The sequence below is a fragment of the Talpa occidentalis genome, unplaced genomic scaffold (genome assembly GCF_014898055.3).
Source record: "Talpa occidentalis isolate TD23 unplaced genomic scaffold, MPIMG_talOcc4v2.1 talOcc4.6, whole genome shotgun sequence".
NCBI classification, from domain to species: domain Eukaryota; kingdom Metazoa; phylum Chordata; class Mammalia; order Eulipotyphla; family Talpidae; genus Talpa; species Talpa occidentalis.
The window spans coordinates 138,466,625-138,536,892 of NW_023604972.1; positions in this window are offsets into that span (position 1 = coordinate 138,466,625).

Genomic DNA, 70,268 nt, shown 5'->3' on the forward strand with positions numbered 1-70,268 from the left:
CGGCCTATTGAAGAGCAATTTCTTCAGCTTTATTGCGTGTCTCGGGACCCTTTGGAGGGTTTTCCGCGTGTATCTTTTCGGTTTTAATTCTCGGAGAGGCCGGCTCCTCCTCTATGGCAGCGGCGAGACTGGAACTAACATAATAAAATGAAAATGTCCTTTACTGCTTAGTGCCCCCTTTATAATTGGAGAAAAATCCAATCCCCGTAATCTGCCGTTCTGCTATTTCCTGGAAACACATCGATTTGCATTTTCCCTTCTTGACCAGAGAATCACACAGGCCGGTGGGGAGCTCCTCACTGCCTGGGGGCTCGGAGGCCCAAGCGGGGGCCCTCCTCCTGCCCGTTGTTTACCTGGTAAGTGTAACGTGGCCGGTGGCCGGGCCTGTGGGGGCAGCAGCCCTTTGGGAGAAGGCCTCCTCCGGGCATGCTCCCCTCCGTTGTGAGAGGCCTGGCTTCGGGGTCCCCACTGGGCGCTGTCCTGGTTGGCGGCCGCCCCGGGCTCCGGGCAGCAGGCAGTGCCTTCCCAGGGCCCGCCAGTGGGGGTCAGTGCAGGACAGCGTTTGCGCGGGCTGCGGCGGCGTGTGAAGCCCATCTTCCTTAACAAGAGCAGCCGATAAAAATCAGCTTTTTCTCTTAATTACTGCTAAGTGAATCCCTCTGATCTGGCAGACAGGCGATCCGGCTGATTACTGAGAGTCCCTGAGTGCCGTCCAGAATATTCCCACCCCCACGAGACCGCCCTAAGCCCCGCAGCCAGACTGCGGCGCCTGTGAGGGCCCCTCTGTGGAGGGCGAGGCTGCTGGCCTGGAGCAGCAGGGACAGCCCCCCGCCCCCCTCCCCGGCCTGCGTCCCCCGGAGGCTCATCACCACCGGGGCGGGCAGGAGCATGGACCCAGAAATGTTTTCCAGACCTGGGCGCGCAGCCCCTGCCTGTCAGGGGAGGCCGGGGCCCCGAGCCCGCCAGGCGCCCGGCAGCCCGCAGAGGGGCCGGCAGCCCGAGCAGGAGAGTTCCTGAGGCTGCAAGGCTGGCGCTGCCCCGAGTGCTGCAGCCGGGCGGGGCGTGGGGGGCCCGAGGCCACCAGGACCGAGTCTGGTCAGAGGAGGGTTGCGGGGTTCTTTGTGATCAGAAACGTTTGCAACAGTGCGGTGGTGGCTTGACTGTTAGCAGAAGCGCAGCAGCCGGCAGCGCGTGGCCCAGCGAGTGTTCTGTGCTCCGCGCATCTCTGCAGGTGCCAGGCCTCGGCCTGCCCGCGCTGGGGTCACTGCTCCAGTGTCTTCTGGAGCCTGAAATCACCGCACGCACACGTGTGAACGCACGCACACAAACACACACATGTGATTGTAACTGATTGGCACGTTACTCAGCACCCACACCCGCCACAGAAAACGTGCAGGTGCCGAGACTGGGACCCGTCCTCACACCCGGGCCGGCGTCCCCGGCGCTGTGGACGGCCCACTGGAGGCAGGACCGCGTCCAGCCACAAGCGCTGACTCAGCAGCCCCTGCAGCGCGCACGGGGACGAGCCTTGGGGAAGATGGAAGCTTACAGACGGAGCGGGAGTAAAGTCAATCTGCTGATGTGAGGGACTAAATTAGAATTATAGAAAATCTGCTTTAGAAGGTATATTTGATATAAAATTGACAGCTTAAGTGTTTCATGTTATGTTTTAACTTAAAAATTCTTACCCATGAGACCATCACTACAGGCAGGAGTATGAGGGCAGGGGTCATCTGCCAGCGTTTTGCCATAACCCCTTCCTCCACCCCTGCTTGTTTCTCTGCCTCTGTCAACCTCGGGTCTGTTTTCTACTGATGTGGATGCATTTGCATCTGTACAAATCTGTGTAATACGAGTCCTGTTATACGCACTCGGGTCACTTCCTTTGCCGACTACTCCTGTGGCAGTGTAGGGCAGTAGTTCAGTCTTGTTCATCGCCGAGTAGTATTCCACCGCGTGGGTAGACCAGATCCTGTTTGTCCAGTCACCCGTCGATAGACATTTGAGTTGTTGTCTGACACCAGCAAAATTGTCACACACATTCAAGTGTTTGGGCTCAATTTTTGGAGGCTACACGCTTTCGTTCTTTAGGGTCAAAATCTAGGGATGGGGCAACGGATCGTGTGGGAGAGCATGCTTACCTTTGAAGAAACCTTAATGTTTGCTAAAGTTATCATGATATTTTACATTCCAACCTGCAGTACATGATGGAGTTAGCGCCTTCAGTAACGCTCTCTCAATGTCTGATGCTGGCTTTTAGGTTACATTTGCATCTTTCCAGCGGCCTGGGTTGGTTCTCACATCCTGCATCTGTCTGTCACCGGCAATGTGTTTGCACGTGTTGTTTGCTCATTTTTATATTGGGGTTTCAGTTTCTTTTTACTGTTTTTTTTTCATTATTTTGATAAGAATTATTACCAGACATACGGTTTACAAGTCTTCTATTCAGCCGTAGTTATGTTTTTATTCCCTTAAAAATGCCTTCTGAAGAATAGATGTTTTTAATCATCGTGAAGCTCAGTCTGCCATTTTTAAAAATGTTATGCCTTGGCCTTTTATGGCATATCTAAAGTGTCTTTGTCTAACTGAAGGTCACAAGAGCTTAAGTTTGTTTCCATCATCACAAAAAATTGATGTAATAAGCGTCCTCGTACATGTGGCCTTGTGGGATGCTCCTCTATCTCAGCATGTGGAGACATAGATATTCAAATTTGTTGATGGGTCTTTTCCAGATGCATTGAGCTATAATTGCCCATGATGTGTAAGTTTCAGGGGCACAGCAGGTTCATCTGATGCCCTTACATACTGCAAGGTGACTCCAGCACCTCGCCCACGCCTCCGCCTGTCACAGAAACACCATTCCTTTTTTGTGAGAACATTTAAGATCTACTCTTAGCAACTTTTAAGTACAGTGTATTGTCTGCAATCCTAATGCTGCGTGCTTGATCTGCAGAACGCCTTCACCCGAGAGCCGCTGGTCCACACCCCAGGTCAGTGCCTCCCTCCGCCACCCCGAAACCTCCACACCTTCCTTTGCTTTGATGAGTCCCGCTTATTAAGGCCCCACAGACAGGTGCTCCCACCCAGGATTTGTGTTCTCTGCCTTGGGACAGGGCTTCAGAGTGGAGTTGCCCATTTGGGCGTCATCATCTTCACGTTTGATAGGTTCATCTGTTCGTCTCCCCCCAGGCAGCCCGGAGCCCCCCATCGCTGCTTCTCACCGTCCTGTCCACACTTGGCATTTTTGCCAGTGTCACTTGCGGTTTTGCCTTGCGTTACCTGCTTAAGACAGGACTGAGCACAGTTCCTGGGGGTGGACACGCCGGCTCTCCCTTTGGGGAACTGCCTCCTTAGTTGCATCAGGGGACCTCGGCCAGCCCTGGCTGGTGTGTCGGGCGTGAGGGCGAGAGCTCGTCCTTCTCCCAGAATGCGCAGACGCGGACGGACGGCCCTTGGCCTGCTCGTCGTTTTTCCCAGTTGCTTAAACTGATGACCTGGCAGAGTTGGGGCCGGGTCTACTTCCCATTTTTAAATTTATTTATCTTGCATGTTTCCTTAGTTCACCTTCCAGTTTGCTAACTCTCTCTTCCTTAACCAAATTTTGATTGCTAACTTATCTATTGAATTATACCTCGCTTATTCTAACTTTAGTTCTAAACATTACATAACTTATGATTCTAATCAAACTCTCATTTTCATGGTATTTCCCTGGTTCTTTCATTTTATTTTGAAAAACAGTCGTTTAAAAGTTCTCCCCCAGTTATTCTATTCTTTTGAATGCTCATGACTTACATTGAGAGGGGTGTGTGTGTGTGTGTGTGTGTGTGTGTGTGTGTGTGTGTTTAGATCAAGGGAGACCAAGAAGAAGTTGTTAAATTATTTGGGTTTTATAATAATATGCAATGGGTGGATATGAAAACACTTAGTTTTATGTAAGTAGTTAAATTGAAAGTATCTTAGTGTTTGTTTTATTAATCTAGTGAATTTCCGTTTCTTAAATGATTATTAAGTTCATCTAATGAGCCATGCATTGTCTTGAAATTAATGAGGGCCAGAGAATTACTGACTTCAAGGAATTATCTTACATATCCAAATCCTCGAGGACGTCACTCCTGACAGCTGCGGGAATGAAGTTGGAAGAGCTGGCAAAGCTTAAAATTCAAGTCACATATGCCAAGTTCTCATAGGTCTAGTAGAGCTGTCTACAAACAAACGTAAAAAAGTCATACTTTCAGGAAAAATGTCTGATGGCTGGTCTTAAACAGAAACTGCTAGAGAGGGACCGTGGGCACCAGGGGCTGTGTCTCCTGGCGCCCCGCATGGCGCTGAGAGGGGACCCCGCCGGCCGAGCCTCCCTGTGAGGCCGGCTTCGCAGGACCCTGCGGGATGGCTGGAGGCCCCAGGAGCAGATGCTCGAAGCCCCACGGACGGCCCAGGGAAAGACCTTCTGGCCTGCCCTGGAAGCTGCGTGTGCCGGGACCTTTGCTGAGCAGCCGATTTAACCAAGAGCAGCGCCCTTCAGACGACCTTCGGACGGTGTCACACAGACCTCAGTGGACACTTTGTAGCATTTTCTTAAATACAAATCCAGGGACCCGACGCGTGACAACAACCCACTGACAACAACCCAACAGTTCCTCGCTGTTCAGCAGGAACTTGACGCTTTCTGAAACTTACGGATTTTCTAAGGCAATTGGTGGTATTATAATAAGCACAAGTTTTTGATATTTAAAGGTGTGTCAGGATGTGGAGGATCTGCAAAACTCAGCCAACTGGCGTTTTCCAAGTGGCCGGGGGAAGATCTGAGCTACCGCAATGGGTGTGAGGCCGTCCACCCAGATGAGGCCCAGCCGTCGCCCCGGCCCCAGTGTCCCCAAGACGGCAGACGCCCACGTGGACGTGGGTGTTTCTCAGCCTGACGTGGAACAAGGCGCCCTTCCCTTTGCTTGACTCCTGCTGTCACGTGCTTCCAGAAGCGACCTCGCGCTGCCCTTCACGGAGGTTTAGAAAGTGGCGGGTGTGATGGACCAGCCACCACCAGTCACACGGTGGAAGGGACTGGAGCGCGTCCTCGGGGCCCTGTTGTGCTGGGGGGCACCGTTTGCGCCACACCCCCATCACACCTCTGTCCCCTCCACTCCTGTGGCTACTTCGGGACATTTCACAGCCGCTTCCCCTCCCGGAACAGGCTTCGTGCCAAGCCCATCTCAGCGACCCCACAATTTTGATTTGAATCTCGGCTGCAGGGCTCTGGCTCTGGACGGCCGTCCTCGGGCCCCTGGACAGAAACCTTGCCCCACGGGAGACCTCAAGGCCCTGGCCCCGTGTCCGCCTGCACCTTCACTTTCGGCCGTGATCTTGCTTCTCCCCCTGCACCCCCAGCTCCCACAACTGCACTCCCAGCTCCTGCACTTGCACCCCCAGCTCCCACACCTGCACTCCCAGCTCCTGCACCTGCACCCCCAGCTCCCACACCTGCGCGAGTGCCAGGGGTGGACGGCCCGAGCGAGGCCGCCAGCCTGGGGGTGGGAGAGACAACTATGACGCACCCATCGACCTCTTATGATTCACCCTCATTCTAGAAAAACAGGCAGGCTGCAGGAAGACAGCAGTCGCTGGGTGGCTCGATGTGGCCCTTTAAATGGCGTGAATCGCTTATCAGGTCAGGACAGGCTGTGCCTGCCCACGTCCAAAGACAAATGTCATCACGAGAGAGCTCCGAGGCTAAGGGATGCTGGTTTGCTCTCCGTCCTCGTCAGGTCCTGTTTGTCAGGAGCATCGATCGGATGCGCGGCTATTGGCGGCTGCAAATGGATGAGGGGCCCAGCAGGGTGCGCGTCTGCACCTGCACGTGGGGCTCCTGGCTGTCCAGCGTGTGCGGGTGGACGGTGGCCGCGGGCTCGGTGCCCACGCCGACTCCTCACCGCTGCTGGCCTGGCCTCTCGGCTTCCAAACACCCGGTGCGTTTCCTGGAAATTTCAGAAAAAAACTAAAACTGAAAAGGGAATAAAATACAATTCAACCTGGCTTAAGTTTTTAAAGAATCCTTCAGTTCAAAGACTGTAGGGATCAAGAATTATTATTTCCAGGCCTCCCCGGTGGCCTAGGGGTTGAGTCTCAGCGCTACCATCGCTGCTGCCTGAGTGCGATCCCCGGCCAGGGAGCTGCCCACATGGCGCGGCAGACCTCTCCTGTCCCCCCGCTGCTCCCCTCAGCAGTGTGTTTCAGTGGATTGGCCTGTTCTGCTCCCCACTCTGTCTCTGGTGAATCCTCTTACCCCCTGAATCCTGGCCTGCACCCCAGCTCTTGTAGGCATAAATAAATAAAATCAATCTGTAAAAAAATGAATTATTATTCCCCAGTTTACAGACAGCACGATGTGGGTGAGGAACCGTGGACGCCACCGCTGGCCAGTCACTCTGTGTTGAGAATGAAACCGCAGGGAATTTTCTGTTCCATTTGTTTGATTAGCCGAGGTCGTAGGCGCGGAAGAGAGAGCGTGCGTGGGGGGGCAGGCCGTCCGCTCCAGGCCGACGTGCGGGCTTTCCTCTGGGAGGGATGTGCACTGGCCGGCGCACCCCCCAGCTCCGCCTGATCCCCTGTTGGGCCCGCTGCTGCTCGGGCGGGCTCATCTCCTCATGAGGGGGCAGGCGGGGTGCAGCCGTCTCTGCGGGTGTGGCTCCTGACCCTGGCCATGACACTCGGGGGTCCCCCCAAAGAAAACTTGCTGCCCGGAAGCAAACCCCGCATCTTCTGGCCCCGCGAGCGCCGTACTCTCGAGCCAGGCCGCCAGGGCAGGCGCGCTCCGTTGGGGCATCTTTTTGAAATGGCCTCATTAAAAAAATGTATTTGTCACCATTTTCATTGATTTTATGGCGATAGCGGAGGTTACGAGTGTGTACAAGGTGAGAGTTTTGCACGCCTGAGATTCAAGGCACTTGCCCCCCATCGCCCGCCTGCTCCTGGAGGCTGGAGGCCCTTGGGGGGCACGCGGTGCCCCTGTCCACGAGCAGACTTGGTCACCTGGCGTCGCTGACTGTACCCCATTTCCTGGCCCAGGTCTCGTGCACCAAGAACCGACTCTGGGACCCCGAGATTCTGTCTGAGGGTGAAATGAGCTCAGTGTGGAAAGGGCCTTGCAGGACTCGGGGCTCCCTGTGATCCCCGCATCACAGCAAAGGGGGCGGCCCGGGGGGTCAGTGACCGGCCACACCCAGGCTGCCCCCGAGCTGCCCCTCGGCTGTGACAGGCAGCATGGACCTCGCCATGGTGCACAGAGGCCTGGGGGGCCCTTTAAACTGGGGTGTGGGAGGAGCCTGCGTGAGCCAGCGCCGTGGCCTTCTTGGCCTCGCTGGGCCCCAGGAGGGAGACGCCTGGATGTGTCCAGAGGCTCCTCAGTGGCACCGCCTGCTGCTCGGCCCCCTGAGCAGGGACCCCCCTCAGCCCCGCAGGGCATGGAGCCCTCATGCTTCCCCGTCCTTCCTCGTGGTGACCCCAGGAGAGAGCTCAGCTGGCAGGAGAAGCTGCCCACAGCCCACTCCCTTAAAGAGATGGGTGCCGTCCCCAGCGCAGGCCTACGGGCCCCACTGGAGGCCCTCGGGACGTCCTTTAGAGTCTGAGCAGCCCACACTCACCTGGGGGGGACATGGGATCTCGGGGTGCTTTCCTGGCGAGTCTCCCCCACGGCCCTCGGGGCTGCTGGCCTGGGCGATGTCCCCGCTCCGGGAAGCTGGGCTGTGGCCTGGGTCCACCTGCTCAGAGGCAGCCCCTGCCCCCCACCCCGGGGGGCCCCAGAATGGCGCCCGGCCCCCAGCACAGGACCCAGCACAGCAGTCCCGGGAGCCACGACGCGGTGCAGAAAGGAGAAGTCAGAAATTAAGTCTCCCCTGAAATACAGCTCCACATAATTGCGTTTCTGTAGATGTTGTTTGGAGACAGTCACAAAGAAATGTAAAACAGGACCCCTGAAGCCGGGACAGCTTGTAAAATCTGGTTAAGCCATGTTGGAAAATACTTGAGTGCCCCCATCAGAAAACACAGACTATTTATTCCTTCCCTTTCTTTCGCCCTACGAGGCATAAGCTCCCTTTTTTTATATTCCTCTCTCCCCCTTCCAAGTGCACTCATTGAACTCTTGGCAATTAGTGTAATTGAAATTTATTGACAATGCGGCCGGCGTGGCGCCATTGTCCCCCGCGCGTGCGGGCTCGGCGGCTTCCCGCCAGCCCCGGCAGCGGCCGCGCAGCCCCACCAGCGGCCGGCGGCTGCCAAGGGCTCCTCTGGGGGTATGAATGTTACTTAGTGATAAGAGCCTCTCGAAACAGGATCCCCGGACCCCGTCTCTTGTGGGAGATGGAAATGAAATGTGTATTTGGCTGCTGCGGAAAATTAATGTAATTGGCTCCCACATAAAGCTTTGACAAGTTGACCTGTTTGAAATCCAAGGAAGCCGCGCGCCCGTATCACATTATCTGCGACCAGCCCGCGGGCGCGGCCCCCGCCAGGCCCGGGGAGGGGGCGAGATGGAATTTGGGGCCCGCCTGACAGCCCTTTGCAGCACGCGGTTATTATTCCTGCCCGCGCGGCTCGGAGAGGAAAGGGGAGGATGATTGGATTTTCGCTCCCTGCGTCTGCGCCGGTGGCCGTCCACGCGGCCCCCTCGCGGGCCGGGCAGGGAGTGATTTTGGAAACCGGCAGGCGCCGCCTTCCCTGGCCTGGCTGGCGCGCCCGTGCCAGGGCGACTCTCAAATGCAGATGTGTGGCTTGAGGACGTTGAATTGGGCCCATGTAGAGGGCAGTGCGGGCTTGGGGTTCCCTCTCCCGAGAGACAGATACGTTTTTATTTTAGTCCTTCATGCGTGGGATCTAGGTGCGTACAACTCACGGGGAGAGATATTTAAACCTCTGCCCATGGAAATGGGCGTCTAATGCCTCCCCTCAGGGGCGTTCCTCAGGAGGAGTTTACTGCGGTGGATTAAGTTTAGTGGCTGTCCTGTCCGGCTCCTAATTTCGGATAATGTGCTCTCTGGCTGTATTTAATAGGACCCTAAAATGCAGCGCCCAGCTGCACGTGAGTCCGCGTGAGAAAACGCGTGGAGGCGGCTCTTCGTCGAGACGACGCCGCGTGTTCCCAGTCCTGAGCCAGCGGCCCTGCGTGGCCGGGCACCCTCGGGTCCTGCTCCAGGCGCCTGGGAGCTGTGCATGGGCAGGTGGATGACCTCACGCTGGCCGAAGGCCGGCGGGCCCTGCTGTTCTCTCCCTCTGCAATGCTGTCCTCGCCTGCCGGGGCTCGCCAGGGGCTCCAGGCGAGCACACGGCCCGCAGCGAGAGCGGGAAGCAGGACACAGAAGTGGGCAGACTCAGTAACGGGGACAGCGGGTGACACACAGGAACCATGATGGCCAAGCAGAGGCTGTGCCAGGCGCGGGCGAGGCAGGCGAGGACGCTCAGAGCAGGCAAGTGAAAGCTTTATTTTCCTGTTGACTTTTTATTAAAATGACAATTCGCTGATGGTCATTAGTGGGCGTGGAAGCCAGTGTGCCCGAGCGTGCCCGAGCGTGCCCTCCATCCGGCCCGGGGAGGAGCCGGCACGCGTGTGCTCACGGCGTGTGTGGGGTGCGGGACTGGCCCGGAGCGCGGAGGCTGGGAGCCCAGACGCGGCCGAGACCTGTTCCCATTCCCGGCCTGACGCGGGGGCCAGGGCGGCGGCCGAGGGGCGGAGGCGAGTTCCCCCCACGCAAGCTCCTTTTTGCATACAGGGTTGGGTCGCCCGCCCTCCCAGATTCCGCGGCCTTCTCGGCTGCCCCTTGGGCACTGCGCTGGTCTCGGTGCAGCTCCGGGCCTTCCGCTCCCTGGGGCTGCAACCTCACAGCAGAGGACTCTGGGGCAGCACAGGCTCAGGGCTGGAGATGCGGAGGGGACCCGTGTCCAGGTGGCCGGGAGCCGCGGGAGTCCAGGATCACATGCGGGAGAGCTGAGGGCGGGGTGTGAGCAGACAGGCTGACCCCACGACTCCAGGCTCCGGGGACGGAGGGGCCAAGGCTGCGAGCCGTGGGGCTGGGCAAGGCCGGGGTCTCTCCAGTCACAGAACAAATGAAGGCTGCGTGGACTGTGGGGGAGCCCTCCCCGGGCGGACTCACCTGTCCTGACCATGCGGAGATCAGGGGCTCTCTGACCCAGGCGGAGGGCGGGGGGCAGAGATTAGGGTGCCCCGATCCAGGCGGGTGGGTCAGGGCGCTTTCTGGAAGTGCCCGCAGCCCTTGCTGCCACGACCCTTCCTCAGCCTCTCCCCGCACTGGCCACCCTGGCCATCGTGCTGGGCACTCGGGCTGGCCCCCCAGACCGGGGCGGGCTGCCCCTGAGCCAGCAGATCGCCATGAAAACCAACCCCGAGTGGAATCAAAACTGCACCCGCTGGAGATAATTCCCGTCCCTCGGCGTGGGCCGTGCAGCAGGAAGGGATGAGGCCTGTGAGGAAGAAGCCGCCCTGGCCAGCACTCTGGGATCCCGCCTCGCACCCCCACCGGCCACTGCGGGTTGATTCTGTGACCTTCATCTTCGCATCGCCGGCCTGCGCCCACCCGCACCCCGGGGACACAGATGGAGAGGGGCGCGCCCGCTCTGGGGACTCAGCTGCAGGCAGCATGCTCTCCTGGGCCACCACCGAGTCACCCCACTGTGGGAGGCTCCTCCTGCTGGACGGACGTGGGCCCTTCCCGTGTGCCGGGGCCCGGGAGGCCTCCAGCCTCTGTCCTCCTGCGCCCAGCTTCGGCGTCGGCGGGCCTGGGGGCACTCCCCACTGGGGTTCTCCGGGGGGGCGGGGCTCTGCCAGCTAGCAGCGCCAGTGTCACGAAGTGCAGGTGCGAGTCTCCGGGGTCACGGTGCACACCTGCCCTTGAACGGGCGCTCTGCAAGGCCCTCACGAACCTGAGCAGAAACACACTGGAAAGCAGCGTGGCCTGGCGCAGAGCCGGGTCCCGGGAGAGCGGCCTGGACTCGCCTCCCTGTGGACTCGCTTTGTGCCCATAGAGCCTGGGGCAGAGCCCCTGACCCGGCTGCACCCCCCTTTCCTCAATGAGGGGCGCCTCCCTCCCCAGGGGTGCCGTAGGTATCGGGGGCCCCTTAGCACAACGCCCGTCGCTTCCTAAGTACTTCATAAATGTTTGTTAACGAAACAAATGGCTTTGGAGAAAGGATCTAACATTTTCTTGGCAGATGTGAGTGGCGTCCTTAATATTATTTCAGTCATTCTTATGAATCTTAACTAATTCTGGTATCCCCCGGAGTCACCACTTAGAATAAATAATTTGTCCTTCCTTTGTATCTGCACCGACTCGAGATATGTCCCCCTCGGGGAGAGGGGGGCCTCGAGCCGGCTTCACCCTTGCCGTCCTGCTGCCTATTGTGCCGGCGCGGGCGGCATCGGAGAAACAGTTGTTTCTTACATTTCGTTTTGTTTGGGGGTGACCATTTGCAAGGAAGAAAAGGAAGGAGAGACTGTCCTTTCAGCAGTTTGTTTTGGCCACATTTGCCCGCAGTTTAGAAAAGCCTCGGGCTCCATTACATCACCCGGCCAGTTAATCAACACTTGAATGAATCCCAGAGACACAGCCTTCATTTTGTCTACTTATTAACTTTCATTACGGGCTCCGGCGAACGCGTAATTGTGAGCAGGATGGATTATGCCGTAAACTTTTTTCCTATTACACTATTCCTTCACAAATCCCCTATTAAAGCGCACCCAGGGTGATATATTATGTTAAGAAGGTTTAAAACATAAGGTGACAATGACCTTCCCTTTAATTAACTATGATGGAAACAGAGGTGAGAACAATGATGATGAGGCTCGGCTGAAAACCATAAATCACCCTCGCCCTGGGAGACAGGACACAGCTACAAAAATAACCTTGCGACTCGCAGGTTAAGTGGGTGCCCCCGCTGCTCCCGCACCCCGCTACGGCCAACGCCTCCGGCCGCGGCTCGGGAGCTGACCCTGGGGCTGCCAGGCCGGGCACAGCCCCTGGCTTCCGTGGCCGCAGCCGCCTCCTGCTCGTCAGCCGGCCACGCGGTGGACCAAACGCTGTCTCGGCGTCGAGGGAGAGAGGAGGCCCCGCGGGGCACAGGCTTGGGCGCCCGGGTCCATGAGATGTGACGATCGCCTTCTGGCGATGGCCGCGGAAGTAAACAGGTTCCCCACCCAGAAAGCTCCCGGGGCTCCGCCATCCGTGCCCCTCCGGGATCGCTGCCCCGACTGTCCCAGCGTCCACTGGCTTTGCCACTCCCGGGTCACACCTGGAAGGACTCGCGGGGTGGGGACGTGACCACCTGCAGCCTCCTGCGCCCAGTGCTTTCTGATGGTTCCTGGTTCTTCCCGTGCCCACCCTGCTCCTTACCTGCCCCCACCCCCCTCCCCCCTTCTCTAGATGAGAGCAGCTGAGGGCCGAGCCGGCGGGTGGCTCCCCACATTCCGCTGGTGCCGCCACAGCCGCGCGGCTAAGTATCCTAGCAACGTGCTGGCGAGTGTGGGAAAGACCCCACCTCCATGGTGCGACTTTCTTCTGCTGTGTCCCCTCCTGTGTGTGTGTGACAAAGAGGCGAGGGAAGATGTCCCTTCTGCTGAGCTGGATGCTCGCACATCCTGTGACAGTGCCTGTCACCCGCGCCCCTGGGGACCCAGGTGAGGGCCCGAGGCCTGCCCTCTGTGCGCCCCCGCCCCGTCTCCGTGTGCCCCTCGGTCTCTGTGCGCCCCATCTCTGTGCGCCCCAGTCTCCATGCGCCCCTCAGTCTCCATGCGCCCCGTCTCTGTGCACCAGCGTCTCTGAGCACCCTCCGCGGGAAGCAGCAGCGGGGGTCTTCCTCGCCGGGCCCTCCTGAGTCTTGGCCGGCGGCCGTGGGTGTGTGTTGGGAGCTGGGCCGCCGGGGCCTGGACTCACATGAGCTCCGCAGCTCGCGCCTGCAGGAAGGACGGGCTGGGCGCCAACTCTAGGTCAGGGCTGCGATGCGCAGGGAGCTTCTGCCCTTGGTCCTGGTCCAAGCAGCCTCTCGGGCCCGCTGCCCCCGGCAGGGAAGGGGTCAGAGAAGGCCCCCGCCCGTCTGAGCTGCCTCATCAGGGCTTGGAGTCAGACCTGCAGCTCATCGGCGCGGCCTCGGGAACCTACAGGCCAGAGGCTACTGAGCCGAGGGGAGACCATGGGCTGGGGTGCCGGCTGGGGGGGCGTGGGGTCTGTTACACTCACTCTAGTTTGCTCTATTATCCCATGTTGCGCTTGTCTTTGAAGCATCTTTCAAAACTCAGCTGCACCGACTTGCTAGTGTCTTTGCTCCAGAAGATCCAGGAGACGCATCAGTCTGGGGTCAAGAGCCGTGTCCTCCCCCGACGCACACGTTGAAGCCCCCGGCCCCAGGTGGTGTTTGGAGGGGGTCTTTGGAGCCGATCAGGTGAAGACGAGGCCCCGCGGGCCGGCCCTGTGGTGAGGTTGGGCTCCAGCCAGAGTCAGGGCAGAGACAGTTCTCCGGGTCTCCCCCCAGAAAAGGCCAGGCGGGGGCCAGCAGGGGACGCCTGGCCGCAGCAGGAAGCAGCCGCGCCAGGACCTGCCCCGTCTCGGAACCGTGAGAAAGAAATGTCTGTCGCTGAAGCTGCCGCGCCTGGGACGCTGACAGGACGCATGTGTGCAGGGGCCGGGGCTCCGGTCCAGGCACGTGGGGTCCTGCCTTTCACCCCCAGTCGGGGGGATCTGGGCCGCAGAACAGTGGCTGCCAAGTAGCCGCGGCTTCCAAGTGCCACCGGCCTGCCAGCTCCCGGGCACGGCTTTCTCCTGCTCAGCCCTGGCGACGGCGTGCGGAGAATTTCTGGGGGACAGGATGGGGATGAAGTTATTCAACATTCTGCCCACTTGGCAGGGTGTGGGCACGGAGCTCCTTTGTACACAAAAAATAGATTTCAGCCTCGCAGACGATTGTCTCAGTGAACACAAGCGATGCATTGTACCCGTCCTGCCGAGCTAGCGGCATTTTATGCTGAGTGAGTAGTAAAAAATGCTGATTTAATTACAGTTTCTATCAATGTACACTCCGAGCATGGGGTGCTAATAAATTCATATTTTTACAAGGCTGTTTCTTTGTTAGTACCGCAAGATCCTAAATAATTTGCTTATGTTTTAATTTGAAAAATGACTGTATCCAGCGCGTGTGTGCGCGTGTCCGGGGAGCGGGAGGCGTGGACGTGCTGCTGGAGAGAGGGTTTCTTAGAGTAACAGTCTGCAAACGCCCTGGACCACAAGCTGACGCCCTGCGCGTGCACGTGGAGCCAGCCCACCGCGGACATGAGCTCATTCACGGCCAGGGCTGTGCCAGAGGGGACCTCACGCTGGCCGGGGTGCCCAGGGGTGCACCTCGCCGTCCTCCCCCAGTGCTCACCCTGGCCCGTGCCCCGAGGGACAGGCACTCCCAGCTTCCCAGTCTGTGGCCCCAGGCCCCCGGGGTCCCGGAATCCTGGGCCACTAGATGACGTCGTGGACGGGACGGCTGGTGGGCGGGAGACGCGGCCTCTGCGACCAGAGCCTGAGCCCACGCCAGCGCCAGGCCGTGCCCATGGCTCAGCACATGAGCACCACAGGCAAAGGGTTTCAAGTGACAAGCAGACTTTAATGAGCGGTGATCACACGGCCCGTCACCTGTCTTGGGGAAACGCCATGTGAAGAGCTAAATTAGGCAGCGGGTGAAGAATTCACCGGAGTTTTTTTGGGGGGCTGGGTACGTACTAAAATGGGCAATTTTAGATGACGTTGTTAAATAAAGGTGTTTATTTCTGGCGCACGTGTGTGCGCGTGTGTTCTGGAGCGAGCTCCTGCGTGTCGTCCGGCCGGCGAGGCCCTGGGCTGTGTGTCTCCATCCCTGGCGGGACTGAGAGCCAGTCACAGCCTCCGCGCCGGCTCCCCGGGCTACCCTGGGGTCAGAAGCTTCCTCTGATCTCAGGTGGAATCCCTAGACATGCATACGGGGAAATCAAGGCGGCCCCCCAAACATTTAGGGTTGGGGTGACACTGCCGACCTCAGGGGCCAGAGTCTGCCCCGTCCTGTCTTCTCGTTTAAGCCGGAAGGAGCGGGTGGGGGGTCATGAGAAAGTCAAATGGGCCTGGCAGAATTGGGGGGGTTGGGTTTATGGCTATTTTAATATTTTCCCATGCTTCTGCTAATAAGGCATGACAAATGGAGCCACCTTTTATACTCCTGCACTAATAAGGCCATAAAATCACTCCCTTTAATTGCTCCCTCCGGCCAGTCATCAAGTGAGCTAATGAAGAGAAACTTTGACAGCCCTCACCTGGCCGCCTTTACGGGCAGGTTTGCACCGGCTCCTGTCGGGCTCAACTCCACGGTCCTGTCAGCGCTCCTTCCAGAACAAGGAGGCCGGCGACGTCTCTGCCCGGCACCCACACACCTGCCCGAGCACCCCCGCGCCGAGAAGGGCTCCCGGGACGCCCCTGGCAGCTGCTTCCAGAAGCAGCGTTACGCGACTCCATACCCGGGGTCATTTCTGCGAAAGGTTTTTGTTTTTATTCTTTTCACGAGCATCTTTTTACACATTTCTGCCTCGAGTGGGTCACACGTGTCAGTCAGTCACTCCCGGCTCACATTTTGCGCCGGGGCTGGAGAAGCGGCGACCCCCTCACCGGGTTAAAAGGAAAACAACCCCCCGAGGCCGCGCGGCTCCCGCGGGAGGGGGCGTCCGAGTCGCTGGCGACGGCCGGCCTGGCTGCGGCCGCTCCCCCGGCAGAGGCTCAAATTCCTGAACTGCGTTTAACAACAGCAGAGAACCCAGGCTGGTCTGACCGGCCGCAATCTTCTCCGGAATCAGCATCTCATGAAAAATTGCGGGCACTTCGCCTTCTCTCTGTTGTTCCCAGGATCTAGAAAACAATGAACGAGTGGACTCCCTAATTTCAGTGACAACGCGACGCGCTGCTTAACCCTTCCTTCTTTGGCGGCCATGCAACCTGGGGCCGACGCACCAGCGGGCTGCGGAGCTCGTGAGGGGGCGCCGGGCTCTGCTCTGCTGTCTCGACGGCTCAGCCCGAGCAGGCACTGGACTGCGGCGCGAGCAGAGCCTCTGGCCGCGGGGTGGTCAGTGATTTGTGCAGAGGAAAAGCAAGAGCGTGGGGCCAACCGACCAGGCCCGCAGACGCCACCGCCCGCCCGGGTCTCTGTGCGGCCTCAGGGGCCTCACGCGGACCCCAGCTCCAGCCGAGGGGGAGGCCCCGTGCCGGGCTGAGGCAGGGTCGGGGCTCCCGCGTGCGGGGCTCAGCGGCAGACCCCCAGCTCGCCCCAGGAGGGTGTGGGGCCTCGCGTGGGGCTGACGCCTGCAGGTCACTAGGACCCCGTCGGGTGCGCGGCGGTCATTAGCATTCAGTTCCGGAAGGAACTTCAGGCTGCTCTTTACAAAAAGATGGATGGGCTTAATCACAGCGTTAGGGCGCGCGAACGTGGGCAACAATTTCTTCAGGACACAAAGAGGACATTTTAAAGCCTCGCGGCTAATTTCCAGATTCCCAGACCTCCACGGTTTTTCAACTAGTATTTGAAAATTGCGTGAGCTGCTCCGAGCCATCGGACACACTAGCTCAGAGGAGCCGCTGCCCCCTGTGCTCCCGGCCTCTGCGGTTCGCACGTTGAGGTGCTGAACGGATGTGTCCACTGGGCAGGGGCGGTGGTGGTGAAGCCGCTTATAAATTACGAAACAAGGAAAAATGCAAAAATGCAGCGTGTCCATTTTCCGGCAACATCTAGTTAATGTGCCATCGGTGGTTTTAGGGCACGAGCCGCAAGTCGCCTCTTGGGGCTAGGGCTCGGCGTGGTGCGCCCCAGCGCTGTGTCCCCCGCCGGCCTCGGGGAGGTGACACAGGGCTGCACGGCCGCTCTGGCTCCTTCAGAGCCGGGCTCGCCCTGCCCCTCCTGGAGGACGGCCGCGGCTCCCCCCTCTGCGGGGAGGGGCGTGCGGCCCTGGCGCCCTGGCGGGGAGTTGTCTTTTTAGGGTTAACTGAGCTCAGCCTGGCTGCCGGCTCGGAAACCCATCCCCATTCATCAAAGGCGGAGGCTTAACTAGCGAATGCTTAATGATAAATATTATTTCTTCATATTAACTCAATCAATTTTAGTCACATTTAAGATCAGAAATAAATACAGGACTGCCTTTAAGCCTTTGGAGACAGCGCTAATGGCCGTGTCAGTGACTGAAGGAAAATCATCAGACATAATGACACCGTAATAAACTTGCTGAATCATATTCTCGCATTAGCAGTTATTATTCCGCTTCCAGATTAAACTGAGACAATGGAGATCCTGGCGCTCCGGCGCCCTCCCGCCCGCGGCTGCGGGACCCGCTCCGGCAGCCGGGCACCCGCGAGGCCCGACGGGCGGCCGCGGCGGAGCTCTGCGGAGAGGCTTCTGTGACGAGCCAGCGACAGCCTGGCGGAGGGAGCTGCGCTGTCTCCTCCCAAGCCGGGAAGCCGCGGGAAGGGAATTCTGTGGCTGATGACTTCACTTAATGGTATATTTCATTTCTAATTGCCGAATATATTTTCCAGTGAGAATGCAAAGAACATAATTGGCCGTGCTTACATAAAATTGTCGGTTCCTTATGGCCAAGGATAAACGGCACCACAGAGAAATAAAGAAGTTAATAGGTCATTATCTTTATTAACTTTACAGAGAGTGACTTTTGTAAGATCGCATTTGGGGACTGACTGAATCACACAGCAGATTCCACCATCTCCTCTAGAGGACAGAAGCAAAAACCTTGACGGCGTGAGGAGTATGGGGAAATGGGTCTGTAATCAGGGTTGACGCTTTTTTCCTCTTTCTGTTAATGTGGAGGGAGGCGTCTGCGGGGGACAGGGCCGGGGCTGTCAGTCTTGGGCCAGTCTTGGGCCGGGGCTGGCCGCCTCCGCGTGTGCGCTGCTGACATGGATGGGGGTGTGTTTGTGCTGCGTCTTCCTGTGAACTTAGACGTGCAAGTGCGGCGTGACCCACCGGCCCCGCCGGCGGCCATGGGGAGGGCATGAAGGTGCCGGTTCTTCCTGTTCTGGGTTGTTCATTTGAAAATGAGAGCAGGATAAAAGGCCAACCAGAAGTGGGCCTCTGTGTCCACAGTGAGATGAGGACGCCCCGAAACAGGAGCCGATGGGAGGCCCCCCGCGCCCCGGCACCCCCTGGAGGCAGGGCTCCGGCGTCCCCACCGGCTGGGGGTGCGTGTCTGGCGCGGCCGCCCACCACGGGCACCTGCTCCGGCGCGGCTCCTGCCCGTCCTCCCGCAGCGGGCAGCCGTGGCGCGGCGCACACGGGCTGAAATCATCCTGAAGTGCGGGAGACATTGTAATGAGACACTAATGAGGGCCCGTGTCCAAGGGAGACTGTCACCTGGAAGTGCTGATCAGGGAGAGCACGCTAATGAGGAATCACCACGGTACCAGCCCGATGTCCTCTCAGAGCCCGCCCGCGCTGCCCCGCTCCTCGCCAGTCCCCACAGCGCAGAAACCGGGGGGGAGAAAGGAGATTCCCGGGGACCTCGCTGCTTGATCTGGTGCCCCGGCTCCAGCCAGGGCTGTGTGTCCCCCTCGCCCCCCACCGAGATAAGACGAGGCCCCCCAGCAGGAAGGGGCAGCTCAGAGCAAGCCGGGGGGAGTGCGCTGCTTCCCTCCTCGCTGCTGAGGCGCGGCATTGGGGCATCAGCATCTCCAGCCTCCCCGGATCTCGGCTTAACCCCCGTCTCACTCGCTGATGCTTGAAACTACTGCAGACTTTTTAGCATTCAAAATTGCGCTGCCTGACCAGCCGGTCCAGCGATCAGGATTCCCGGTGGGTCTGAACCAGCTACCAGCACGGGCCACGTCCCTTGCTCTGAACTGATTGCAGAAGAGCACCGGAGCCATGTTTCATTTCTCCTCTTGAAAATAAAGGCGCGAGCACCGTGCAGACAAAGGCACCTCACTCGCCATCGACATGTTTCAGCCCCCGCCCCGCCCGCCGTGCATGTGCAAGCAATCCAGCCTTCCGCTGGAGGAGGCGCTGCGTCGAGTGCTAACTTAAGAGGTGACAGCACCGAGGGCAGCAGGGAGCGCCGGCCCAGCACATGCCAGGAGCACGTCTCTCCCCCCTTCCTCGCCGCCGTCCCCGCCACGCTACGCGCCGCGGTGTCCGTGAGCATATGCTCTGGGAGCTCAAACAAGGTCGTGCTTTGTGACATTGGGCAGCCGGGGCCGGGCGCTCCGGCTCCATCGCGGCCCCTGCGCCCTGCCCTTCCCGGAGCACAAGAAAGGGCCGGCCGCTCTGCCTCGCGAGCTCGCACCGGCTCCCAGTCGGGGGCCTGAGGTCCCCTTCCATTGTTCCGCTGACAAATGGTGAATGTCCTCCATTTGCGGCGTCTGACCTTGACTAATTACGTACAATTGGTGCAGCTGTCCCTGGTTTACCAAGCGCTGTAACCCCAGAGCATGCCAGCAACTTCTCACCGCCACCTAGAACTTCAGCTTGAGAACTTCATCACTCCGACAACGCCAGCTCTTTGTGCCACTTGGGCTCGGCAACGCCCTCTGTTACCATATGTTGACAAATAATTTATATTCATAGTGGGCTCTGCTCCGCGATTTTTTAACCGGCTCTTTTAAGTCAGGGTAGGAGAGTTTCCTGGAAGCCATCTCTCCAAACAACCTTGCTCAAATGTGAAGGGAAAAAACAAAAGAGTAACAGAGAAAACACACAACTGCATCTGACACTGTGTTTGTTCCCTCCCACGTTCTGTGACTCCCTGTGAGTATTTGCAGGCTGGGTTTTTAAGTAGCATTTTTCGCAACCGGCTAGAGTAACACCACCCAGGACTGCAAACACGGACTGGAGGCACCACCTTCTTTCTCTCCTTGTATGAAAGTAAATGCAGAAGGGTTTTTAATTTAAATTGCTTAGATGGAATTGATCCTTTCAGTCTGGAAGTATATTTCTAACAAAAGGGCCACTCGGGGGCTATTCTGTCATAGTGCTTACTTTCCTATTCATCATCGCCCGAGTTTTTCTCTGCATTCAGTAAATTATCGTAGTCATTTTTTAAAAATAAGATGTTCTTAAGGAAAAAGCTTTTAAAATTGCTCTTGCAAAAATAAACTAATGGGGAGAGTTGATGTTTGAAAATAGGAAATTCCAATAATTAAATATTGCAACATTGCCGTGTAGAGGATATAAAAATTACATGACAGACCTAATATTCAAAAACTTCACGGTGCCACTTGTCACGAAACGCAGCCAGGTGTGGCAGGCGGAGGAGCCGCACAGCCTCTCTGCAGGGCTGCGCAGACCCTGGCCCCCGATGCCGCGGGACCACCCCAGGCACGTTCTGTTTGGAGGGCTAACTCAGCACCCCGATAGAAAGCGCATATGGCTGCGTCTGTGTTTGTGTATTTGCACTTGCAGGTGGAGCTGGAGTGTTTCTGGGAGAGATGTCTGCTCTCTGCAGCTCCGTGACAGGTGCCAAGAGCGAGCTTCCCTGCAGAGGCAAGCACATTCTTCTGCTCTTCCCTGGAGGGGCGGAGAGAGAGATTCTGCTCGAAAAGAAGATCAAATTTAATAATGTAAAGACAATTTTGAAACGAAAATATTTTTGGAGGAATTACAGCCTCACTTTCCAATAAGCCTGCGATGCAGACAGACTCCTGGAATTGTGGAAGAGCGTAGAAGCCAACGCTTCACTCTTCTGTTTTCATACGTGACTGGCAATCAGTCTGACGTTCTCTGGAATCAGGGACTCAGTGATCTCCTTGCAGTCTCTCTGTGCATGGCAATGAGGAGCGCATAATTGTGCCAAGGACGAGAAAAGAAGAAGAAAGTGTGTCTGGGAAAAAGAAGTCCAACTTTGTTGAACCAAGTGTTTCTAAGTCTTTTACTGTCAAATGATAGAAACATTGAATAAGCTTTTATGAGGACTAATTAGACATACTAAAAATCCTGACAAAACTTAAAAAAATTAGATATTCATGGACATAGCAACATACATTTCTTTCCAACGAGTTCCCATCACAGGCCTCGGACAGCAGGTGATTTTGTTTGCTGCTGAATCGATTAGACGCCTTGATTTAGTTCTGGTGTTTTGTTTCTTAAAACAAACAAAAAAAAAGCATTTTTCTTCCTGCTGCTCAGAATGGAAAGGCACCACTTTGCATTAAATCAGTGCAACAATCCAATAGCTTTAACGTGTCTTTTGGAAAGATTCTGTTCAATTCTGTCGATGAGCCCGGGCTTTACAGCGGGAGACACGGTGTACATCGACCGCACCTGCCGGCCTCGGGAGGGGGAGCCGTCACTGTCCGCTCCTTCGAACACGCTTGAGGAAGAGCCCCCGGCCCCCGTGTCACCCCGGAACGGCCCGTCCTGCCGAGCTCATCCCAAGCCTCCGTCTCCTTCACAATTTAAGGGTCTTGCTTGCGTGGCAAACCTCTGGCAGCGCCGCTCGGAGCTGCGCACATCACGCGTGCGGGCGGCCTCACAGCCCGGCGGCGGCAATGATCACGTCTAGATAACCCTGCGAGAGAACGAAAACAAGACCCCTCAGACGTGTTCTCCAGCATCGGGGAGCGTTTCAGCGTCGAGTTGGGAGGGAAAGCGCAGTTGTACCTGGAGGTGAGTTTTCAGGGTTTTCTTAAATCACATCCTGACGTTCCTCCGTCACGCGGAGCCCGCGGCGGCGCTGGGCCTCCCTCCCCGGCTGTGCTGCGCGAAGCTGGAATTAAACATTTATAGGATTCTCTCCTTGCTCAGCCCTTCGCCGCAGATAACCTGGAACTACCCGGAGGGAAGCAGAAACCCCGACTTGCTGTCACGACTCCTTTTTGTTGTTTGTCCACACTGGAAACCTCTGCGGAGCGGGACAGTCGTGCGTCCCGTTGTGCGCCGAGCACGAGCCTGCGTGGCCAGGGTGGCCATCTGGGCGCGGCCAGAGCTGGGGAAGTGGCGCGTTTTGCACGAGGTGGTTCTCCCATGATCAGCGCTTGGCGTCTGTCCGCACTGACCCAGGAGCCGAGTCCAGAGAAGTTTTGGTGGTGGATGGGGAAGCTGGACGAGGGGTCCCCAGAGAAAAGGGAGCAGGAGGGGGGGCAGGGGCAAGAATCGCTGATGGGAGGTTCTCAGAGACGAATCAGGAGGATCCTAGTAGGCGACAACCCATCTTCAGAGTAGGCTCGGCCGTGAAAAGGAAAGGGAAGGGGCGGCGCGGGCAGACCGGTCATGTCGGGACCGTGCCGAGGGCGTTCTGGGCCTGGCGGAGGCCGGGCTGGCTGCGGCCACATCCAGTTGTGACCAGGTCACGGGCCCTTCTCTGGGAGCTGGGCCGGCGCTGGCGAGGTTGGTTGCCCTTCCCTCCAGAAAGCCCCGTCCTCGTAGGTGTCTCCCAGAACAGCCCTGGAGACCCCCCAATTTCAGGGGCACAGCCCCCCTGCGCTGGCCCCACAGGGACCTCCTCCACGTGTGCCTTAGCGCCCTCGGCCTGCCCCTGCGCAGTCTCGGTGGTGCTGGGGGCAGGCCCTACTGGCGACTCTGGAGCTTGGCCGGGTTTGCAGCCAAGAGCAGTGGATGCCAAGGTGAGTGCCCGGCCAGCGGCGTGCGCGGTGGGGCCCTCAGCGGGGTGGCCTGTCTGCAGGTGTGCCAGCCCCGGGGATGGTAACGTAGGTGAAAACATCACCTGGGAAGTTCCTTTCTTGAGGTGCCAGTCAGCAGTGACCCTCGCCTGTGAGGACGAGGGCTGGACTGCCCCCTTGCGCTGCTGCGTGAGGTTCTCGAGTTAAATCGAGGCGCGTCTCCTAACAGAGAAGCCGCGCAGCTTGGCTTGAGCAGACAGCTGGACGCAGCAGCCAGAGCCAGTGTGTCTGCCAGGCGGCAGCGGCGACGCCCCCAGTGCTGTCTTGAGTGAGATAGTCGGTGACCGCTAAGGGTGATGACCGCGCAAAGGGCGTGTCCAAGAAACCAGACCAAACGAGAACAAGGAAATGAATAAAACATTCAAATTACGCTCATTGTGGACGTGGGGACCAGGCGTGGCGGGTGCTGCCGCCAAGCTGCGCGTGGCCTCCTGGACTCTGGACCTCACCTCTAAGCGTCCCCAAGCACAGAAAGCTCTGGAAAACCAGCCGCCTGGCCGGCAAAAAGGCTGAGGCTGCCTCCCACGTGGCCCCTGCTTCCCCTGCGGCACCACCTTCCACCCAGCCCCCCAGCTCCTCTGCTTGGAAACCAAAATTGCTCTTACACCAGGAAAATGTCAGCTAACCCGGGCCCATCACTCAAGGCACAGACAGCAGCCTGTCACCTCCAGAGGACGCGTCTTCATCCTCAGAAGCAGCCCCGCGCTCTGCCAGGCCGTGCCGCCGGCTCTCCAGTGCGGGCTGCTGGGCGCTGTCAGCCCCCCTCGCCGGGAAGCTGCTGCTTTTGTTGAGTTGGGCACAGACTGTCACAAATGAGGCCATTAAAGATGTTTTCTTACGAATTTACTGGGAAATACAGCTTAATTGTTTCCTATAATTAAAACTGATGAAATAAGACATTGAACCAAACAGCCTGTATTTTTCTTCTGGTATCTGCTCAGTCGTGGCGTGGAGCCGCGGATGCAGGAATGAAGGATCACTCAGTCGGTCACCGCGCTGGGCCCCAGCTGCAACAGCATCTCTACTTATCTCATCTGTAAAATCAGGCACAATTTCCCCCCAGACTGGACGTGGTCATGGTCAGTGTCCTCCAGAGAAGATCACTGTGAGACAGATTTGGAGGAAGGGCCCAGCGCCACGCCTTAAGGGCAGAAAGGTTTTCTCGCCGGATTCTGTCCTCCACCTCGCTCCTGACGGCCCGTGGGACCCCAGCCAGAGGCAGAGTCCCCTCTCAGGCAGGGCTCTGGCCTGCTCCCCTGTTGGACACGCCTGGGAATATTTCACGTTCCTGCTGTCAGGCCCTGAGGACACGGTCTGGGGATACGTGCTCGGGAAGTGGAGCCCACTCGGCGTGGCCACCTTATGCCTGGCCTGCTGACCTCTGCTCAGCACGTAGCCTGGCTCGGGCATTAGGACCTGGCTCCGGAATTCTCCCCTTAGAGGCCATCCCGGTCAGAGTCACCTCTGCAGTGCTTCCCTGGGGTGGTCACTTCCTTAGGAGGGGCCAGGCCCAGCCCCCACGGTCAGCTGCTGCCAGGAGAGCCGAGGTCCCATGGGAGAGGCATGCTGAGGCAGGCCGAGATACTGCAGCAGCCCCTGCTCGGCAGCATCCAGCCCCAGGGTGGGCAGGCCGCCCTGACCCCGAGCTCACGCCCCCTGCCCTCGTCGCCTGCTGCGTGGGAACTCCCTCCCCGGGGGCCCGGGCGGAGCCCAACGGCCTGCGGTCAGCATGGGCACGCACGCCTGTGCGGTGGCCACCGCCCACCTGTGATGTTCCCGCCACAGTCACGGCGCAGCCCTGCACGCTCGGCGCCCGCGTCCCTCAGCGCCAGCCCTGCGCGTCACTCGGGACTGTGCGCCCCGCGATGTCGTTACTCGTGAGTGTGTGTGACGCGCTGTCTAACGAGGTCTGGCTAACGCCCGTCTCCTGCGGCGGGTCCCAGGGTCCTGAGGGCGGCGCGCCGACGTTTTCCATCAGTCGTGAAGTTGTTTCCATAAATAAAATCCTCTCGGGGGAGGCCAGTGGCTGCGAGCGCGGGAACTTCCAGGCCTGCTCAGGTCGTTTTCCCGGGGCCCCGCCACGCCCACCCCTACCCCGGCCAGCTTCCAGCAGTTCCGTCCCCGTGACCCTGGCGCGCGCGGACAGCAGCGACCCCGTGGCATGGGCGCTCGGGCCTCCGGAGCAGGGCCAGCAGGTGGTGCTGAGCCTTCCCGGCCGTCGCCTGACGAAGAGGGTTGTCGTCCTCCAGCCTGGCGGGTCCTCGCCTGCCTCTACCGGCCTGGGCCAGGCGAGGGGCGACTGCTGCGCGTCATCACTGGCGCTGGGCCTTCTGCATCGAGTGCGCTGGGGGCCAGGGCCTCTCCGGCCGCTGACCCAGGGGCGGTAGGAGGGAAATGACTGGAAGCCCCGTGAGGTCAGCGCGGCCGACCCTGCCCGGGTGGACGGGCCTGTCAGGCGCGGGTCGGGGGGAGCCCAGCACCCGGGACAGAGCCTGGGCTTCTGCAGCGAAGCCGAAGCCGCCTGGGGCCGGCGCTGAGGAGGGAGCGGGCTCTGCTGAGCAGCTCTCCGCGGCGGCCGGGCCGGGTCGCTCCTCCACGTCTGCGTTTGGACAGCGACGTCGGAGCGCGCTGGCGCCGCCGCCCGACTATGGAAGGCGGCCTGGCTTTGCGGAGGACCCCCTTCCGGACGCAGCTCCAAATTAGCGGCCGCGCACGCTGGACATGGGGGCACGTCCCCGTGGAAGGCGGCGCTGGCGGGGCGCCCACCCTCGACCTCCAGAGGGAAGCCGGGTCACCGGGCGCCGCCGAGCAGAAAGGACTCCCAAGGGTTAACGCGATTTCCACCCCGGCGAGTTTTGCTTGCCATTATTTTCTTTTTCTTTTCTCCCTTTTAACTGATTCGCAGCATAAAATCTTCCCGGACACCTAATTATCAAGCCAGCTCGCAGTCACAGCTGTCTGCGCGGACAGCCCATTAGATGCAGCAGTTGAAGCCCCCATAATTCCCCAAACTTCCCGGTTGTGAATATTAAGAAAAGATTTTTACATGTCATATGCAATTCGAGGTGCAGTGAATGGCCTCGGCGCGGCCGGCCTGAATGCTTGTCCATCACGCCATTCACTGCTTACAGGTGGTCTCATTTCCCGCTCCCAGATATCGGCTGGCGATGACAGCAGGCACTTCATTTGCATGTCCGACAGACAACAAACGGCCCCGTGCATGTCAAAATAGGTGGTGATGCGTGACAGTCTCTACACAATACTGTCTCCTCTTCGGCTGACCTCTGACCTCCCTGCATGTCTCTTTTCCACAATCAGGGAAAAAAAAGGATGCACTTCTCTGCTTTGGAATAAATTTGATACCAAATTGATTATTTTCCTCTCTCCTCCTCCCGCGGCCCCTCCTCGTCGAGGTGCCAAGCATCTGGGTTTTCATCTTAACTGTTACAAAACTCTGCCAGGAGAACCTCATAAAATTTAAAAATAGGAGGCTGTGCAGACAGGAAGCTGTCTTGTTGAAACCCAGTGGCGTAAATTGCTTGGAACTTTTTAATAAATGTAACCTTTAAGAGAGAATTCTAATCAGGTTAATTTTTATTTAAAAAGATCATAAAATTAGAATCTTTAAGGCTTTTCTCTAACTTGTGTTAATTAGTTTCCTGTCCTTGAAACACTTTTAATATTAATATTTCACCATGGTTGAAAATTGCTCTCTTTAATTGCAGCCTGGCCAGCCTGTATGAAATATCACACCCAGTTATTCTAATTTTCTGTAATAAGCGTGATCATGACCAGCCCCCTCCCCCCCAGCAGAAACCACTAATGAGAACACAGCTCACAACTGTGCTTAAAAGGTTAAAAGACTGTGAACGTGAGGAGGCCCCGGAGCGCCTGGCATCAGCGCGTCCTGCGACCTCTCGTTCCCGGGTGCCCACAATTTACTCAGCACGAGGATCTCGGCTGGAGTGGCTCCCAGCAGTGGGGGGGCCCTGACCTGAGCTCTCGGGAGCCCCCCCACCCCTTGCCTCTGCAGAGAAGAGCGTAATCCTCTCCCCAATCCTATTTGAGTGCTGGGTCTTGTTTTAATTAAGAATTAAAGCATGACAGCAGATAATCGAGCCTCCGGGGCGTTTTGAGATTTGAGTTGCAGCTGCGAACGCAGCACCCAGGGGGGGAAGGCCCCGTGATCACCCACCCCTGGGGTTTCCCACCCAGAGCCTGAGCGGAGCACGGAGGCTGCGGCGGACACGGGTGCAGGGCGCGCCCCTCCAGACGCACCCCCGCCTAGACACGCAGAATCGGAGCCAGCAGACTGGGGACCACATCCCCTGGGCCCCGGCCTCTGCCCCACAGGCCAGGGCAGAAGTGGGCAGCCCTGCGTCTTGCCCGGCCGGGAGGAGGGCGCCCGACCCCCTCAGCCTCCAGCATCTTCTCCAGGACCAGATGCGCCGCCTGGTCTGCTCCTGCCTTAACCCAAACGCCAGCTCCCAAAAGCCGGGGGGTGTTTCTGCCAGGGGTTCTGTGCCACATGGGATTCTAAACACGTCACGGGCAGGCCCGGTGCAGGGGCCCGGTCCCAGGCCAGGGGGTCCTTCTGCTGCACTGCTGCAGGTGCTCACGTAGCTGCAGCCTGGAGGCTGCCGGCAGCGCCCGGCTCATGTGTGAGAAGCTGCCACGACCACGCCACATGCCGGGGCCCAGTCCCCATGACTGTGCATGCAAGTCAATGGGGGGTTGCACCCCACTCAGGCCAGGGGTTGCTGGGGAGGTTAGGGTGGCCGCCCATGTCCTGTGAGCTGGAAGTGACGCCGGCAGTCCTGCTCCAACCCCAGCGCGCCCAGCCGTGTGACGTCAGGCCAGGGGCTCCGAGCCGCGTCCTGAGGGTGCAGAAGAGCACATGGTAGAGTCGGCGCTGGGCTCCCCGGGAGAGGGAGACGCTGGAATGTCTGGAACATGGAAAGGGTTGATGGTGTCCCCAAACTCTGTATCCACTGGGGCCTTGGAATGTGACCCTCCTTGTCTCCAGAGGCTATTGAGATGTAATTGCTGAAGATCTCAAGATGAAGCATCTGGACCGTGGCCTAGATATCCTTGAGAAGAGAAACGACCCCTGGGCGGCAGCGAGAAGTGATGGGAACCGCGTTCATGGCGCCACCTGTGCTGAGTGTCTCCGTGCCGGTGTGACCATCAGTGCGTCGGCTCCTCCCGACCCAGCCGCTGGCATCAGTATGGGACCCGAGCCCGCCTGCGGGCCTTGTGCCGTGGGTCCGTGGATTTGATCTGGGCATTCCCACCTCCAGGCGGGACACTCCCAGCATGGGGGTGTCTGGTGCACTTGGAAAGTCTTCCGTTGATGTCCAGGTAGCAAAAGGCTGTAAAGGCTGTTCAGCCCTTACCACGTGCCTTCCAGCACTTCCTGGAGGTGCTGTGGCAAATGACCACAGGAGCTTATTCTCCCACAGTTCAAGAGGCCGGAAGCCCAAAATCCAGGTGCCGTGGGTGGGTTTGTTCCAAGGGTTCCAGGAGAGACTGTCCAGGCCCCTCATCTCAAATGACTGCCCGCAAGACAATGAAATGGACTTAATTCCTCTCTCATCTGTTTGCACTGGGATGACCACACCTCTGCTCCTAAAACATGGATGAAACGGATTCTTGATTCACGTGGAATTTACGAAGACATTATCTCTCAGGTAGGAAACGTAACTTTTTTACACTGTAAGGGCAGGAAGGACACGGGGCAGGTTTTCTAGGATCCAGCAGACCGGGTGAAGGAGGAATCGGAGTCCTCAGTGGTTTTGCAGGCTTTTATTGGGATTACCAGGCACACGGCAGGGGCGCTGGGGGGCGGGGAGGCTGGCAGGCCTCCCAGCCCCCAGCAGGTCTTCACTCTGGGCTCTCCGGCCTTATCTCAGCTTCTGCTTCTCTCACTTCTCTCTTGGCTTCTGCTGCTGCTGGCGTCCCTGTGATGCCGCCCTCAAAAGCCCAGTCTTAGCCCAGGTGAATCCCATTTATACACGCCCACACCCTGCTCCAGGTGCCGCCATCAGGCATGCGTTCAGGACCGCAAGGATCCATCATCTATTCTAATGGCAGGAGGGCAAAAAAGCCTGATACCTTTTACCTTACCCTACAACACATGTTGTTAACATGGCTTCTCCTTACCCCAGAGAGAGCTGTCCGGCTGCATCTATTGCCCCTGCTCCCCAACGCCGCCTCCGGATGCCTCCTCTGGGATAGTGGACCCACCTGTCTCTGGAATTCCAGCCTCTTGGGGCTTTACGCTGATTATCCCTGTGCCTGCACCGGAACCACCCTGCTTGAATGTTTTGTAGTTTTATCACGTCTTTAATATTTGCGAGTCGGTTCCTCCTCATTTCTTTCCATGAAATTTATGGCCATTCTTATTTATTTTTCATAGGAACATTACCAGAACCAAAATAAATTATGAAATAAAAATTAAAATGAATTCTGATTGCTCTTTTATTGGAACTACAATAAAATAATACTTTGGCTATTGTTTAATAACAAAAAACTATGAACAGTTTTATGCAATATTGGTGTGGAACTGCCTTTTCATTTCTCTTGAATCAGTAGCTGAAGTAGAATTAATCATGGGTGGGGGCCTCTGAGTATCTTTATACGTTTACCAGAGCATTTTCCATACTGTTTTTACTCTTTTAGTCTCTCAACATCACAAGCAACGTACAAGTGTTCCCGTTGCTCCACGTCCACGTTAGCATTTGTCATTGTCAGTTTTTAAATTTTAGCCAGTCTAGTGTTTGTAATTTGTGTCACTGTATTGTTTTTTTTTTTGTTTGTTTGTTTTTTTTTTTTTGCAGAAAGTTCTCTTGGATAGCACTGCCCTGGGTCTATCATAGTTGCTACGTATAAATGTGAAAAACATAATGTTGCATAGAAAAAACCTAACTTAGAGGATGGAATATAACTAGGATGCATTTATAGGAAAAAATTGCAAGCATCCTGTGTTATTTCAACTCACGTGTGAATCTGGCAAAGTAGAAGGTGTGGACAGGGAGGCTGTATAGAACAAGGTCACAGAGGGCAGAGCAAGGTCACAGAGTGTAGATCAAGGTCGCGCAGAGCAGAACAAACCCATGTGAGGGGTCAGATACCGCCGCAGAGTGGACTTGACACACTGGTGGGCTCTCTGGGGTGGAGAGCCGGGTGGGGACTGCTGTCCCCCAGCCATGGAGGAGCTACAGCGCTGTGCTGACGCGTTTCGCAATCAGTTTTCTGAAAGAAAAACAAAACCAAGCAAAATATCTGGATTCCCAACATTTGCCAGTTTTCATGCTGAACCCAGAACTGTAATCAAGGTCACGACGTCCCTGGACTTGGAGGTGGGAGACAGGCGCCGCTGCTGCCGCAGGTGGTGGGGAGCAGGGCCTCGGGGTCGGTGCAGCGCAGGTGCGGCCAGCCGGGTGGGTGCATCTTCGGCCGAGCCACCTCTGCTGGGGAGGGGCCCTGCCCGCTGGCTCCTGTCCTGCTCCTTTCTCCGCAGCACCTGTCCAGGCTCTGGAACGGTCGCTCCTTTTTTATTACGGGTCCCTCTCTCGGAGTGAGCTCGTCCTGAACTGCCAGGGAAGCCCATCTGCAGAGGGCAGGTCTGTGCCCTTGGGACTCCCCTGGTGCCCACGTTTGCCTTCCGTCCACGGCATCGGTGGGCTTGCCTGTCACGCAGCGCCAGGCTGTTCTGACTCTCCCCGGCAGATGGCGGCCGCAGAACCTCCCGCGCTTTGCCTCCTGTCACCTCCGCCTTCCACACCTTGCTGCGCCCCGGCTGTCCTCCCCTCTGCGTGCACGCTGCCCTTGGGCCCCCCACCCTCGGAGGACAGCCCCTTGACGGCGGGGGGGCGGTGCTGCCGTCAGGCCCTGTGGGGAGGCCAAGCCCAGCCGGGTGCAGGTTTCTGCTCGGTGCCTGGCGCCCTCGCTCGTGGCTCAAGCTTGTGGACGCCCCCGAAGTTCATCAAGCATGGAGCCTGCATATGTGCTCCCCGCAGTCCTGTTGCTCTTGGGTGTTTTCCCAGAAGAGAGGGAGGAGCTGCCTCTCCGGTCTCCTCAGGAATGGAAGCAAGGCAGCAGAGCATCCCGGTCCCCGCCCCCCACGCGCCCCCTCAGCCCATCTCACTCCCCCCCCCACCCCACCCCCGCTTCTTTGCAAACAACAAGGACGAAGAGCGCAAGGGAAGGCAGAGGAGGGGACAGGACAGACACCCTGGGAGCTCCGCGGCCTCGGGTGTCTCCGTGCCCCTCCCTGCTGGCCGGTCTCCTGATGAGGCTTGTTCTTAGCTTCCTGGTGAGGTCACAGGGTGACGTTGGGCATGGGGGCAGCAGACTTCATGCCTGTGTCCTCCAAATTCACACACTGACCCCGGCCCCGGTGTGGCGCGGGGCGCCGGAGGTGGGCCTTCGGGGGGTGACTGGTCATCAGGGTGGAGCCCGGGGGATGGCGCTGCACCCTTGCAGAGGCCCGTGGAGCTCCTCACCCCCTCTGTGAGGACACGCAGGTCGCCAGGAGGCCCTCAGCAGGTGCACCGCGGCCCCATCTCGGACCCCGGCCCGTGAGATGTCTGTGTCGCGAGCCCTGACGGAGTGGGCCTGGCCGCGGCCCAGCCTGGCTGCCTCCCGGCCCGGCTTTGTCCAGTCCCCGCACTTGCCATCCTGCTCCAGTCCCACTAACCCAACTCCCGCGTTGTGAGGACGGTGGACAGGCCCTCCACGGTCTTCCTCGCTCTGTCGGGGCGGGGGGTGGGGGGAGAAGGCTAAGTGTGATCTGAGCCGGGAAGGCGACCTTGGAGGGACATCCCGGGAGCCGGGACAGGGGCCTTCCCGGGGAAGGGGTCTGCAGGGAGAGGGGAGAGGTCACTGGAGGACCAGGCTGCCCGGCCCAGGTGGAGGGGGCGCGCCGCCGGGCCCAGGACACAGGCGCGGGGGGGCTGCCAGGTGAGGCGGCCGACGGGAAGCAGGAGGGGGCCTCGGGGAGTCGCCGCCGGGTGCTGAATCGTTCTCAACATTTTTATTAATGAAAATTCCCTTACAGTGCATGCAATTTCCTGTTTCTCCATTTTTCTTCTTAATGTTTGCCACTGTTAGGTATTTACGATTTTTTGCTAATCTAAAGGCGCGCGAGCGTTTTGCTGCGGCTTCTGCCTGAGACGCCGGGTCACTCCCGGGCCGGCTCCTCTGTCTCGTCTGAGTGTCGTCTGTGTTTCTTGCCCGTGCGCCTCTTATTCATACACTTTGACTTATTTTTTTCCCTTTAGACTGTAAGATAAATATTTATCAGGTTATGAATTTACATTTTATTTCTAATTTGCTAATGGTTTGTATCATAAAAGGTGATGAGTTTTATTAAATGTGCTTTATGCATCTTTAAGATAATGAAAAGCAATTTTACCTTCAACTGCTAATTTGTATATTATATGAGCAGATTTTCTGATGCTCTATTTGCATTTCTTAGATATAGCTGACTTTGCTTGCATTTTAATTAATTTCTGCATCTATATTCATAAACATGGTTAGTTTATAGCAACCTCTTCTTCTATTGTTTGATGTGGCTTTGGATTCAGTTATAGGAGTAAAATAGAAGTTTGGTTGTTTTCATTTCTTCCTAGCTTTTGAATATTTTAAAATCATTAGATGAAATAGGGGTTATCTATTTTCTTGACGGGATGACACTCTTTTTTTAAAAAAAAAAGATTTATTTATTCATGCATACAAGAACCGGGGTACAGGACACAGCTGTGGGAGGTGGAGGATTCACCAGAGACAGAGTGGGGAGCAGAACAGGCAGACTGACTGAAATGCACTGCTGAGGGGAGCAGCGGGCGAGACAGGAGAGGTCTGCCGCGCCATGTTGGACTCTCGCCAGCTGGCCGGGATCGAACCCACACTGCAGAGGCTGCGGACAGCTTCATAGCACTGCGCTCAACCGCCTGTGCCGCCAGGGGAGGCCCAGGATGACGCTCTTGACTGTAGGAATTGTCTTGGTGGGAAGTATTTCCAGGGTGCTTGTTGGTGGGGCGAGGGGTGGAACCCCTGGTTATCGGCTCAGCTGCTCGAGCGTGTGGAGGCCCAGGCATCCCCAGATGACACTTGGCCGTCCAGGCCCTGGGGCAAAGGCCTCCATAGCACAGGGGCAGGGAGGTGTGCAGCTGCGTTAGGCTTTCCTAGGGAATGAAAAACAGACACCTTTGGGGGCTGGAGCTGACCAAAAGTGAGCCAGTTATACGTAGACCCCAGCAAAACAGCCCAGTCACACCCATCCCATCATCACATCGGCTCCGCCTGCGTCCACAGCAGGGGTCACAATGCCGCCCTCTGGCTCCTCTGACCCTCTGGTCCCTGCGACATTGGGGCCTCCTTGTTTCTGAAAGCCAAACTGAGCCTGCAGAGCAGCTCTGGCCCCTGCACCCTGCCCTTTGCAGCCCCCCTGCTCTGTTCACCAGTTTCGTGGAGGCTGGTGCAGGCACATCACCAGCCAGATGGCCCCTTGCAGGTGAGTTCACCTGCTGTGTCGGGGCGCCCGGGGGCCAGCGGTCTCGCCTGAGTGCAAAGGCGCAGCACGACGCAAAGCCATGGCTGCACCATGGACACAGAGGCCCTTCACTTCCAGGCCTGCGCCTGGCCACTGCGCAGGGACAGTGACAGTTTAGGATTCAGGGATTGTTAAAACTACACAAGAATGCCTTCTGTTTTCTGCAAAACCTTCATAAGAGCAGTGCATTCTGGAACCCTAACACGAGCTGAGAAGTTTTGCGTCTGGGTCTCGGCCGCACGAGGGCACAGAGCCCGGAGGCGGCTCCATCCCGGGGATACCACGGACCCTTCTTTCCCACTTTCTCTAGTCCAGGCTCAATGAATATTTTCTGTGTTCATCGCTCACTCTCGCAGCGCTGCGATTGGCAACACTTCTGATGGTAACGAGAATGAAATGCTAACTATTAAATGGCCTTTTCTAAATATAAAAATAATACATGCACCATAAAACGATCATAAAAACAAAGAACTTGGAAACCGTAGGAAGGCACCAAGAAGTGAGGGACGCACGCTGCTTCCTCAGCCTGCAGCTTGCAGCCGGCGGCCACGTACGCCCCGTGCTCCAGACGGTCAGCGCGGTGCAGGGCAGACACGTAGCGGGAATGAAGGCGCCAGAGGATGCATCATTAGAGGTGTAATGATTTTAAGACACCCCTCGAAAGGCCTTATTCTCAAATTCACGGAAGTACTCTTCAATTATTTAATTGCATTGACAAATTTAAAATAATTAAATTGGAATAGTTATTTTTTGATGGCTATATTTTTTTTTTTTGGGGGGGGATCTTCCATTTACTTTACAGCCTTCACCATCCACCTTACTGGTAGACTTTAAAAAAATACACAATTTTGCCGAGGTAAAAAATATCTTTGTGTATTTTCACTTATTCCCAAATTCTGACCAGTTAATAGGAGGCACCGAGAGAAGGTTCTGGCTTGTCCACAGCTCCTTGCTTTGTGCACAGTTAGGCTGGACACGTCTATGAGGTTAATCGGCCAGGACCTGACCCTCCCCTCCCATCCCCGTGCGCTGAAGTAGAAACGGGCAGGAGGACCAGGCCCAAGGCACGGGGGGTGCTGCTGGGGAGCTGCGGGGCCTCCCTGGCGGCCGCACCCTGGGGGGGCACCGGAAAACACAGCCTGGCCAGCCCGTCGTCACACTCAGCACCTCACACCAGCGCGACACCCCACCCTTGCGCCTCCCAGGCCCCGGATTACTGGCGGCTCCACCTGGATCTTGTCGCGCTGACAACACCCTCTCCTCCCCCTGGCGCGGGCGCTGCTGCTCTCGGTGGCCTGCGCGTCGTCAGCAAACATCTCGGGCACCAAGGGGCTGACGTGGGGAGGGACATGCGAGAGATTAGAGGGTGTCGCACAGAAGCCAGTTCTGAAAGGAGGAGCTTGGCATGCGGGGGGGGAGGGGCGACAGGGCCTCCTGAATGGGGTGCCACCCCCAAAAACGCAGCACACACAGACACAGCCTTTACTTAGTGCTTTAGACGCTGTATGTTCTCCCCAGAGCAGAGGCTCAAGGTCCTCCTCAGAGAAGTCTCTGCAGTTCTAGGCCATGTCGCTGGCCTCCGCCCGGGCCGCAGCACAGGGAGAACAGGCTGAGGAAAGCGTCTGGCGGCAGTCGGACGCTGATGAAAGCTATGACGTGTCTGTCCTCAGGCTCCTCAAGGGAACGATGAATGGAAACTTCCCACATTTGGAAAGGGCCACAAAGAAACCGGTGAACGGCCGCAGGACAGGCCTGGACACCCTCGCCAAGGCAGGCCTGGCACCCTCGCCAAGGCAGGCCACGATCAAAGCCATGAAAACGGAAGACGGCAAAGAGACAGCCCCAAGGCCAGGCAGGATGATGCCGCTTCGTCACGTTATTTGGCTGAGGCGACCCAGGCCCCAGGCCGGGGCACGGAGCGGCAGCTGCTAATGACACGGAGCTAGGGGAGCCGCTGCCGGAGGAGGGGCGCACCGGGCGGAGTGGGTGCCGGTGTCACCCCTGCCCTTCGGGCTGTGAGGGCCGCTCGTGCGGCAGGATGCTGCCGTGGGCACACGGCGCTTCTCGCCACTGTTTCTCCCCCTGCCTGTGAAGCCACATCTATGTTCAAATAAAACGATGCCAAGAATGTCCGACATGTTTAAATGGACAAGATGAAATTGCTTTCCCTCGACGGCTGGTAAGCCCTGTGCTGCGCGCCCCGGCCTCCCTTCCGCTGAGCGTGAAGGGAAGAGCCAACGTCACAGACACTTGAGATAAAGGAACATTTTGCTGCCGAGATGAATTTATAGCTCGACCTCCTCTGTGATGGCTTTCGAGACACGTGGTTTTTTGTGGCCACTTACACTTTGCATTCATTTTTCTCGTATTGATTTTCTGTGTCCTGCCAAAAGATCAAATAAATCAATCAGCACTTAAAATAAATCCATAGCGGTGGAAATGAGGCGGGGGGGGGGCTGCGGCCTCGCTCCCCGGGCGGTAGCGGCGGGTGTGCGGGAGCAGCCGGGAGTTATTTTGGGTGACTCACTAAATATATGGGGAAATCACAAGGTAGAGCTTGAACTAAAAATAGGATCCCCAGCGCTGTCACCTGTCAGCGCTGTCACTCAGGAGTCCCTTGGATTCGCACCATGATTGTGAATTAGACGCAGACCCCGAAACACGGCGCGTTTGATCACGGCGGCGGCAGGGGCTGCCTCAGCGGCGGGCGCAGCGGGAGCTCCTTGCTGTCACGGCGGCGGGGCCCGGGCGGGGGGCTGGCGATCACGGCTGATGGGCTCGGGCTGAGGCTGCAAAGCGTCTCTGGCTGAATAATTACCTAAAAATACTTCGAGGTTAATTAGATTATTTTCGTTTACTGTACGACGGGGACGCCAGGCCGGCCGTTCCCTCGCCGCCTGCCTCGCGTCGGCTCCCCCGGCCTCCGGCCTCCCTTCGGCCGCTCGGCGACAACGCTCAGAAATCATTTAGTGGCCACAGGTTATAAACCCGAGTCTAAAACAGCATCGGTTTTATCAGAGCGTATTTTCATTTGCTAAAGATGTATTTTAAAAAAACATGAAAGAAACCCTCTCGAATGAGTTGATTTATGCTGGAAACAGGACGGGGGCAGAAGAGCCCCCCAGGCGTCTGCTCCACCGCAGGTGTCCCTCGCGCTGCTCTGCGTGGCGCCCCATGCGCCGTCCTTTCAAAAAGAGCCCAGAAGTTGCTCCATTTCCTTACGGGTCACCTACCTTCCAGGGGAGCGGGCGGTGAGAAGCGTCCTGCTCCCAGCTCCCCTCCGCGGCGGCTGGGGGTCCTGGACGGTCGGGCCGCGCTGCGCTGAGTTTGCGACGCGTTTGCGGCGCTGCTGTCCTTGGCTTACGTTTCTTGTCCGTTCGTTTGCTTCTCTCAGGACACGGTTTCTGGAAAGGCGGGGAGGGGGCGCTCTCCGGGGTGCGCCCTCCCGTCCGAACGAAGCGCCGCGTTCCAGGACGCCGTTCTCTGCCGTCAGGTGGTTCCGTCTTGGCCGCATTGTCAAAGCGAAGGCCGGGTCACTCAAAGTGGAACAACTGTAGCTTAATTTCTCAGGTGCAGCTTCCCTCCCGGGGTCCAGCGCCCTGGACGGGCAGGCGCCCCGTGGGCGAGGCTCCTGAGGGCCCTGCCTCAGCCGCCGGCCGCGCACACAGGCCTTCCCGAGGCGCTTCTTCTAGAAACCCCGGGCACGGCTGTGGCGGCGCCCAGGACTGCCAACCGCGGCTTCATGCCAAGGACTTCGTGAGTCACCCCAGAATGCAGGACGTTCACACATGTGTGCAAAGGCCGTTGCGGCTCATGTTGCCAGACGAGCAGAGGGCGAGGGCAGCTCAGGCCCCGCCCGGGGTGTCGGCTGGGCGTTCCTCTTCGCCTTCTCCTGCCCTCCTGCCTCACCTCCCTGTCAGGTGACGCGCTTGGGTGCTCCTTGCGGGTCGAGCAGGGCTTCTGCCACACAAGCCGCCTCAGGAGCAGGTGCCTCAGCCTGGCCACTCCCGACACCCGTGAGGCCAAGGCTTTCTCCCCCTGGCGCCCCCCAGCCACTCTGGGCCTGATTGCAGCCTGCTTTGCTTGTCCCAGAAAGCCGCTTTAGGGGAGCTATAAGCCCTTTTGGGGTGAGTGTGGACGACTCCATGTCAACATCTGAATCTCGGTTTCTGTCGGGTCGTCCAACTGGCCTTGAAGACGACAGACAGACAGCTCACAGGTGGCGATAGATGGTAGGTAGATATGACAAGATGGTAGGTAGATATGACAAGATGGTAGGTAGATATGACAAGATGGTAGGTAGATATGACAAGATGGTAGGTAGATATGACAGACAGAGACAGACAGGCAAGTTAGGGTCCTCAGTGGCGAGGTGGTGAAGCCATCACAAAATCATATAAATGTTATATTAACTTTCAAGTGACTTTTCTAAATAATCCACTTTTTGTTGTCTTCCCATTAATGATGCGCTAGACCGCATTTGGAGTGTCACATTTTCATCCCCCGGGACTGGCATCCTTTTCCTAAAGACGCCGCCTCCATTATTCATTATTATTCTAACGAGCAGCCCTGACACGCTCGGCGCCGCGGCGGTGGGGAGAGCTGTGTGGCTTCTCCTGCCGTGACTGTGCACCTGCTTTTCCATCTTCTTTGCTCTTAAACAGGGCCAGAGCAAGTCAGCGCCCGGGTGCCGGCTCGGTCGTCTTCACCAGGCGTGTTTACCAGCTTCAGGAACACGAACATCCGTGCCACACATGTTCAGCTCCTGCGGCCAGGAGGCCGAAGTGTGTTCAAAGGGCAAACGCCAGGATCACGGCTGTGCCCCACTATCTCCACCGCCCCAAAGCCCATTTCTTCCGGAACCACGAGGCTGTTACCTACTAATTGAGTATATGCATTTTCTAAAGAAAAAAAGGAACGAATCAGTATCGGAGCACGTCCAAATCCTTCTCCACAACGCTCCTCTCAACAGCCAACGGGGACATCCGGGGTGAGCCTGGATTTACCCTTCGGGGCTAGGCCAGGACCATGATTTCAAGTGTAACTGAGGCCGCAGACGCAGCCGGTCCCCGGAACAGCGAGCAAGGGAAGGCGCTCAGGGAATGTCCTAAGCATGGACTTCGGCAAAGTGTTCACGGGCCCCCCAGCCCCGGCCACGAGCCCACGGCCTCCTCGGCGCCGCCGGGACGGGGTGCAGGTGCCGCAGTGGGCCAAGCGCCCGGGCTCGACGCGCGGTCGGCAGGAGGGAGGAGGCGCCAGGGCTGGTTTTGCCGATGCATTCACTCCCAAACATAAAATAAAAAAATTAACTAACGACGTGTAATTCTGAAATGTCAAGTGTGCTCGGGACGCAGTACATCATGTTTGTGTTGGTAACTGTAATTTTGAAAAGTGCGCCGAGTGTCGTGAGGGAAATGTCACGGCCGGCAGATAAATTTCAGAACTGTTTTTCTTTCTAATTTAACTGGAAGGGGAGGCCGGGGATTGACCTCTGCTTCCGACGACCGCTTTCCTTAATGACCTACTTAAAGATATTGCTGGGAGTCAGGTCGGCGCACTTGGCGGGGGTGGGGGGCAGTCAGGGGAGCCTCGTAAATGGCGGCGGCGCGTTCAAGGACGCGGCTGGGACGTGACCGCCCGCCCCGAGCCGCCTGGCGTCCCGCCGCGTGTGAATCAGACATGCTATTACCGCCGCCAGACGTGTTTATCCCAGGCTGTGCACTCATATTTACACACCTATTCATTTCGCTGTGATGTGGCCTCAGTCGTACATCTGAAGAATGTGATTGCCGTATAAATGTTTAACTAATCACGGTGACCTTGAACTTGGCAAAATTCGCATCAGGTCAATATTTAGGAGCTGCCTTGGCTCCTCCTTGGGGTGACCTGGGAGGCTTCTGAGAGCCCGTAGCCCCCCATCTGTCTGGAGAACCGAGGGGGCTGTAACTCCCACCCCCAGCGCTGGGGAGAGGAGAGCGACGTGCTGACTCACACGTGCCCTTGAACTTCAGGTCCTGCACGCACAGACCATGAGAAATTTGGGGTCTACTCACACCCCTTCACAGAGACCTTGAAAGGGTTTTACTGATGTTCTACTGCATTGTTAATGGTGATATTTACCAATAAACTGGCAGGATTAAAAGTATCCGGCAGCATCCACGTGCAGGGGTTTGATAATGTCGGAGAAGCCCTCTAACATCCTAGGGGTGAGAGCTTTCTTTTCCTCCTCAGTCTAAGCCATTACACGCCCCCCAGCAAATGTTAATGAAATAAAATGTATCTTATAATGAAAACCTTTTAAAGCGCCTCCTACCCAGTATCTAAAACAAAAAGACACGTGCGATTCACCTTTTTATGTTGTCTGTGATCGTAAGACTCTAAGAATTAAAATATGGGACAAAATAGTTTAAAATAAAAAAAATATGCTTTGTCATATTAGGACAAACAGTGTAAGATAAACAATATGTTTAATACTTAGAAAAGTTAAAAAATACCAAGAAGATTTAGTGATTTGTTGGCGGCGCCCCCCGTGCCCGTTGAGGACAGGGTTGAGGAGACACGTGCCTGTCACCGAGCCGAGGTCCCGAGCATCTTTACGAGGCCTCGCTCTTGTTTGAAATGAAAAGCGCGCAGGCAGGACCTTCCTCCAGGTCGGCGTCCGTCCGGATGCGCAGCGACAGCCGCACGTGTTGGGGCCGGGCAGGGACGCGGGACGGGAGCCCCCAGGACTCTGATCCCGGGAAGGAAGAAGGTGGCTCAGCCCCGGGAACCTCATCTTCACAGCCGCGGCCTTCTCCGGGGAGGGGGAGCGGCGAGCGGCGGCCAGGCCTGGGGGCGCCGTGGCGCGAGAACACGGCCGGCGAGTCGGGTGTCCACGGCTTGCCCGTGTCGCCCGCTGCGGGCGTGCAGGCTGGGATGGGCACCGCCATTTGGCCAGAGGCTGCCTTTGGGTGACTCGATCAAAGGCGTGTGGGGTTTCTGCTATTTCCCACAAGCGCATGCGGGCGGCGGTGGCCTCGAGGGAACCCCGTTCCGTTTCCTCAAGGGGATGGCCGCCTCGCCCTGGGGTGGGGGGGCGCAGCGCACACCCACTGCCCACGTTTCCTGGGCTGCTTTCGCTAACGGGGCTTGTGTTCTTGGCAAAATGAAGTTTATAAAATGACCCCACTATGTCCCGCTCTGGCGGTTTTCCGTGCCTCGCTGTCGTGTGCTGAACCCCCCACCCGCCTCCCGCAATTACCTTGCTAAGCAGGAAATGGCTGCAGACTTTGGAGGCACGCCGGTACTCGGGCTGGCGGGCTAGGTTAGCGGGGTGTCCCACTCCCGTCTGGGAAGCCCGCCGGGTGCAGCTCGGGGCCGGCCTGCCCAGCTGCCTGTGCCCCGAAGCCGGCCTGAGCCCCAGGAGGTGAAGGGCCTCACCTTGAACTGCCTCACTCCACCCGTCAATGGCGGCGTCTGGGAGGCCTGCAGCCTGCCGGGCTCAGCGCGAGGAGGTGGGGGGCAGCTTCCCCACCAATGGAGTCAAGCAGGGCATTTGCCAGGCCCGGGTCTCTGCCCCTGGTCCTGTGGAGGCGGGGGCTGAGGGGCAGCTGCCCCAGGCTTCTCTGTGCCCGTCAGGGGCTCCGCCCTGTGCCCACGCTCAGTGCTGCTCTGAGGACTGAGCCCCGAGACGTCACACCTGCGTGCCAGAGCTTTATTCCAGACAGTCGTGGCTGAAATCTCTGGGGCGCCCTCCTGCCACAGCCCCCATCCACGGCCACATTATCTACCCCGTGTGTGCGGCTCAGGGCTCTGGGGGTCTCGCCACCGCTGGGGCACTCGGGGTGGGAATCCCCAAGGGAGACATAGGCACCTCCCTGCACCCCGGCTCCCTGCGGGGGCTCCCGGGGCAAGGGCAGGGCAGGGGCAGCTCCGCTGGGAGGGCCAGTGTCTGCCGGGCAGGGAGAGTTCCCGGCCAAGAGTGAGGCTGCGTGGGAAGCCCCTGCAGGCCGAGCAGTTACGAGGCGGCCCCTGCTGCAAGTTCATCCTTCCAGAGCACCAAGGCCAGTGGCGCCGCCGTGCCCCCCCCACCCCATGCTTCACGTTGCCGCGGTTCCTCTCCTGCTGCTTCCCAGGAGCCCAGTCTGCGCTTCCTTTTCCTTTTTTTTTTTTTTTTTTTTAAGTTGGAAGAGATGGGGACTGGCTTGCGCTGTCTCATCTGTGCTCACGTGCGTCTCTTTCACCCTCGCCTCCTCGTGAACCACTCGTGTCTTCCCGGAAAACTGCCCTTCGGTGCCGACGGCCGCCTGCTCGCTCGGCTCACACGCGGGCCGGGGCTGGCCCTCCGGGCCGGCGTCCTGCTTTGTGTGCTCAGTAGATCAGAACCCACGTTCACGGACGCAGGCCGGCCACGCGTGGACTCCAGAAATGAAGCTGTGGCAGGACCACGAGTGACGGCCTGGCAGCCTGTAAGTCTGCACTTTTTAGGAGGTACCAGCGGCCCCTCCCCGCCCCCATCAGGACCCACGGAGGACACGGAGGCTCTCGGGGCCCGGCACTCTCTAGCTCTACTGCAAGGAAATCTCTGAGATTTTCCGGAAGGTTTAGACACAGAGTATAAAGGATTTTTGCACTGATCATAATGACATGCGCTGTGCACACTTAACACAGACACACAAAATACGTGTGAACTGCGAGATCGAGACTCGTCAAGAAACTGGCAGACAGTGTTTGACCTTTGAAACACTCTGGATCATAAGTTCTTAAATTTGGGTTCAGTTTTAAAAATTTTAGATGACAAATGGTGAGCAGGCTTGCGCACAGCATTAAAAGACAAATGTGTTTGCTTCTCAGCGAGAGCTAGAGAAAATCATATTTCTTATGACATGTCTGAAAATACAAGATCTTGATTAGAAAATCCTTTGAGACGAATGAAATCAAAAGCACAGCATACCTAAATTTATGGACTGCAGCTTAAGCAGTGCCCAGAAGGAAGCTGACAGCTGCAAATGCCAATATTAAAAAATGATATAAAATAAATAACCTAAACTTCTACCCTAAGAAACGAAGCAAAGATGAAAGTAAACCTAAAGAAAGCATAAATAAGGTTATTATGGAGATGAGGGCAGAAGGAAGCAAAATAGGGAAAAATATCAGAGAAGATTCATGAAAGCAAAATTCAGTTCTTTGAAAAGCTCGAGAAAGGGAAAAACTTGATTATCCAAGAAAAAATACGAGAGAAGAGTCAAGTTGTAAAGTGAGAGATGCACCTGCTGACCTTCTAGAAAGCAAGAGGACCGTCATGACGTTTCACGAGCCTCTTCAGCCCACACTCCGGACAGCGAGAGGTGGCAGGAGGGCAGAGGAGCCACCTGCGCAGGGGTCTGGAGGCAGGTGTGGGCCCGGCGGGCTCGTGCCCCCAGCCCTGAGGGTCCCGGTCCCGAGGGACAGGTGCAGCAGAGTGGGGGGCAGGGGCCGCGGGGGTCGCGACTCCTGCCTGGATCTGGGGCGTCGGAGCTCTGCCTCCTTGGCCGCTGCTCTCCGCTTACACTCCCTTCCGCTCCCCTCACAAATCACTGCTGACCTTCAGCAAACAAGTCACCAGAATGAATTGAATTCAAATACACTCTGAAAAATATGCTTTCGTGTATCCGCACGCGTGCGCACATTCGTCACCTGCCCCTTCAGTTCACTTTTAATCTCTGCTGTTCTTTGCCTCCGGGGCTGCTGGCCAAGGTCACCCGGGCACTGAGGCCTGACTTGCGGCCATTTACCGCGGAGCTCGCGCTGCAGGTTTCGCGCCCGGCCTGCCAGCACCGGGCGGGGGCGGGGCGGGGGGCGGAGGGGGGCCGCGCTGCCTTCTCCCAGGTCTGTCTGGATTCTGTTTTCCGTGACCTGTAGGGCTCCCCTGCGAAGCGTTTTTCTCTTTGTTTCGGAGCGAGTGCCTTTGTCATCGGGGTGACGGCCACACGGCAGTCTTGGAGCTCTGCTTCAAGTGCATGAAAGTATTTTAAGTGGAGAGGAATTTCGAGGTGTCGCCTCCCGTGGCTTGCTCCCCTAAAGCCTCGGTCAGCAGGAAGTGGAGACCATGGCCTCAGCGGGCGGCCCCTGCAGGGTAGCAGGCCTGCGAGGCGCCGAGACTTTCGGTCTAGTGTCCGCTCTGTGCCAGTTGAACTGTGGTCCCCTCGGGGCTCTCATGTCGCCGCGCGCCCGGTCACTTCTGCTCTCCGAGCCCACCCACCCGAGGCCAGCAGCCCTTTTCAGTCGCAGTGATTTAAAGGCAGTTGTGTACCGCGGTTGAACATGCTGGTGTTTAAATAAATTAGTACTTAACTGACTTGTTCTTTTCCCTTGAGAAATCCAGGGTATGCAATTTATACATCTAAGTTACGTTCATGATTGAAAAAAATAAGAATCTGAATAAGTGGAAGTTGTAAAAATCTAGAGTAACCTAAGGTGGCTCCGTGGAAGAGATCGCTTGTTCTCTCGTTATGAATGGGGCATGTTCACATGTTCACTCTAAAGATATATATTTAAGGCATTGATGCCTGATACATCTCTTGTTTATTAGCTTATTGGTGTGTCTTTAAAAAGTCTAACTAGGGGCTTCCCTGGTGGCACAGGCGGTTGAGCGCCACGCTGTGAAGCTGTGCCCAGGCTCTGCAGGGCGGGTTGGATCCCGGCCGGCCAGTGAGGGTCCCACAGGGCGCAGCAGACCTCTCCTGGCTCCCCGCTGCTCCTCAGCGTGGATTTCATCTGTCTACCTGCTCTGCTCCCCGCTCTGGCTCTGGTGAATTCTCTCACCCTCCCACGCATCTGGCCTGTACCCTGGTTCTTGTATAAAAATAAATAAATCTTTAAAAAAAAAGTCTAAATAAATTTAAAAATTAAAATATTTCTACCCACTCTTCCTTGTATCCCCAATAAGGAAATGAAAGAGGGCAGCATCAGTGGCTGGGTACACGTGGGCGTGGGCTCATGACCGGCTGTCGCCGCTGGAGATCCTGAGCGAGTCGCTGGGCTCTCGCTGTCGAGAGACCCTCGCTGTCGCTGACCCCTGTGTCCAGCCTGAGGAACACCCCAGGATATAGGTCGGCAGGGGGACTCGCTCTGGAGAAATGCAGATTTCACAGGTAGGAGGACACGAAGATGGATTTCCTTAAAGGTGACTGTTATAATTTGTCACCAGTGCTCATGGAACCCACTTGGGCAACGGCATGGATTTGGGGCGCATCCCAGCAGCACGGCTCAGTGAGAGGCTTCCCGAACCAGAGCAGCCGGCAGGACTCTGTTGTGGGCGGGTACACGGGGCCTGAGCCAGCCCAGGAAGGAATCCTCTAAGTCACAGGCAGTTGCTTGGAAATAGAGTTTGCAGGCGGGTGGGTCCAGGTGAGCCAAGAGCACCTTCCCGCCCCCGCATGAAGAGCACACGCTTTGCCGCCACCTGCGGTGTTGAAACAGGGCGTTGCACACGCTTGAGGACTTGATCGGTGTCCATTCTGCAGGCTGATGACGTGATCTTGTAACAGAGACTTTGTTTCAAAGAGAAGCAGCAGCATGCGTCCCCCGGGCGCGCTTCTGGCGAGCAGGACGGTGTAGCCGGCGCCTGGCCCCGGGGCGAGCGTCAGCAGTGCGCGTGGCCCAGTGCCACCCCCCGCCCACGTCCACTTCGGAGTCTCCCCATGTCCTTGGTGTAATGACTGAATTGTCACCGATGCAGATGGAGAGCCGACGAGATCTTGAAATCCCTCAGAGGTGACCATATGGCTCCCCTCGCCTCTGAACACTTAATGACGGACTTGGGCACTCTCCAATTATTTAAAAATCACAACAAAGTGCCGGGAAAGACTGATCCACTCTGATTAAAAAAGTATGCCAAAGAAAACCCGGCCTCCCATATTGAAGCCTCTGTAAAATGACTCTTTGCTTGAACACGGCAAAATGTTTGCTAAATCCTTTGGTCAAAGCCCAATTATTTGATTGTCTTTGCTCAACATGTTCCCTTTTGGAACACCCCGGGCTCGTAGGCCTCGAGCCGTAGGCGTCGGAGACGGTTTCTAACACAGAGGCAGCGTCCAGTGGGCACTGCTGGGGAAAAGACACTTTTTCCACCTTCAAATAGCGAGCAGAGACTGGCAGCAGCAAGCCCCCTCCCCTGCGCAAATGGCGCGAGCCGCTCTCGGCCACGGGGCGGTGCGGGGGAGGCCCGGGCCCGTGTGTCTTGTCTCAAGTTCACTGGCAGCACGAACTTGGAGCGCCGGGAAGACGGTTCACAGACTTCTGAAGGTCAGGCCGGAGCTGGGCGGGCTCCAGGAGCCGCTCTCTGTGGGGACAGATGCCGTGGGCTCGCGCGGCGCAGATAGCGCATCCGGGAGCCGGGGCGGCGCGTCCTGCTGGGGAGCCCCAGCTCCTCTCTGGAAGCGCAGCCCTCGCTCGGCGCGGTTAGCATTTCACGGTTATTTAGTCAGGTCGGCGCAGCAGCAGGCCACCTTTAGAGTTCTTATCTTCTTCTTCCAACCAGTAATTTGTGTTTTCATCCATCCGTCATTTGTCCTATCGCTCAGCGCCGCGTCAGCACCAGCACTGGCACCGGCCGCGCAGAGGTGAGAAACGTGACTCTCCCGACACTGGCTCAGGCTGGCAGGACCACGGGTGTGGGGGCACATGCGGGAGAGACGATAACAAATGTGGGGTCCTACTGACCACCCCAGACCCTCGAAGGGGAGTCAGCTGGGCGGAGCTGGGTCCCGGGCGCGTCACGCGGGTGGTGCTGGCACTGGAGGCTGCACCGTGGTTCCCAGGCTGGACCGAGAAGGAGAGTAAGCCCGAGAGATGCCACACGCGCGGGGCGCAGGGGCCGGCTGCGTGGCGGCTGCGTGGGTGACAGGACAGCCGTGAGCGAGTGTGCAAGCACAGGGGCGAACGCTTGGGCTTCCTGGCGGATAAAGTGTCTTCAGTTCTGATTAGAGGATGGAAGAGTTGAATGGACGACGGCTTTGAAAGGACAGCTGTGGGCGTGCGTGGTCAGGCTGGACGCAAAGGAAAATTCAATGGCCGGGGGTGACCAATGGGGAGTGACCCCATGTTCATGTAACTACTTGGGGCGGTGAGAATGGAGGCCCGGGGGCCCACGTGACCTCCAGGCTTCTCGAGTGTTCCCAGGCGGGCAGGCTCTTCATCCAATGAAAGGGTCACTGTTTCTTTAGGGCATTTCCTGTAAGACTGTGGGTCTCAGTAAATCATTTGTTCCTCAAGTCCAGCAACTCCCAAGTTATAAGACCATGTTGTTGGGCTCACGTGGACACACGGGTCACTTGTCAAACAATGTTAATGTCAATATCCACCCTCAGGCCGTCACCTCGTCCCCCACCCTAATCTCTGCTGTCCCGACATCTGTCCACGCCAGTGACTCCCCTGCAGTGGAAGAGCCACCTTCCCTCACCTGTCAGCTCAGACGTGGAAGTTGTGACCTGGCTTTGAGTACCTGCCCCATACCTGTGCAGGTGTAGATCCCAGAATGTGGCCCTGGGCCTTCTATACCTTCATTTGTTATAAAAACGCTTGCAAACATTTCAGGGGCCCTTCGTTTGTCTTCCTGCCGCCCTCTGCCTGACGGAGATTTGTGAGGCTGCCAAGGTTATTCTTTTAAAAAAAAGTGTGTGTGTGTGTGTGTGTATTTTTTTACATCATTGCTCATTTTTGTGCAATGGGTGCTTTCTCCTTGCAGGGTAGTCCCCAGAGAATCCCCACCCCCAAGTCACCCTGCGCCGTCCCCAGAGTCCCCCGTGCTCTTCCCTCCCCTGCTCTGCCCGCCCCCCCCCCCTCGCCTGCAGAGTGAACCTGACTTCTAGTTGCCTCCCAGTTTTGTTTTTTTCTATTTATTACTTTTTTCCTGGTCCCTTATTCGGTTCCCCCACATTCCTCCTCAAAGCGAAACCATCTGATGATTTTCTTTCTCCTTCTGCCTGTGTCCCTGAGCATCCGCCCTTCCCGCTCCGTCCATGTGCTGCGAACGGCGTGAGTGCATCTCTCTGCAGGCCGCGTGGCGTGCCGTGTGCGCGGACGTCTCCCTGGTGCCGCCGTCCACTGCTGGGCGTTTGGGTTGTTTCCACATCCACGTCCAGGTTGTTCTTCATTACTGCCATGACCCTGATGACCTTGACTTTGCTTAATAAACTTCTGCTGCTGTTGGCCTGGTGCTCGCTGAGGTGAGACTTGACACTGGAGGCGTGAAGGCTTAGGCCTGGAGTGGAGACAGTCACCTCAGGCAGACGTTAGCCAGCACTGGCTGAATGAATGTGTTTCAAGAAACGACCAAGACAGATAAGCTGGGGGATTTTACCCATGTTATATTTTAGTAGGAACAAAACTACATGTTTTCAGGGAAGTACAGACACGGGCAGATGAGATAGAGGCTCATGCCACAGGGTCTGGTGATGCAGGAAAGTTTTTTTTTTTTTTAAAGATTTATTTTAATTTATACAAGAACCAGGGTACAGGCCTCACCAGAGACAGAGCGGGGAGCAGAACAGGCAGACTGACGAAATACACTGCTGAGGGGAGCAGCGGGTGACTCAGGAGAGGTCTGCGCGCCACGTGGGTTGCTCCGAGGCCGGCAGGGCTGGAACCGGCACTGCAGAGGCTGTGCACAGCTTCAGCTGCACTCGACTGCCTGCGCCACAGGGAGGCCCTATGCGGGAAAGTTTTGCGCGTGGTGAAAGACGGAACGTGTCCATGCAGGAGCAGACACAGGACAGGAGCCCCGTGCAGAGAGACCCGTCAGACACCGCCTCCTCAGTCCACGGCGTGTGAGGCATCTGCGGCCCCCGGGGAGGCAGAGGGGCTGAGCCCCAGAGGGCGGGCAGAGGCGTGTGAGGGTCTGGACCAGCCTCCCTGAGTCCCGCTCAGGCCGAGCCGGCGGTGATGTCAGCGCTGGTTTGTCCCTTTTCTTTGCTCCTTTAGGTGTCACTTTGAAAATAGCAGCTGCTGAGGCCTCTTCCAAAGCCATATGGCCGCTGCGGGGGGATGCTAAGGAAATAAGTCAGGAGAACGAAAAGTATCAGGTGACCTCACCTGTATGCGGAAGAGAAGGAAATAAAGTGACTGGGCAGAGAAATACAATAATAATAAACCAGTGGACTTGGACCGCGGGACCGAGGCTCCCAAGGGCAAAGGGTGACGCATGGGAGCGAGGTAGGGGCCCAAGGACAGCGCTTTCATTATTATCATTATTTCGATATATTAAAAAAATGTTGCCATCACCTAGACGGCAGGCCCAAGCAGCGGAGAGCTCGGCGTCCGTCCCCGAAGGGCTCCCTCCTCCATTCCTGCTCAGCACACGGCTGCGCCCCAGGCGCTCTGCCCTCCTTGCTCGAGAGGTGCTGGCGACGGCTGCAGTCCCGAGCCCAGCCAGGACCCCAGCCCGAGCCCCCGGCCACACCCAAGGGTGTGTGTACACAGAGGAGAAGCTGTCGACACAAGGACCCGCAGGAGTCGTGTGATGCCGTGAAGACCCCGGAGCAGGTTCGAGGTGAAGCGAGTGTGGACGTCACCCTGACGTTGCTCGAACGATGCCCCCAGACTCAGCACTGCCGGGCCCTGCTCTCGGGGGTGGGGGCGCCTTTGCTGGCCGGCTCAGGTGACAGGCGGCTTCTGCCTGGTCTCCCGCGCGCAGCCGAGGGCCAGGATGACCCCACCCCCTGCTCCCCCCACCCAGGCAGCACACGCCAGTCACTGGGGTGCTTCCAGGACCTTGCGCTTGACCCCGTTTAGCATGGACGGGCCATTGGGGCCGCGGAGGGATGAGCACAAACTCGACTCCGGGAGGACGAGCGTGGACCTGACGGGGCCGCCTGGCCGTGGAGGACCAGCAAGAGCCAGGCCGGGGCAGGCATGTGGCTGTGATAGAAAGAAACAAAGGTGCACGGGGTTGGGGGCCTCATCGGGACAGGCGCGGACTCTGTGGGCTCTTTATTCATCCTCGTTCCCGAGAGGAGGGAGCCCCAGAGGGCGCGGGCGCTGGCTCAGAACGGGTGTGGCCGCAGCAGCCCGTCCCGCAGAGCCGACCCCGAGTGTCTTGGCCGAGGCGGCGCCCCAGGAAGTGGCCTGAGTGCCGGTCGCGTCCACCCTGACGGTCTGCACATCCCCGTGACCTCGCGCGGGGGCGGGCGCCGGGGCCGCCTGGGTACCTGCTCTCAGAACAGGCGGGAGCTTCGGAGGAGACTGCTGGGCCAGCGCCCACCCCGGGCCAGAGCTGTGGCTTGACCTGGGAGATCAGAGGCGCAGACCCGCGCGGGGGCCGTGGACACCGGCCTCCCCCAGCTCCGAGGCAGCTTCCTTTCTGGGAAGAGGGCGAGCCGGGCCTGTCGGAAACGCGCTCATAACCAAACGGCCTGTCGCTGGGACAGCAGGACCGGCCTCTCGGAGGGAGCGCAGACCGCCCTCACCACCCCCTTTCATTCGGGATCAAATTATCCCGCTGGCGCTGCCCCGCTTGGAACCAGGCCTCGCAGGCAAGAGGGCTTGTCTCTTGTTCAGGCCTCGGGGACAGCATGCACCCCACATTTGCTGAGTGGGGCGTCCCTCCCAGAGCTGGGCCCTGCGGGGGCGGTGAAGACGGCCGGGGGCAGCCCGGCTTGCAGCGAGGACAGCGCGGCCGGGAGGGAGGGGCGTCCGCGCAGCAGCCTCTCAGGGCCGCGGGGCCGAGGGAAGGGTGTGCAGCCTGGAATCTTCAGACTCTTAGAGGGGCTGCGGGAGCCTCGCCGTCCACTGGAGCAGTGGACTCGTGTTTGGGGGTAAACCACGCGCGAGCGCATTCTGCCCACGCTGATCCCTCGCCTGCCACACCTGGCCACGCCGCCCGCGCCGGGTGGGACACGGTCACTCGCCCCAGCGGAGAGACACACGCTGTGAGCTGCCTGTGACCTCGCCACGGCTGCTTCCAGGCTTAAGAGCTCGCTGGGCTGAGCCCGTCGTTGAAGGGTAAATCCCAGACGGCCGCGGGGGGAGAGCTAAGGCAGAAGCGGTGGCGCGAGCACACGCCTGGCTCACACCCGTGGGGTGGGGCGCACGGCCGGGGCTGGGCACACGGGAGCACCCGGTGCCTTCTCCTCCAGGGTGCCCCGGCGCCCCTCTCAGCGAGACTTCCGATTTCACCGCAGCCCGAGCTGTGCAGGTGAGAGCCCACAAGGCCTCCGAGGAGCAAAGCGGTGCGGGGGGCGTGCGGGACGCGGGGCGGCTCATCCTCATCTTCCTCGGACAGTCCCTGCAACGGAGACCACGGAGGCGCCGGGAGGCGCCTGGCTGCTGCCCTGCGGTCGGGGGCGGCGGAGTCTGATCGACTCGGCCCCAGGAGTCTCCGCTCTGCCTCCTCTTTTCCAGCATTGCCCTGGCGAGTCCGGAACCGAGCGGACCCTCCCCCTCGCTCGAGCTGCAACATCACCCCCGCTCCGCCCGCTCCCGCCAGCTGCCCGAGTGTGGTTGGCTCCGCGCTGGGAGGGTCCGGCAGCCTCCGATGGGGACCCCTGTGGACACCACGGATGGATTTGCCTGCAGTGGGGCGTCACCAAGGTGAGCTGGTCCGAGGCCACCTCTTCCCGTGGCGTCGTGGGTGCTGCTGTTCCCCCAACACGCGTCACATCGAACCTAGTCATCGTGTGGGTGTTTCAGTAAAACAGAATCACTTTTTTTTTAAGATTTATTTATTTATGCACACAAGAGCTGGGGTGCAGGCCAGGATTCAGGGGGTAAGAGGATTCACCAGAGACAGAGTGGGGAGCAGAACAGGCAGATGGACTGAAACACACTGCTGAGGGGAGCAGCGGGGACACAGGAGAGGTCTGCTGCATCATGTGGGTTGCTCCTTGGCTGGCTGGGGATCAAACTCATGCTGCAGAGGCTGCGGACAGCTTCCTAGGTTGTGTCTTAACCCCTTGCGCCCCCAGGGAGGCCCCAGAATCACTTCTTGACCTGAGAGTTTTGCTCCAGCCAAGGCCAGGCCTGAGCCAAGCCGCCTGTGCTCCCCAGGGGCCGGCACCTCACTTGGGCCCTCGCTCGCTTTCCTGACGGGCATCGCCACAGGTGGACACTCCCCCTGGCCACACTCAGATCCTGGTCGCAGCTTGTGGCCACACTGACCCTCTGGGCATCGCTGCTCAACCCCAGCCCTTCCCCAGACGGTCCTCACCACGATGATGCTGCGCCCTCTGTGCTACTGAAGATGGGCTTTCCAGCACCCCCAGACAGCTGGGCACTCAGGGCCGACGCGGCCAGTGGAGAGACCGCAGGGGTCTCCATGACCATCCTCACGAGGCAAGGCCGGGCGTGGAGGCTCAGCGGCTTTTTATGCCACAAGAGACAGGATCACAGAGCAAGGTGCCGCTGGGCCGGGCTCCCTGGTCTGGAGAACCCCTGCAGCACCTGCCAGGCCCGCCCTGGACCCACCCTGGATCTGCCCCACCTGGTTCTGGCTCCTCTTTCCTTCCTTGGTCTATCGAACGCTCTGGACATCAGGGACGTATCCGCGGGGCCCCGGGGCCTCGCTCAGTTCCTGGCCGAAGGCGCATGATCTCTGTTACTGCGTTTCATGCTCCGGCCCATGGAATTTGGGGGCCGCTTCTCTGTCTGGCATTGTTCTGTGTGGAGAGCCAGGGCGTCCCTGCTTGGGCGCTGAGGGCCGAGGACCAGCGTGAGCACGAGGCCCCTCCGCGTGGCCCCGCCGCCCGCCTGGCCTTCACGGGTGACCGCGGCCCCGCCTGTGGCCGGCGCAGAGCGCAGTGGGGCTGCGGGGCCTCCGGGGCTCAGCGGGGGAAGGCCTGGAGGCCCGGCCGTCGCCTCTGACTTCACACATCTGGGGTCCCCCAGGTTTTCATTTCTCTGTAAAGGATGCGAGGCGTGGGTTTTGCTTGCTTCCCTCCAACGTTGGGAACAATCAAATGTGCCAAGAGTGCCCACTGCTTCCCGCTGGCCCCTGACTCTGCATGAACTCTGCCCAGCGCTGGGCCGCCCGAAGGCGCCCCCGGGGAGCAGAAGCCTCCAGGGCTGCACCCTCCTGCCCCAGGCCCCTGAGCCCCACCCGCCCACGCTCCCCCCTTTCCTGAAGGACTGAGCTGTGCTTTATCCTCTAATGCTTTCAAAATACGGGCACCTTTCTAAGTGCTGGCAGCCCTGACAGGCCGGAGATGCGAGGCTGCAGGCTGCGAATTTGCTGTGACAACAGGGGGGCCGGGCTGTCTCCTGTCGCTGGAAGCACCTTTGTTGTTGGAGGAGGCGGGAGGGCGGCGCCTGTGCAGGTCCCTCGGCCTGTCAATCACGCTGTGGGCGGGGGCGGGGGGGGGAGCAGAGGATGGGCAGCCCCCCCCAGCTAGGGGGGCATTTGCATAGTGTAAATATCACACCCCACCCGTCTGCATGCCGTGGGGGGGGGGTCCAGACTGACTCCCCTCCGGAAAAGCCAGATGCAGGCCCTTGTCCTCCTGCCCGCGCCTCGGCGCTCATTTGCATCCGCTGTCAAGAGTTATGACATTCAATGTTATTAATGTCGCCTCCATTACCCCCGAGCTCAGCTGCCGTCACCTACAAAACGCAGGCGCTGCTAGGACGTCCACAGCCGGGCCGGGCGGCGCTGGCGGGAGGGCGGTGGGGCCGGCACCGGGTCTCTGTGGGGTCCGAGACACCCCTCAGTGTCTGAGTGACACACGCGTGCACACACACGTGCACACACACGTGCACACATACCGTGCACACACGTGCACCCAGCGTCCCGATCCCGCACACCCAGTGCCGCCCAGCCTAGGAGCGGCTCCCCCAGCCCGCAGGCGGGACCAGGACGTTGCTGAGTGGAGACCCGGGACCCGCAGGCCCTGCCAAGCTCCTGTCCAGGGCAGGTGGGCCTTTAGCTGCCCCGCGGCCACCGCAGGGGCCTGATGGATGATTCAACCCAAAGTGACATTTCTATGATTTATCCACAGAAATCGATTTATCGACGGGAAATAATTTTGTGATGTCATCCGATCTTACGTCCGTATTGATTCTAACTTGAGAAATGGAAGCGGCAACTTCTCACAGCGTGATATTTCATGCCGGGACGATTCCTCATTCCTCAGACAGCCCTGGAGAAGATTTGGGCGATACTGAATTTTTTAAGACTACATTTAATTACACCTAAAATTCAGCCCTGAAAACGGTGTTTGCGGGTCCATTTTGTCTTTATTATGGAAAAATCTCTAAATCCAGGAAAGGCAGGAGCCGCAGAGCTGACACGAGCTTGATGATTAATATCCGGCCGCAGGTAACGCGTGTTCTCCAGGCCCCGCGGAGCTGGCTTCTCACGCCCGTCTGGGCCTGGCAGCCAGAAGCCCCGCCGCCCCGTGCCCCGGGCGCCCCGCTCCGCTCGCCGACCCCGACCTCGCTCTGGGCTCCACCTGGGCCACGCGGGTCCGGCTCCTCCCGCCAGCATCTCGGCAGCTGGAGCCAATGTCCCGCGGCCGCGGCTAGTGCTGCTGGACATCAGCGCAGGTGAGGGGGTGACGGCAGCTCCCCTGCAGGGTTAGCATCGCAGGGATGTGAGCCTGACCCGACAATCCCACGGGGGGTGGCCAGGCTGGGACTGGGGGATCTTCCCTCCGCGCTCACGGGTCGACATGGCAGCTTTGCTTCATTGGCTGGGGTCAGCTGCGCCCCCACCCAGCTCGGGGCGAGGGAGAGCCCCTCCTTCAGTTTCTGTCCTTCAGAGGTGGGGCTGACGGGGGCGTCACGGCGCTGGCGGGTCACGACCGGGTTCCCTCCTCCATCTTCTGTCTGAGAGGTTAATAGACGTGATCAGCTCAGCGTGTCAGACTCGATGGCCGTTATTCTGCGGCTCCCAAAGTCTCACCCACTGGGCCGGGGTGGAGCCCCCGGGGGGGGGGGCGTGTCCTCGGGGCAGCGTCTGGGACCTGAAGAGCTGCCGCCCACGGAGGTCAGCCCGCGACTGAGGCGTCCTGGTCCCCGTGGGGCGATGGGTGTGGAAGCCAGACTCTCCGTGCTGGGGTCGCTGATTCCTGTGGGGACCTTAATTTGAAGACGCTTCTCCCGAAGGGCTCGGCTAAACACATCTCAAGAAAGAAAGTGTGAAATCCTATTTCCAACAAACTTTAGTATTAGAGAATATTTTCAAATGTTCTAAATGTTCCCTTACATCTATGTTCTTCAATGGTTATTTATGGGATTATCAACATATCTGCTTGTTTGTATCTTTGCAATCTACGGAAAATGGCGTGGATTTTACAGCATCACTGCGGTCACTCAGAACGGAACAAGTGACCGGGGCTTGCGATTTATGGGCCATCTCCTTTTCCCTAAATTACATGCGATCGAGGAGACACCATCAGAATGATGCATTAAGGACGATTTGAACGACAGTTACGTGTAATGTATTATGTCATTTATTTTTGTTAAAGTTAAAGGTTAATGTGTTTTTATATTTATGTGTGCTGTGTGACACGTCGGCGTGACCCAAATGTCAGAGCTGCATCCACAGTCACACCCAGTTTTCACATCTGGTCTTATTTACCCAGCTCTGTAATTATTTCCTTTTGTTTTAGGTTTTTCTTTCTACTGTTTCTTTCTAGAACTCTAGGCAAATATGAATATCTCACCTAGAGACTCCGGCACTGGCCACTCTTCCTGAACAGTGTGGCCATTTGGATGTGGAGGGACTGGGCTCCCTTTCTGGTCCTCGGGGAAAGGCGCTCTCCCAGAGCGGGTCGCCACCAGCTCACACTCCTGCTCCGCTAAGCCCTTGGACACCAAGTGCCACAATTAAAAATTGATCCTCAGGGGGCCTCCCTGGTGGTGCAAGGGGTTAAGCACCGCACTGTGAAGCTGTCCGCAGCCTCTGCAGTGTGAGTTCGATCCTCAGTCGGGGAGCTGCCCTCATGGCGCCGCAGCCCTCTCCTGCCTCCCCGCTGCTCCCCTCAGCAGTGGATTTCAGTCGATATGCCTGTTCTGCTCCCCGCTCTGTCTCTGGTGACTCCTCTCACCCCCTGCACCTCTGACCTGTACCCCAGTTCTTGTGTGCATAAATAAATAATCTTAAAAAAATAAATAAAAATTGATCCCCAGAGTTTCGGGGGTAGGAGTGAGTAGGCGGAGCAGAGCGCCTTTTAGGGCATTGAGCCCGTTTTGTGTGACGCTGACGGGGACGTGTCTTGTGTTTGTCCATAGAGCGTCCAACACTCAGTGTGAGCCTGGACGTAGCTGCAAGTTCGGGGCCTTCTTGTAGTCCCCAGTGTCCACCCCTCGGCGGAGGGTGTGGGTGGCCACGGTGATGTGTGGCTGCAGGGGTGGGTGGGCCTGCAACGCTCTACCCGCCTCCTGGCTGTGCCGTCAGTCTCCACGTGCTCTAGCAGACAGAGTCCCGGCGAGCAGACCTGGCGAGCGGGAGAGGCCGGCGCGGAGGGGCGTCCGCACCTGTGGACCTGCTCACCTGGACCACCGGGCGCTGCTCGGGAGGCGGCCTCCCGCGGGCGCCGTGCAGACCATCACGCTCGCCTTCTGTCCTGCTGAGTGCGTTTCTCATTCCTGGCCTGGAGTAAAAGATGCACAAACATCTAATATTTCTATAACAACACTCACAAAATTCAGTAAATAATTAAAAGAAAATTTAAAAACTTGTTCAATATCATCCGTTACAAAGACACGACCGCCCCACGCTGGCAGTGAGGACACAGGTTTTATCTGCACTTCCATGTACTCGTTTTTGCTCTCAAATCTTAGCGACTCGCCATCCTTTGCACAGCCGCGGGGCTCAGAGAGCACAGCTTCCCGCCCGCGCAGGGCCCAGCCGCGTCGCCTCCGGCTAAGGAGACACCGGACAGTCGAGAGACTCAGAGCCGGGAGCAGCGCCCGGCGGGGCTGGCGTCCCACGTCAGGACTCCCCGACGCAGGGGAGAGGCCGTTGCTGGTGGAAAGTGCACAGGTAGGTTCTCAGACACGGCGCTGGCTGGCTTGGGGCGTTCCTCTCCAAGGTTTCGAGAGAAACCTCACGTGGGTCATATTTCTGATCGCCCTGGCCTGTAAGTATGAAGAAACCATGGCTCCCTTTCCTGCCGTCCAAGGCCCTCCCATGTCCCTGCCCTGTCCAGTCATCCGGGACGTGAGGGGCCAAGTTGATGCGGGTTCTCAGCTGTGGTCAGCGCTCCCTGCCGCAGACATGTCCACTCCCCACGCCCTCCGTGAAGTGCTCACACCTGATGCCACGCTCCTGGGAAACCACATTTTATCTCTTTGACTCTAACTATCGAGAAAGCACCTGCTGAGGGGGGCCTGGGTCCTCACTCTGCCAGTGTGAGGGCCGGCCGGGGCTCCAAAGCACGGCGCCCTCAGCCCCTGGGCCCCTGGGCCGGCTCGCTGCTGCTGCCGACAGCTCGAGCTGTCCGGAGGAAGCGGCCTGGAGCGGCTGAGCTGTAATTACTGCTGACAGCCTGCCTGCCGGGAGAGCATCTTTTGAGCAACTGTTTGTTGTTGGTGCCTGGGAGAGCTCCCTCCAAAGAATGCGAAGCACATAATTACCTGCCTTCGTGCAAGCCCTTTTGCAGAAGGTCTCACTTAAGCCCGCTCTTCAGAGGCAAATAGCAAAGGGGCTTGTAATTAGAGGAGCCGCTCTTTAGGCCCGAACCAGCACAGATAATGCAGATAATTAGCAGATAATTTTCTAGGTACTCCTGGCACTAAGCACCGAAAGCAAAATTGAGTCAAGTAGAGCAGGGCGGGCGGGCGGTGGTGGCCAGTGGCCCTGGAGGCTCCCCAGGCGGAGCGCGTCGCTGCCGGAGTTCTCCCTCGGCCAAGTCCCCGCGTGGCCTGCTGGCGGCCGGGGCGGTGATGTGGCCTCTGAAAGGCGGGCGGTGATGTGACTAATTTATTGGAAACTTTTTGGCGCGCTCGCTGGTTCAAGAAACACTTGAGCCGAGGAAGGGCGCTCCCTGCCTTGTGACCACCACACCTGTGGCTTCTCGCTCTCCAGCGCGCGTCGGGGCATGAGCTGCCGGTCGGGGATTTAGGTCCACGTTCCGAGCAACAACTGGGGTGTGGGGCGGTGCCCAACCCGTCGGGTATGGAGAGACCCCGGCATGTGTCTCTTCAGGGGCTGATGGGCCCCCTCAAGACTTCCCCGCAAAGGCCACCCCTGAGGCCACTTAATGCATCGCAATAGTAACAACAACAGCTGTTCACAGAAGTATGTCCAGTGCAGAAGCGAACACGAGAGTGACTCAGAAGTGACTCGGCATTTTCACTCACTGAGGCGTCCTCAGCATGCGGTCACCATCACACGGTCACCATCACGGTCACCATCACGCGGTCACCATCACGGTCACCATCACGGTCACCATCACGCGGTCAGCATCACGCGGTCAGCATCACGCGGTCAGCATCACGCGGTCAGCATCACGCAGTCACCACACCTGCAGTCATCCAGGCGTTGCTGAGAGGCATGTTCTGTGTGGGCTCTGTTGAGTGGAAGCCGCCTCGCCCACGCCTGCGTATTTGCTGGGAAGGCGGTTTCGGCGGGAGCTGGAGTTGGCTCCGTTCAGGCCCCGCCAGGACACAGACTGGCCTTTCCTTGTGCCTCAATGTCCTCGCCCGCAAGAGCGTCTGAGGGGCCAGATGGAGCTGACTCCTCGGGCCGCAGGTACAGGGGGTTATTACGCAAGTGCTGCTGCCGCTCCGGGTGGGGGGCGGGGGCTGGACTCGAGGCCTGGGCAGGCGTGCTCGGGCCGACAGAGTCACACACATGCTTGGAGATCCGGAGGCACCGACAGCTCTTCCCAGGTTTACACTCACGTTCCCCGAGGCCTCGGCCAGCTTCTCTAGCCTCCTGCTCCCACTGCCAGCGCCGCCAGCGCCCGAGGCTGGAGCCCGCGCGTGGTCAGCCTCTCTGGGCGCGGATCTCTACGGCCTGCGGTCCGGAGCAGCAGACACTGCTCCCCGTGGCCCCAGAGGGCGGGCACCCGGGGTCTTCGCTGGGGACGGCCCCTGCTCCTGAGCCCGCGGGCAGCCGAGGAGGAGACCCTCGTCTAGACCACCTCCTCCAGCCACCCCTCCAGGCACACCCTCGGGGGCCACAGCTTGGGGCAGGGACAGACTACGACCACCACTGGGACATTTAAATGTATTTTAAAACTAAATGCCTTGACTGGGAAAAGCAGCCGCTCACGGAAGTCCAGGCTATTCCTCTGCTCCCAGCAAGTGCATTGGGGGAGTTGGGTGCGGGTCCCAGGCTTCGGTTCTGCCCCCCCGGGGGGTCCTGAGGGAGGCGGGAGCTGTGAGCTCCTCCCGGGAGGGGCTGCCCCCTGCGGGGCGGGGGTGTGGAAACGCCCGACCCCACCAGCTTCCGGGAGACGCTGCCCAGGCCGGGCCGGAGCAGACCCGTGGGTCTCCAGGAGAGGCCCTGTCTGCGCTGCCGGCCCGGGGTCCCCTGCAGGGCCGGGAGACAGGCCCCCCCAGCATCGCGCGAGCCTGGGGTGTCGGCCGCTCCTGAGAGGCCAGGAAGGCAGCGCGGGGTGAAGGCCTCGGCTCAGCTGCTGTCTGGGTGGAGGCCGCAGCGGCTCCTAGACCGCGTGGCCGCTCCTTTGTAAAGCCCGTCTCCCCGCCCACTTTCATTCCCTTCCGCTTTCCTCCACCCGTTTTGTTGTCTTGTTTTAAGCACCCGATCTCCTTTTTGGAAAGGCCTCTGCGTCCTCGGTGTCCCCTGACCGCCTGTCTCCGGCGTGGACACAGCTCCCCAGCCCCCGTCTTGGAGGGTGATGGGGTGACCCTCCTCCGAGCCTGCAGCTCCCGCGGCCAGGACCCCGCTCTGCAGGGTGGGGCGGCAGGCGGATGCCTGACGCTGAGCAGGTAGGGAGGGACCGCTTGCGCCTCAAGCATAGATTGTTGGGGTGACAGCCTGTGCCCGGCCCCTGCGGGCAGAAAGCCTCAGTGTCCAGCCTCCCAGGCGATCTGGTCAACACAGACCACACGCGCGAGTGAAAAATTGGCTTGGAAGCTGATCCATCAAGTACTGGCACCTCCGAGGAGCTTTTACCACCAAACGTACCGGTGTAAGGTGCGTGTGGGAACTGCGCCCATGGGTGCTTTTCTGAGGGGCGCTGGGGTGCCCCGGGGCCCCACCCAGCTCCACTGGGCTTCTGGCTCAGGGGACAGTCACTCCAGCCCCTCCACCAGGCCCCTTGTTGCGTGCAAACCAAATGCCTTGGGCAGCAGAGCCGGGGTCCCCAGGCAGCGGTCGTGTCCGGACGCACGGACGCCCCCTGCGTGGTCGGGCACTGGTGGGCGATGAGGGTGGGGCCTGAGTGTCGGGGGGGCACTGGTCTGTGCTCTGGAACAAGGCCGCAGTGCCATGGGGGCAGTGGACACAGGCCTGTGCCCTCACCCAGGTGGGGAGCAGGACGTCCCTGCTGGCCAGGAGCCCCCACAGGGGAGCACGCTCTCTGGGAAGTCCCGGCCGGCAGGGTCTGGGCAGAGCTGGCCTCAGCCTCTCCCCCCCACCAAAAGCCCCGCTGCCTCTGTGGCCCTAACCGTCTCCGTCCCCACCTTCCCCTGGCGGCCACCCGCAGGGACTCGGGGCCCCAGCACAGCCGTGCCCACCGGACCCTGTGGTTCCTGACAGGAGAGACTGGGCCTGCTCACGCACCTGGGCCGGCGCCGCAGCCAGCCCTTCCCAGAGATTACTGGGAAATCTGCTCCCAGGGCCGGGGCTGGGAAATTGGGGGAACCCCGAAGCAGCACACACACACGTGCCGAGGCCCGTGAGTCACGACGATGAGTCAGGGGTTGCTGCAGGTGCACACGCCCTCTGTGATGGGTGTGTCTGTACGTGTGTGTCTGTGTATGTATGTGTGTGCATGTGTGCACGAATATCGTGTGTGCATGTGCACAGTGTGCAGGCGTGTATGCCTGCATGCAAATGTTTTGTGTGTGTGCACATGTGCAGGTATGTACACACGTGTGTGTGTGTCTGTGTTGGGGAGCAGGGGCCGCGTGATATCTGAGGACTCCCCGCCTCCATGTGACGGCAGCTCCCTGGGAGAGGGCTCGGGCGTGACTCCAACTGCATCCTCTGCACCCAGTGGGAGAGACAGGGTGGGTGTCCTGGCCAGAGTCCCTGGGAGGGCCTCTGGGGCGTGTTGGCCAGGCCCTGGGCGGCGCTGACCCGGGAGGGGTTCCCAGCGGTTGCCCCGCCTCTGCACAGCGCCCCGGGCCTCTCCTTGGGAGCTAGAAGACCCGCTGCCCACAGGACCCGCCTGCACGCACGGCCCCACCTGCGGACCTGCTCCCGGAGCCTCCGGGCCACCTGTTGAGCTGGAGGCATGACCGTGACCTTCGCAAATGAAGCTGCTGGTGAAACGAGCTCCGCAGACAGGAAAGGCCGAGGCGGTGGCCACGCTGCAGCCGCTGCCCTTCGGAGGGAGTTCCGGGCCTGGGTCTCCCAGGAGCAGCGGGAGGAGCAGCGGGGAGCCGTGGGCCCCGGCACTGGCCGACAGCGGGGTGGGCAGGAAACGTCTGTTTCAGCAGGTTCTTTGCAGTGAAGCGGTTTGGGTTTCGGGGTGTCTCTGAGGGGAAGCCAGAGGCCCCGCACTGGCTGTTCGCACCTCCCCCCGCCCCCCGCCGCGGCTGGCCCAGAAGCCGCCTCCGGAGCAGGTGACAGCCGCTGATGGACGGTTTGTTTTGCGACCTGCGGGGTAAGCCGACCGCTCGCTCACTCCCGGCAAAGTCTTCGTCTGAACACACCCGCGTGTTTTATCGTCCGCGTCTGTGCGGGCGCGGCCTGCCAGCAGCCGGCGTTCGCTCATTTCCATAAATCAGCCCTGTGAGCGCCCAGAGGAAACGCGCCGGCGGGCGGGGCCGGCGCCCAGACATGCAGGGTCCTCGAGGCCCGGCCCCCGCGTCCCGGGGGTGCTGACGAGCCGGGCAAGAAAGCCAGTTTACACGGAGCAGACCGTTCACCCGTGTGGCGCGAGGGGGCCGTGTCCCCAGGTGAGCCCAGCGGCGGGCTGGAAGAACACGGGGTGCCGCCTTGGGGAGCTGCGGGGGTGACCTGTGCGTCTGGCGGGAACTTGGGACGCTCCTGGGGCCTTCTGGGGGCCAGGGGGCAGGGACCGTCTGGCTGGGTGAGGTGGGCGTGACTGGAAGCGCCGGGGAGCAGCACAGGCTGGGCCCACACTGGCTGCCCCGGCGTCGCCTCCCCGCGTCAGGGCCGGCGAGCGCAGACCCGGCGTTGCCCCATTGATGCGACACCTCGGCTCGCGTCCCTCCCGGCGTCCCTCACTCTAGTGTGGCCGAGGGCAGAGGCGCCTCCCCAGAGCCCCTGGAGCTGCAGGGCGGGGGCTTCCTGGGCGTCTCCACGTCCGGCCCCCAGACCGGCGACGGCAGATGGCCTGTGACCGCACAGGGCCGCCGGCCGCGGCGGAGGCTGAGAGGCCGGGAGCGGCCCCGGCCGACATCTGGAGGCCCGAGCGGCTGGGAGAAGCCCGCTGGGCCCGGGTCAGCTTGGTTAAGCTGCAGCAAGAAAAATAAACAGAGATGCAGGACTGGCCGGCCGGCTCCCAGCGCAGAGGGCGGGCAGCGGCGACGGGGCTGCCCACAGGCCCCCGCCGTGGGGACGCGGAGGAGCCGAGACAGGAAGCAGCCCAGCCCGGGCGCGAGCGGCCGTCCAGCCATTTCCACCTTCAAATGCACCATTAACTGAGGCCGCGGCTCCTCGGAGAGTGCTCTATCACCGCAATATGTAAATGTTGTCTTTGTCCGTTTATTTTTTCAGGTGAACCCTCTTCCTGTCTGTGAAAGAAGCCTTTTGTGGCCGGAGCTCCCCTGTTTGCAATAAAGTCAGGAGGGCTCGAGTTCCTGCAGAAAATGTGCCGTCCCGGCCTGAACCTGATGGCTGCCGGCGCCGGGCAGGGGGGGTCCTCCCTGAAGCTTCGCTCCTGCTGGCTGGAGCGAGGGGCAGCCCCCCCGAGGGCGCGGGTGGCCCCAGAATGCGTCTGGGAACAGGAAACGGGCGAGGGGCCTGGGTTCTCTCCTGCGTAAATCTCCCTTATCCCAACCGTGACAGTCGCCAGCCTAGAAGGTGCTGGGCTGCTGGGGCGGCTCACCTGTCGGGGGAGGACCCCCGCAGACTGGCACTCAGGGGAGGGCTCCTCAGGCTGTGCACCCAGGTTGGGGGGCCCTGGCATGGCCGAGCATTTTGTTCTCGCTCACTGTCCCTCCCCGGCAGCTGCCCGGAGCTGTCTGTCCCTCAGCAGCGGCGCTGGGTGGGAGCAGACTGGGGTGCCGAGGGCCTGCTCGCCCTGGCTGTCCCCCCAGTTCCTCCCAACAGTCTGAGCACATCTCAGAGACAGGACGGGGTGCTTCCTGCAGCTTCTTCCTTCCTGCTGAGGGCCAGGGCCTTCCAAGCTCAGGCACCCCTTGTCCTGCTCACCTCTAGGGGGCTTTTGGGGGGGTCTCAGGGGGGCTTCCTCCGGCTCCCATGACATCCGGCTGTTCCGGCCCCTTGTCATCGCAGCTGAGCTGCAAGACGCCCCGTTCCAGTGCTGCCTGGGCGCCCCCTCCGGCTTGAACCCCAGCCCCCGCCTGCTTTGGTGGTGGGCCTGGAGGCGGGGGACCCACAGCGGAGCCCAGCACCCTGCTGACCATGGCACAGCTGGGGCGTGCGTTGATCCTCCCGTTGAGGGGTGCTGGGGGTGTCAGAGGCCATAGCCGCTTCTCCCCAGACCCCCCACATGCGCACCACCTCCGGGGAGATAAGAGCGCGGAATAAATGTCACAGCCAGAATGCGTTTAAAAACTTCTATTTATTTTCAAAATGTAGACTCTGTCGTAGAGAGAATACGAAATCGCCCAAACATCTTCCCATCTTTTCCCCGTGCCGCCTCGTCTTCCTCGCCCGACCTTCCAACAGCGCCCGTTTAGCCTCACTGGAAATCAAGTGAATCTTTGAACATCTGACTTCACTTTAAACTGCCTGCAAGGAGGCTCGGCAGCCTTCTAGACGCAATATTTCCACCTCTTTTTTTTTGATTCCTTAAAAGTGCTTATCAGGATGAACGCGCGCAGTGGTGTGTAATTTCAAAGATGAAATTGCTTTTCTCTCCGGCTCCCCTCGGCGCCTCAAGGTCACCGGAGAAGGGAAGTCAAGCAGGTGAGCGCCTGGCCTCCTCCCAGGTGTGTGGGCCGGGCCGGCACCGCCTCTCGGGCCTCACCTCTGTCCTCCCCGGGAGCCGGGAGCCCGCGGCGGGGTGGGCGGCGGTGGGGGGCCGGCAGCATCTCCCGTCCAGGGCCTGCACGCGCCGTGGGTCACGGGCCTGAGCCAGCAAGCCTCACGGGCCTGCTCCGGGATGAGGGTGCCCATCATGGGTAACCCCCACCCATGGGTAACCCCACGGGCAGAAATCACCCCTAGCTGGGCACTGCTGGGTGGAGCCCACCAACCACCAAGACAACGCCGGGCTCGTTCTGTCCGATGCCCGCGGCTCCCGAGACATCACCCTCTCACCTCAGGGTCCCGAGTGACACCCCCGTGGCCGTCGACACCCTCAGGCCGCAGCGGGGTCAGAGGGCTCAGGCACAGGCGTCCTGATGTTTGCGTCTCTGCGGAGAGGCCGGGTCTGGGTTGCTCATCCTGGGGCTTGGCTTAGACTGAAATGATCTCCTCGTTCTCCCAGGTCACCTGACTCGATGAACTCGTCCCTCTTGTGGGGATATTTTCAAATGTGTTGTCTGCTGAATAATAATTTCACGGCGTCAGGGGAGTTATGGCTCAGAGTAACAATCGTTTCACGTCTTTCTACAAAATTCATGTTCCTACGTGATTGTGATAAAATTTAGCCTTTCAAGGAAAATCAACAGCGATGGGGTTGAAATTAAAATACTCAGGTTACTTCTTTGAAGGGAAAACATGCAGGAGACCTTCGGTGCCTGATGCTTACTGATGTCCATGGGCCGCGTCCGGGGGGACAGACCTGGTGCGGTGGGGCAGGCAGGGCGTGGCGAGGTGGCCCAGGCCATGGGCTGGGACGGGGACAGACACGGGAGGTGGTGCAGGCCGAGGTGGGGCTGGGCAGGGCGTGGTGAGGTACTACGGGCCCCTGTTGGGGTGGGGCAGGCCTCAGAGTGATGGTGCCCTGGGCTGGGCATCCTCTGGTTTCTGGGGGCCTCAATGTTTTCACCAAATCCGCGGTCAGGGGCTCACCTGGGCCCCCCGGGCGTGCCCGCGCCCATCGCCACCTCACGCTTGCCACTTGTCCTCACGCCTGCGACGCTCGCTGGCCTGTCCTCCCCGCCGGACGTCACGGCCGCGGACGTTCCTCCTCGTGGGTTTGCGAGAATAACGTGGAGACACGCCGTGCATCGCTGCCGTTTGTGCTGCCAACCTCCTTTCTCGGGGACCCGCCGGTCCCTTGACGCCGGCGCGGCTGGTGCGTCCTGCCCCTGAGACTCCTGCTTTGCGGGGGGCCGAGCTGCATCTTCCCCAGACACCCAGCCTGTTCCAAGGGGCTGTTCAAAAATTATTCCAGCAAATGTCCAGTGACCCGTCTGCACCTGAGGAGGGTGTTTGTTCCTGCGTTTGTAGAATAAAGAACCTGACGTTTCAGAACGCGAAATTCAAGCGCGTGTTTCTGTTTGGATGCTTCTTCCGCCTAAGGAAGGAGGACTTTTTTTTTTAAGATTTATTTATGCATATGGGGTACAGGCCAGAGGTGCGGAGGTGAGAGGATCCACCAGAGCCAGAGTGGGGAGCAGAACAGGCAGATTGACCGAAGTACACTGCTGAGGGGAGCAGCGGGAGACAGGAGGGGTCTGCCGCGCCACGTGGGTAGCTCCCTGGCCGGCTGGGGATCGAACTCTTGTTGCAGAGGCTGCGATTGCTTCATAGTGTGGTGCTTAACCTCTTGCACCACCAGGGAGGCCCTGGAATTGTTTTGTTACTATAAAGCAATGTGTACTCATTGGGGAAAATTTAAAACATACAACAGTTTACAAAGAAAAACCCCTCGGGAAGCTGTAACCAGGGGCCGTCATGTGCACGTTCTGGGTGCATTTTGGCTGGAATTTTATTTTAAATATTTTGTTGTAATTGACACTTTTGCCATTTGAATTCTGGTTTTTCACCTTTCGTTTAGCTTCCCAGCTAATTAAACGTTATTTGGAAGCACACACACCGCGGGCCGGGGGCTGTGCTCCAGGCCGCCGCGGCAACCAAGGGGGTCTCCATCAGCGCGTTCTCCGAGGCTTCGGACGCGCAGCTGGGAAGGACGGTGGCTGCTGTTCTGTTTAACCGACTTCCTCTGAATTCATTCACTAAGTGGAAGTGCGAGGTCACAATCCCCAAATATCTTTAATTTTCTGTCCACGCCTCCAGTTACTTTCTCCATTTATGGGTGCAGAATTTCAGAGACCTTTTCAACACGACCTTGAATGAGAAGCAGCTCCGTGTGTTCTCAAATTTTATTTTGGCAAAATTAAAAATAGGCTGTGCCCTACGCCCCGGCTGTCTTTTGGTTTTTGTGTCTTTTCATTTCAGTAAATCTTAGTTAATGATGAGGAGTATTTTGAGAAGTGAGCTTTTGGGTCCTGGGAAAGTGACGGAGACCTCTCCCCTCCCCCGTGCCCGCTCCCCAACACGAGAGGAAAACTGGCGGGTGCAGTTCTCGGGCATCAGATGCGTCGCCCGGCCCCCCACTGGCGGCGGAACAGCCTGAGCTCAGTCGCCACCCGCTTCCTCGCTCCGCCTTGCTGCCTTTGGAGAGGTGCAAGTTGACAATGAAGGCCCCAAAGACCCGATTCTGGCCTGGTGTCTGTCTCTCCGTATGGCGTCGGAACTCTGGGCGTCCCCAGAAGTGAAGCCGCACGACATCGCCCTGCCCCCGAGGGTGCGGCCAGAGACATTTGCCTCCAAAGAGGGCTAGAGGACATGCTGACCAAAATCTACACCGTTGCTCCCACCATAGACCCCCCGATGAGTAAGTCGGCGGTGGCGACAGATACCCTCCATTATTATGTTTCAGCCTCGTCCAAAATAAGCAACGTTGTCAACCCCCTCGGGGACGGTGTGGGGACCCCCAACGAGTTCTACCAGGATGGGCCAAATCTCAAAGTGAACACAGCAGCGCTGGACGTTGGTCTGGGGGTGGGGGGTGCTCTCAAGGCTGGTGTGTTTCCCAGGCGCCACAGCCCTTGGGGAACTCTCCCCGCTGGGGACAGGGGACACACTCGGAGACCAGCCTTGGGGTATGGCTGCTTGTCCCTGCATGGGAGCTGCCGTTACGCTCATGTCACCGGTCAGCAGGGCGGGCTGAGGCGGCCATGCAGCGATGATGACCCCTCGCGGGACCTGTGGTTCGTCCGCTGGCTTCAGGCAGTGCCTGCCAGCTGTGTAGCCCCCACAAGGGAGCTGCTCTCATGGATATGAGGCAAGACAGCCCAACATGGACCCTGACAGCCCTACCCAGGGTCTGCGGGGGGCTTCTGCACGGAGGTGGGGAGAGCATGGAAGCGTCCAGGGAAGGGTGAGCAGGCAGAGAACGCCCTCAGCCTTCTGGAAGAACACGCTAGGCCCGACCGTGCCTGCCCGCCCTGGCTCCCAGTGGCTGCAGGGGAGGAGCAGCGTCCATGCTGCCATCTCCCTGGTGTGCCACACAGGGGGCAGGGAAACTGAGTCACAGTGCCGCTGCCGGAGGCGTGCCCCGTGTCTGCAAGGGCCTGAGGAACCGCAGAAGGCGGGAGTCCCTCATCAGCTGCCCCACCCAGCCGGGGAGCTGCGCCCTGGCCCTGCAGGGAGGCGCTGGGAGCCTCTGCTCTGCAGTCACACCAACGGGGTCTTCCCTCCCCGCGCTAGGAGGCCCTGGCACACACTCACACACGCTCACACATGCTCACACATGCTCACACACACTCATATACATTCACACATTCACACACACACACACACACACACACACACACACCTGTTTTCACACATTTGCTCCTTTCCAGGCAGCACCAGGGATGTACCTGGGGTTTTGCTTGCTTGGGTGTAAAGGCAGGAAGACACAGGGCAGGTTTTCTAGGATCCAGCAGACCGGGTAAAGGAGTCAGAGTCCTCAGTGGTTTTTTGCAGGCTTTTATTGGGATTACCAGGTACACGGCAGGCAGGGGTGCTGGGGGGCCGGGAGGCTGCAGGCCTCCCAGCCCCCAGCAAGTCTTCACTCTATGTGGGCTCTCTGGCCTTCTCTGCTTCTCAGCTTCTGCTGGTGTCCCCGTGACGCCGCCCCTAAAAGCTCAGTCTCAGCCCAGGTGAATCCCATCTCCCTGTGCCCACACCCCACTCCAGGTGCCGCCGTCAGGCGTGATTCAGGACCACAGGGATCCATCATCTATCCTGACGGCGGGAGGGCAGAAAAGCCTGACACTTTTCCTTACCCTACATTGGGGCTTTCCCTCGCCCTGACAGGCCTTTGTTCCAGGCGGAGAGCGAGCCCTAATTGCACCCTCTGCCCGCCGGCCTGTGTGGGGGAGCCCCGCAATGCCAGGTGCCCGCTCTCTCCCCACCACGCCTGCCTCTCCCCGCGTCTCTCGCAGGAGGAGGCGTCTCTCTCCTGAGTTAGAAACGTGCAGCCTCATCCCAGCTCGCGCTAACCAGGTTTGCTCCTAATCCCCTCCCTGCTCAGGGGCTTCGGGAAATGCTAGTTCAGACCCTGCCAGCCAAGCTGCTGGAGTCCAGACCCCGCGCCAGCAGCAAATCCACCCCGGGGAGGACCTGGGGGAAGGGCCGCCCCATTACACGGTGTCTCTGCACCCCGGGACATCCTCGCCGCGAGAGGGGGCTCCCGGGCTAAGCCTGCTCCCTGCCCTTCCTGCAGGGCCGAGGCGTGGGCTCCTCCATGACGAGGCGCCCGGCTGTCCCATGTCCCATGGTGGCGGCGGGGTCTGTGCATAACCGAGCGAGGCGCCGGGACGGGCCTGGGACGGGCCTGGGAGGGGCCAGCACTTGGGTGACAGGTGAGTTGCTCTCAGGCTGGGGGTTTCTGCTGGGAGCTCTGACGGGCCTTCCCCTGCAGGGCCGCGCTCCCCGCGCCAGCTCCGAGCCCACACCCGGCACCGGCCTCAGGCTCCGGGGCCGCCTTGATTTCTTGTGCAGTTTTGAAATGTAGCACAAAAGCGAGTCGACACACATTTGACTTGTTTTGCTTTCTGCAGCGACGCCTCCATGGGTTCAGTGAGGCGTTCTGAGTCGCCAGCGACGGCCACTGTCCTGGGGGCAAAGTGGTCACAGTGTCTGGAGGCGGCGGGAGCCCCGGCTGCGCTGACCTGCTCTCTGCGGCCGAGCGGAAGCCCCGTTCTCAGCCCCGTTTGGGCGGCCGCTGACAGCAGAGCCCACAGAGGTGCTTACCCTGCTTATGAAAACCAGGTGCCGACGTGTATTTTTAAAAACAATCAATAAGAGAAGTTTTTGGGTGAATGATGCTGTGTCATGGATTGTTGAATTTTCAGGGACGCCGTCACGTGTGGTCTGTGTGTGTGTGTGTGTGCGTGTGTGATGTTTTCATGTCATGACACATGATGTCAAAACACTGACGTTAATTAGCGCTCTCAGCCTTGCAGACTTTACTTTCTCGATTGGCGTTTCAACAATTAAATTCAACCTTTTCACTGGGACGCGTCGCTATAAAATACCCCTAAATAAAAATCAAGCCACCGTCCTATCACTGCCGAGGATAACATCTGTGCAGCGCCAAATAAATAACCGTAACAGGCAACTCCACCCCGACTTGAACTCTCCTAATTAATAGTGGGGCTCCCGCGTGTGGCGCTGATATCATCTCATATGTCACAAATAAAATACTCTGGGGGAAACCAGGTCCCCAAATCCTTTAAACAGCAATCAGCGCTGGTATGTCTCGCGCTCGCTATCAGATCACCTTTGGAGCGGCTACATTCAGCGGCTGACATTAAATGCCCAACGTGAAATAATTACCTCAACCTGAGATTGGAGATAAGCGGAGGCGGGACGGCGCCTGCAGCGGGACAACCTCCCTCATCTGCCTCGTGGCTTCATACTCCCGCGCGCCATCTGTGAGAAATGGGCTTTGGGTTGAAAATGGAAGATTTCTTGGGGGTCACTGCAAAGAGGTGTGCTGGGAGGAGAGTCCTGGCCAGCCTCAGGTCCAGGGTCAGGGGCCCTGAGTCCCAGGGTGCCCCCCGACCCCCCCACCACGGGTGCCCCAGAGCCCCGGGTGTTTTCAAGTGAAAGGTGTTTAGGGCCTGCTTAACTCAACATTAGATGGATGGATTTTCTTTATAAAAATCCATTTGAAAAATAGAGCACTGAGTCATTTCTTAGGGTCACACGGGCGGTCTCTCCGCGTCACCCCCCGCTAGCCCTGCCGAGGCCCAGGCTGGCCGCCGTTTGAGTCAAGTTTTCAGAAAGATGAAATGCGCAGAGGGGGCTTTGTGGGCCATTCCCACCTTAAATGTTGAGTTTTTCCAGGTGGCGGGAGGGCGGTTATTCATGACTTGAGGGGGAGCCAGCGAAGGTAAGGGTGGGAGGGCTCTCATGCCCCCAGGGCCGTGGGGCAGGGCGGGGAAGGGGCAGGAGCAGGGGGAGGCTGCCCCTCGACACACAGGCCGTAGGCAGGGCCTCGTTGAAAAATGGTTTTAATTAAAAACCCACAAAGATTCCAGAGACATTTCTGGCATAGCAGCTCTGCCTAGGTAGATGCAGACAGAGATTAACTCAGCCCCGCTCAGGACAGACCCTACAGCACCAGGGTGGGGCAGAGGCCGGCCTTCACCGGCCCTGCGTGGCCCAGGAGCCCGGGGCAGGCCCCGGCGGCCACCTGCTCCCTGCGCCCGAGCTGGCCCCCTCGCGCCCCCTCCATGGCTGCGTCACCGTCCCGGCTCACCCTGAGAACCATGCGTGGTCTTGCTCCGTGGAGGGGCCGGGAGGGGCCGGTGTGTGCACCTGGCTCAGGTGTCCCTGACCTGAGAGCTCTGCCCTCCCTGAGCGGAGGCTCCAGGAGTAAGTGTCTGTGGGCGAGTGAAACCTA